This window comes from Vicugna pacos, chromosome 5, assembly GCF_048564905.1.
Source record: "Vicugna pacos chromosome 5, VicPac4, whole genome shotgun sequence".
In the NCBI taxonomy this organism is placed as follows: domain Eukaryota; kingdom Metazoa; phylum Chordata; class Mammalia; order Artiodactyla; family Camelidae; genus Vicugna; species Vicugna pacos.
The window spans coordinates 36,520,929-36,581,876 of NC_132991.1; the positions used below are offsets into that span (position 1 = coordinate 36,520,929).

Consider the following 60,948-nt stretch of genomic DNA (forward strand, 5'->3'; position numbering starts at 1 on the left):
GTTTCTTTCCTCTATCTTTTCCATTCTGCTGTTGAACCCATCCACGGAGCTTTTCTTTCTTTTTTTTTCAAATATTGTATTTTTTCAGTTCTAAAATTTCCATTTGTTTCTTCTTTATATCTTCTCTTTCTTTGCTGAAGGTTTCTATTTTTTCATTTGTTTCAAGTGTGTTTGTAATTGCTCATTAAAATGTTTTATAATGGCTGCTTCAAAATATTTGTTAGATAATTCTAGTACCCCTGACATTTCTTGTCATTTATTGATTTTTTTTTTCATTCAGTTCGAGACCTTCCTGTTTTTCAGTGTGGTGCATGATTTTTGATTGAAACCTGGACATTTTCATATTATATTAGGAGGCTTTGAATTTTATTTAAGCCTTACCTTTTGGGTCATTTTCTCTGACACCACAGTGGAAGGAGATGGGGAGGTCCAACCTTGTTAATATCAGGGGGTACTAGATGTTGACACTCGAGTGAGAGTGGCTCCTCATCACTGTTGGGGGAGGGTGGTGATTCTGGTTCCCTACATGGTCTCCACTGACACTGTGGTAGAGGTAGCCTAATTACGAATGGGTGATGGTGAAAGTCTTGTTTTGCACTAGAACTCCTCTGACACTCCTTTAATGGGGTGGGTAGGGGGTACTCATTATTGCTGCGTTGGGGAGGAAGTTCCCTGTCTCCTCATGTGGTCTCCAGATGCTGTGGGGAGGGGGAGATTATGTTACTGGTCAACAGGCATGAAAGTCCCAGCTTCTGACTTGGCCTTCTTTGACAGCACTCTGGTGAAGGTGTTAGAGCATCTCATTATTGTCTTGTGAAGTTGGAAGTCTAGGCTCCTCACTTGGCCTTTGCTAGTATGGATGAGAGTGAATCCACAGTTTTTATTGTGGTACTTGGCTGGACTAGGGAAGTTATTGTTTCACTAGTCTGACCTTTTCTTCATCCTTTGGTTAGAGAGATCTGTTTTTGTTGGGCCTGTTTTGTCTGTGCCTTCTGATGTTTCCAGGTTCTTGGCTTCTTCAGCTGCAAGGCTGAGATGTATGAGGCAGAAAGAAAACCTGAGAAACTGACCACCATGTTGTTCTTTGGCTTTTCATGTTCTTAGCCAGTTTGCCTTCTTCTGTCCACCTTTCAGAATCTTCTTATGTTCATTTTATACACATGCAGGATTTTTATTTGTATCTAGTGGTAGGAATATGGAAAAGTACCTCTACTCTATCTTCCTGGAATAATGTGTCTTTTAATGTCTCAAAAAAGCGATCTTTTACTTACTGCTGAGATTAGGAGATGTTGTGAACAAAAAATGGAATAATTGTGGGGAAAGGAAGAGAATTCCATTTTGGTTTATTTATAGTGTTTTTGAGTGTTTGAGGAGAGTAAAGGGAAACAGATTCTGACATTCCTAAAAAAATGTATGAGTACCAATTGAATATTGATTCATTCATTCACCATTCAACAAACATTTAAAAATCAATGTTGTATGCCTGACAGTGTGATTGGTGCTAAGAATACAAAGATAAGTAAGATTATTTTTGCCTATTAGGAGCTCAAAGTCTAGTCTATTAGAGATTGACACCCAAATAAGTAAATAGTAATGACATCTTATGGTAAGTGAACTGAGTTTTGAAGGATGAATAGTTTAGGTGAACTGGAAGAAGATGATTTAGGCAAAGGAAATGACTTATTTCAAAGCACAAAAATATAAAATTTTGTGGGTTTGGGAGAATGGCAAGAATCAATGTGAAAAGAATAAGGGGGTCATATAAGTGAATGGTGGGATTTTAGGCTAAAACTACAAGTTGGGTCAGATTGTAAAAGGCTTTCATATGTTAGGTCATGCTAAGGGACTTTTACACTGTCTGCAGGCAATGGAGAGTAATCTTTAAGCTACCTGAATGAGCATTTAAAAATAATGATTTTTGTTATGTTTATATCTATATCCATATGTATCCTTTAATATGCTTTAACATGTGTAGATGTGAGACTTGCCATTCTGCCTTCATCTCTCTTTTTCCTCCATCTTTTCCATGTACAATCATCTGTGGCTAGAAATGGGGGAGAGAAATGTTCACTTAAACATCTAGAGTTACTAGATGGAATTGTGTAAATGTAACAGATGTACAAGTGCAGCTCAGGACGAAGCTATTGTTTCAAATCTGTTCTCACAGACAGTTCATTCACTTGTTGTGAGTGTGAGTTATGTGTTTCAATACAGTAGCACTCAGTATTACTACTAATAGTCACTTTACAATCCCCTCACTCCCTGACAGACATTTCAGCCTGCTTATCAACAATGGTTTTTCACAGAATCTAGTAGAACTGTATACTGATGGAGGTATATTAATTTTAGGAAATGAAAGTCCATATTTTCTCCAAGAAATGGGATTGTATGATTTAGCTCATTATGTTAAAATAGGTAAAATATTCTTTAACATGCAGAGTGTTACATTTATTTTTCATTGTTTTCTTCTTAATCATTTACATTTGTGGTTACTATCTCTCCTTGTTTTCAAGTATATTCTATTAGCATCTACAAATGTTTCCTCTCTTCTGTAATAGCATGTATTCAAACCTTATGGTATCCCTAATGTATTGGTATATTTAAAAAAAATCCCGTATACAATAACACTTTATTTTTATGCTGTCTAAATCTTTTATTTAAAGACATCTGGTATGCTTGGCTCAGCGGACAAAATATGACAGTGCTGAAAAGTAGTATTAGCAATTCTTATGACTTCTTACATATTTTAAGATGTTTATGGCAGAAATTACATACTGTAGTGGATAGAGTAGCAGACTAAGAAAAATTTATCACTGATATGCAATTGCTTACTTGTTTGTGACCTTTGTAAAATCAGTTCCCTTTTCTATAATTCTGATTTTTAACCACCATTTATAGTTATAAATGGGGCAAAATTGCCCAAGATATCTGCATTATCAAAATACTGAGATTTTAAACATAGTTCTTTTTTTGTTTTAACTATAGCATAATATATTGCTACTGTTAATGTTCTTGAAGTGGCTCACTTGAATTTAGTTTCTTGTAATGATTGAAAACATATCCTTTATATGGCCAGTGGAAACCTTTTGGCTTGAACTTCTAGATGAATTATAAAAGAAAATATAATATTCATCTGTACTTTCATTTGTTATAGAAATTTTTTAGATAGTAAAATATTTTAGATAGTAAAACTGAATTAATATTAAATTTGAAACATTGTTATAGAATTTTAATTTTGTTTTGCTGCTTACAGTTTTAATTCAGAGATATTAATCAACTAAACACTATCTGTAATGAGACCATGACAAATAATGCTATTGTATTAGACACGTATAAAACCCAGTTCATAGTTTGGTATTTCAGCTTGTGTGTACTGTCCTCTGCTGGATGGAAAATGTTATCCTAGTTCAAATGAGGAGCACCTTGCTGCCTTACTAATGATTTATTTTCTTTAAACTTTGAAAGTCTTTACACATTTGCTAAGGATATGGTGAAGAAAGTTTCACTCACAAGCCAGATTCCCTCACATATGAGTTATTCTGAGAAGTTCTTTAATATGTGGAATAATTAATTTCACCATAAAAATTTTACAGTCATTTGGGAAATTGGTTACAAAGAGGAACTTACTGTACTATGGCATGTCTGTATTTACGTATACTTATGTACCCTTTATTGAAGTGGAAGCCCAAGATCCAGCCACACCAGAGAAGCTGGCAGGTCATGATCATTGGCAGTTTTTTGTATGTAGACTGACATTGTGATTTTTGTATATTTCAGTTTCAGACTGAAGTTATTTAAAAAGTGTGCGTGTTTGGTAGAGGTGCATGAGAAGAATGCTGGATTTTGAACTGACTCACAATACACATACCAGATATATTTTGCTTTCCTGAAAAAGTTGTACTATCTTTACTCCTTCTCTAAATCTGTTGCCTTTCTAAGCATGATACCAAAGGCAAATATCCTGAGGATAAGAGTGATAGATTTTACTACAAAAATTTAAAGCTTCTGTCTGCCAAAACCCACTGTAAAGAAGATTTAAGAGCAATCAACAATTGAGAACAATGGGTGAAAATTCCCTCTTACAGAGAGCTCTTAAAATATAAAAGAGCATGTAGTACATGCCAAGCCATCATTTCATCTGGGGAGCTAGATACTGTTATTATCTTTATTTTATAGATAGTAAGGCTTGTAGGGGTCTTACCGTTAGTGATGGATTAAAGCTTCAAAACCCAGGTGGTCAAACCCAGAGTCTATGCCATTAACCACTGTACAGTACGCCCTCCATTTCTATAGATATCCAGAGACAGGAACAGGCAGTTCACAAAGAAAGACATCCAATAGCCAGTAAACATATATAACTTATTTACTTTTTCAAGAAATCAAATAAATATAAATGAAAATAAGGAGAAGACATTTTTGTATATCAAACTGACAGATTAAAAAATGGTTGAATTCATTATTGACAAGACATAGAAAAACCAAGCAAAACTCATAAATCCTTTTCATTGGGAAAATTACCTTAAAAATCCCTTAAAATTTTATCTGGTTTTAACATTGCAATTCAATTTTTAGTTCTTTGAGAAAATAATTATGTATATATGAGGTTTAGTTCAAGGATGTAAACTCATTATTTGTTTATAATGCCTACAAACTGGAGTCAGCCAAAATATGCTGACAATAGAGGATTGGTTAAAAAATTAATATGCACCTGTAAAATAGAATACCAGTTGTTTAAAATGATATTTAAAAGGACTGTTTAATGATATACATATACACAAGCTGCATATTAAGAGGATAAATCAGGTTGTTAAATCATTACGATTCCATTTAGAAAAAATAAATTTTTGCATTGCTGAAAGCCTGGAAAAGTTTAGACCAAAATATTAGCAGTGATTATCTCCAATTAGTGGGAGTGTAAATTGGTATTTTCGAATTTCTAAGTTTTCTATAATTGTAATTCTAATTTTTTTAAGAAGAAAAGAGTTACTATGAAATTTTCTTTAAATTATCTCTTTTTTTTCATGTAAGATTTTTAAAAGCATAGTCACAGATAGGAAAAATGGAAATTTTGATCTCTGTGTTGTTTTTTAATTTTTAATGAGTAGTGTATGTGGACCATTATTATGGTCTTAAAATGGATAATTATCAGTAATGTTATTCCTGGGTACACTTGAATGTTGTTATTTTATTCATAATTTCCATGTGAATTTTTGTTTATCTCATTTGCTGGCCAAATTTTTATCTTTTTTTCTTTTCTTTAATCTCTTCATGTTCATGTTTGCTTTTCTATTCTCTGTTTTTTCCAGTGTATTTTCTACTATAAAAAAACATTTCTCTTGTTTTTATATTTATTCTTTTGTAACGTAGTGTTTATTCTTCATATCTTTCTTTTTACCACATAGTGAACATTTTGCAAAATTGGAGTGGAAATTGTTGTGATATATAGAAGATGCCTACTTGCTTATTTTATCTTATATTAGTAATGGAATAAAGTTACATAACCTAGTTTTAATAATTGGTAGCTTAATTTCAGCATTTGTTTATAAACTTCCATCAGTGTTTTTATTTTCTGTTAATGTGGGACTTATTTGTTAGGTCTTGTTCCTAAATGGCTGGATTTTTTTCCCCCCTGAGCAAATGACCTCCCTCCCCTCTGCTTCCAGTAAGTCAGTTAATAGTTGGATTCATGCCACAGTACTAGATGATTCAGAGAAAGGGAAAAAAAAAAAAAGGTTTCAGGCACTTCATTCTCCATTTTCACCTGATCAAAGTCCAAAAGGTAACTAGTATATGCTGTTTTATATTTTGCTCATCTGTGTCAGGCAGAGTAAAGCAGGCAGGATTAGAGACCTTAATATGATGTCTTTAAATCCGGAGAAAGTATTTCGAGGCTGCTGTGACAGATTTGGTGGTTTGATTTGTTGCAATTCTGTAATTTGAACACTGAGTGGCACTAAAGACTAGGTCACAGATAAAATATTGATCTGAATTCTAAGATTCAGGGGTCTGTTGATGGGTATGGCTTTGGGAAAGTGCAAAAAGGATCAGTGAAAGGTATTTTGAGCTAAAAGAAAAAGAGACAAAAAGTCAGTTTGATAATCAGTTAGTTTTGGGAACTAGAAGTTTAACCAAACTCTTTTACTGTTATTTGCAAATTATTTGAAAACAAGAAGTAAACTTCTGTTAAGATGACCAAGGATGATTAACCTCGCTGTAACCTATTCTTGAATATTTTTCCTCTTTCTTTACAGAGGAGGGCGAATCTATACTTAGAAGAAGGTTTGTAGACAGAGTGCTCCCATATGTATGTTGTTAAGCTCCTGTGCACCCATAGGTGGCAATACCTATAGTAAACACTACTTCGAAACTCAAGCATCTTTAAAGATCATTCAGTTATACCAATAAGTATGTGTTTAAACATTTGACTCAATTTGGGAAGTCTTAGTGTCATTCCAGTTTGAAAAAAAATAAAATTTCGTTATTTTGGAGGAGGAAGAAAGATATCCTTATGTTTTGTTGCTTCTCTAAACATTAAATTCTTCACTTTTTTTTGCTAATATTCCGTTGGTATTCAATACTTTTCCCAGAGAAAAGACATATTTTTATCTCTTGACTTTTTCTAGCATATACCTATTTTTAGTGATACCTCTTTTCTTATTTAAAAATTATTTTTCTCTTGTTTTCTCTAGAACTGCAAAACATATTTTATAGTCTATTTAGAGTTAATATTTTACTACTTTACCTAAGATATAAGAATTTTGCATAATGATCCATTTACCTGCTTCTCACCATTATTGCTGCAATTGTCATTTACCTTTTACAGAAATTAAGAGAAAAAAGTAATCCTTATATTTAGTCATATATTTACTATTTCTAACATTCTTAATTCTTTTCAAATATCTAGTTTTCTCTCTGGCATCCTTTCCCTTCAGCTGGAAGATCTTCTTTTATAGTTTTTTACAGTTAGGCATTTTGACAACAGACTTACCTATTTTTCTTAGATCTGAAAATGTCTATATTTGCCTTTATTTTTGAAGAATATTTTCACTGGGTATACAATTTTGGTTTGACATTTTTTCCTTTTAGAACTTTCCTGTGTTGTTCTACTGTCTTCTGATCACCATAATTTCTGATGAGAAGGCAGTGTCCATGTGAGTCCTTGTTCCTCTGTAAGTACTTTGTCATTTTTATCTAATTGCTTTTAAGACTTCTCTTTATATTTGGTTTTCAGAATTTTGACCAGGATGTGCTTAGACTTATGTTGCTTGGAGTTCACTGAATTAGTGAAACTATACATTTATATTTCACCATGTATGAGATACCCGGTGAAAATATTCTTCAAAAATAAAGGCAAAATGAAGACATTTTCAGATGAAAGAAAAATAGGAAAGTCTGTTGTCAAAATGCCTGACTTCAAAAAATTATAAAGAAAGGTCTTCAGGCTGAAGGGAAAGGATGCGAGAGAGAAAATCAGATATTTGAAAAAGAATTAAGAATATTAAAAATAGTAAATATATGACTAAATGTAAGGATCATTCTTTTCTCTTAATTTCTGTAAAAGATAAATGACAATTGCAGCAATAATGGTGAGAGGCAGGTAAACGGATCATTATGCAAAATTCTTATATCTTAGGTAAATAGTAACATATTAACTCTAAATAGATTATAAAGTATGTTTTGCAATTCTAGAGAAAACTAATTTTTAAATAATGAAAAGAGGGGCCGAGTTCTCACTCCGTATATAATACTCTGTGTTGCGCTGTTACTGGGAGGCAGGAACAGCTAGGAGAACAGCAGAGCAGTCAGTGCTTTTGAGGTACATCAAAGGGATGCTGATCCTACTTTGTCAGACTCCATCAGGAAGCCTGCCCATGAGCCACTGGGGACTCCCTGCTTGTGTATCCCCCCAACTGGCCTGTGGGCACACCCAGCATTCTATATACCTCACCCACACACACCCTCCTCACCCATGGCTGGCTCTATGTGTGCAACTCCTGATGGTGGTGAGAGTGAGCCTTTGCAGATAACTAGTGAGTATGAGCAGAAAGCCAGACTGACTGTAGGATTGGGAAAAGTCACACAAACTTGAGCATTCAGCACTGCCCTAGGGAAAGCAAAAGAGAAGCTGTCAACACTTGGCCTGGCTTTACAGGATTTTCCCCACAAGAGGGAATAAGAAGTGTGGAGCAGGTGTATCCATAGGAAAAGTTTGAGAAAGCCTCAGAATCCCTAACAGAGTTGATGGAAGGTATCCTGAAGCCAGTCAGTAAAGATTGAAGGAGCTGACTGCTTCTTCAAGTATGGAGATAGCAATGAAGTTCTTCAAGGAACATCAAAAATCAAGGAAGCATGACACCACTAAAGAAACACAATACTTTTCCAATAACTGACCCCAAAGAAATGGAGATCTATGATTTTCCTAATAAAGAATTTAAAAGAATTTAAAATAGTTATTTTAAGGATGCTCAGTAACAAGATAACACAGAAAGATAATTTAATAAAATCAGGAAAATAATACATAACAACATGAGAAGTTTAACAGAGAAGTAGAAATCATAAAAAAGAATTGAACAGAAATTCTGAAGCTGAAGAATACAATGAGTGAAATGAAAAAATACAAGAGAGAGCAACAACAGGCTGGATCAAGCAGAAGAAACAATGTAAAATAGAAGACAGGTCATTTGAGATCATCCAGTCAGAGGAGAACATAGAAAAAAGAATGAAAAAGAGTAAAGGAAACCTACATGAACTATGGGATTCTATTAAGAGAAACAGGCTATGCATTATTAGGGTCACAGAAAAAGAGAGAGAAAGGGTTACAAAGCTTGTTTAAAGGAAAAATGGTTTGGAACTTCAAAACTCTGGGAAGAGATTTGGACATCCAAATTCATGAAGCTCATAGGTTCTGCCAAAATTTTGACCCAAGACATTCTTCTCCAAGACACATTATAATAAAATTGTCTAAAAATCAAAGACAGAGAATTTTAAAAGCATCGAGAGAAAGAATATTCTTCACATACAAAGGTACTCCTATAAGATTAGCAGTGATTTCTCAGCAGAAACTGTGCAGGCCAGAAGAGAGTGTAACTATATATTCAAAGTGCTGAAACAAATAAAACCTGCCACCCAAGAATACTCTACTTGGCAAAGTTGTCCTTCAAAAATGAAGGAGACAGAAAGACTTTACTGAACAAACAAAAGCTGAAGGAATTCATCATCACTAAACCTGCCTTACAAGAAATGCTGAAAGGAGTCCTCAAGCTGAAATGAAGGACACTAATTAGTAACATGAAAACATATTAAAGTATAAAACACACAGGTAAAGAAAGGTAAGTATATAACGAAATTCAGAATATTCTAATACTACAGCATGGTCAGGTGTTAATCACTTAACTCTAGTATAAAGGTTAAAGGATAAAAGAATTACAAATAACTACAGTTATAAAAATTTGTTAATGAATAGACAACATAAAATGGGAAATTGTGACAAAAAAACAAAATGTGGAGAGGGTGGACAAAAGAGCATAGAGTTTTTGTATGCAGCTGAAATTGTTATCAGGGTAAAACAGACTAGAATATATCATTATGGAAAATCATCAATTCACAGAGAAAGAAAACAGAAGAGAGAGGAAGAAAACAACAGCAAAACACACATGAAACTATTAACAAAATGTCAGGTAAGTTAATGACTCAAAATCAGAAATGAAAGAGGAGAAATTACAACTGTACCACAGAAATACAAAGGATCAGAAAAGACTACTATGAACAATTTTAAACCAACAAATTGGATAACCTAGAAGAAATGGGTACATTCCTAGAAATACGCAGTCAACAAAGACTGAATCATGAAGAAATATAAAATCTGAACAGACCAGTAATAAGTAAGGAGATGAGTCTGTAATCAAAACCTCCAACAAACAGAAGTCCAGAACCAAATGGCTTTACTGGTGAAGTCTACCAAACATTTAGAGAAGAATTAACAACAATTCTCAAATTCTTCCTAAAATTTGAGGAAGAGGGAACACTCTCAAACAAGTTTTCAAGACGGCATTACCCTGATACCAATGTGAGACAAAACAATTACAAAGTGGCTGCTGGCCAGTGTAGGTTAAAAAAATAGCTTTTCAAAATTGGTCATGTATATTTGGCAGTGCTAAATATTAAAATGTTAGCAATGGCTATTGCAAAACATTTATAAAGTCAGGAAGACAAACTTAATACATAGTATGATGGGTTTTTTTTGTGTCCATGATAGTTAATGACATGTTATGTGAAGAAGGCAAATTATGTATTATACACCCAGGAAAAAAAGACTGGAAGGAAACATTTTCAAATATGGACAATGGATATCTTTGGCTGGAAAATTGCAGGTTATTTTTATTTCTACATCATACTTTCATTTCTCATGTTTTCAAAAATGAACATTTAATTCTTTTTACTCTCATATACAACCCACTGACAAACACTACCCAGTTGGGCAGGATATGACTTAATTCCTGGAACTACTTAGGGAAAAAATGTCTGTTTAAAATTCGTACTTATCATAACACCATCCTTTTAAACATGTGTGAATATAAAAGTAAAAGACTGAAAAAATATGCAACTAATGTTACCATTTCTAAGAAGTGGAATAGAGGTACTTTTTTGTTTTTTCCAAAGTTGCTATAATGAATATGTATTATTTTTTAATTGTAGAAGTTTTCTAAATGCACTTCTATATACCATTATAAGAGGGAGTTCACAGGTGAGTCTAAAGGAGTCTGTAAACAATGAAACAGTGCGTAAAATTGTATGTGTATGCAAATATGCTTTTACAACAAATTAAATTATATATTTTAAACATTATTTACAATTTGTCATTTTGTATGCAACATTTACCTTACCACAAATGAGGAGGTAGATTTAGTAACAATCTCACTACTGATCCAAAACTTTAGAGGATAAGAAATTTCAAATCATTTTTATGAGTTCTCCCCTATGGTTCTCACACTGTACTTCAAATTACTGGTCTATCTTGAAAAGTAAATTCAAGATCCTAGAATAAGATGGCTAACCGAAGACATGTATTTTTCTTCTTCCTCCAAAAAAATTCTGTTGAAATGAGAGAAAGTACATAAGAAAAAGAATGAAACCAATAATTCTGCTAGAAAATAGGAAAGGAGCCATAACTGGGTGAGAAAATTTGAGCATTTTCTGGAAGTTAAAGAGCTTATGGGATCAAGAAAAGGGAGAAATCAGAGCAGAGCGACCACAGCCGAAGCAGGTGCAGTTTAGGGATACTAATGAGGTAGCACCCTTAAAGAACTCTGCCCTCTGGGTCAACAATAGGTGCAAGCGCTGACTGTGGACAAGCCACTGTTTCTTTTTATTGTATACATATTTTTATTGGAATATAGTTCAGTGTTGTGTCAATTTCTGGTATATAGATAGCGTAATGCTTCAGTCATATATGAACATACATATATTTGTTTTCATATTCTTTTTCACCATAAGTTACTACAAGATATTGAATATAGTTCCCTGTGCTACACAGTATGAACTTGTTGTTTATCTATTTTATGTATATTAATATCTGCAAATCTTGAACTCAATTTATCCCTTCTCCCCTTTCCCCCTCCCCCTGGGTAACCATGTTTGTTTTCTATGTTTGTGAGTCTGTCTCTGTTTTGTAAATAAGTTTGTTTGTCTTTTTTTTTTAAATTGCACATATAAGTGATATCATATGATATACTCAAGGATCTTGAGTCTTATCCCATAATTTACATTTTAAGAATTTGCTTTTCTAATAAGCACCCACGTGATAACAATGTGATGGTCCATGCGTGACACTTTGAGTTTCAAGGACTAATCTATTACACATTAAAACAACCTAGGGAACTTCTTAAACTCCCAACGTACAGGTCACAGCCTTACCATTTAAATCTGAATGTAGAGGAGTGAGAACCAGGCATAAATATTTTTTAAGTACCTCAGGTGATTCCAGAGTACATCAAAGTTTGGGAGTTGCTTGAAGTATGCTAAAATGTGCTCTCTCCACCGCCTTCTTGTGAATACAAGGCAGCTGTTTAGACCATTTTCATTGTGATACAAAGTGGAGATCCATCTGATTGGTGGGGGAAGAGGAAAGGAGACACACACACACACACACACACACACACACACACACACACACCCCCGACATATATGAGGGCTGGAAAGGGAACCAAAGTAGAAACTGAGGAACATGACTGTAAATTACCACCAGGGTTTTGTGAGGCACTTGACCCAGAATAGAGAAAAAAACTTCCTTTACTTGCTTACTCTCTATTCACATATATAGTCTCAATTAAACCTGATGAAAATATTTGCAACACATTACTGTCCAAAAAAAAAAAGTATCCAAAAGATATAAAAGGTGAAAAACCCAATTTTTTAAAAAATGGGCAAAAGACATAAACAGAAATTTCTCCAAAGATGAGACACAAATGGCCTGTAAATATAGAAAGGCTGCTTAACCTTGTTGGTAATCAAGTAAGTGCAAGTAAAAACTGCAAGATACGATTTCACATCCACAAGATGTGACAAGAAAAAATTTAATGAGAATTATCAAGTGTTGACAAGAATATGGAACAACAGAAATTTCATCCTTTATTGTTGGCCCTGGAAAGTGGTATGATCACTTTGGAAAACAATTTAGCTTTACATACTAACTTCTTACTACTTTACAATTCCACATTCTATTGTAAGAATATGCTTTAGAAAGGCTTTTGCACAACTGTACCAGAAAAAAGTGTATAAAAATTTTTATGGCAGCAAGTTCATAATGGCAAAAACTGGGTATAACTTTTATTGACAGAAGAATACACAAATAAATCATCATCATAATAAATAGCTTTATACGATAAGGGCTTTATACATATTATCAAATTTAATTCTCAGTAGTTAAATGGGGTAAGTACAATTATTATCCTCATTTTAAAATGAGGAAACAAGTTCAGAGATAATTACAGATTTGCCTAAAGCAGTAACTGGTTAAGTCAGTATTTAAGTCCAAGATTTAGCTCTTAATCACTATGCTGTGGAATTGAGATATAGCAGCTTGTTCTCAAAGTGTGATCTTTGGACCAGCATCATTAGAATTACCTGTCTATGTGTTAGAATGGGTGTGGCCCAACACTTAACATCTTAATAAGCACACAATGTTCTGATGCACACAGAAGTTTGAGGACCACTGGACATATAAGAATTTACTAAATGAAAAAGAGGTGGTCATTTCAAATGGGAGAGGGGGGTAGTCGCTGTCGCTAAATGATAACGAGTCAACTGGCACATTTTCTTTTTTGAAACTTTTTTTAACTTTTAAAGTTTTTCCAACTTTATTAAGATATAACATTGTGTAACTTTTAGGTGTATAATATGATGATTTGATACACATATATATTCCAAAGTGATTACCACAGTAAGGTAGCACCTCACATATTTGTCTTCATAGTAAAAACATTTAAGATTTACTATCTTAGCAACTTTGAAGTATTGTTAACTACAGTCACCATGCTGTGCATTAGTTCCTCAAAACTTACTAATATTATAACTAGAAATTTATACACTTTGACCTAGTATCTCCCCATTTTCCCACCACCATCTCCTGGCAATCACTACCCTGTGTTTCCATGAATTAGGGTCTTTTCGATTCCAGATAAAGAGAGTGTCTGCCTTAGTCTGATTTATTACACTAAGCATGATGCCCTGAAGGTCCACCCACGTTGTCACAAATGGCAGCAGTTCCTTCTTTTTATGGCTGAATAATATTTCATCGCATATATATATATATCTTACATGTTCCTTATTCAGTCATTCATCAATAGATAGTTAGGTCATTTTCATGTCTAGGCTATTGTGAAGAAGGCTACAATGAACATTGGGGTGCAGATTTTAAGAAAGTGATTTCATTTCCTTCAGATGTACACCCAGACACGTGGATCTGCTGGATCACGTGGTAATTCTACTTCTAATTACTGAGTAACCTCCATAGAGAGTTTTTTTTCCCATAATGGCAGCAAAGTGTTCCCTTCTGTTCCCTGAATGAGTTTATGATGTAATCATATTAACTCTTTTTAAAATGTTTGCTAGAATCGCAGTGATTCTGGGTCTGGACTTTTCTTTGTGGGAAGATTTTAAATTATTAATTTAGTATGTTTTACTTGTTACAGATCTAATTAGATTTTCTATTTCTTCTTGTTTTAATTTTAGTACTTTGTGTCTCTTTTGAAATGTGTCCATTTAATATATTATCTAATATGTTGGCATAGTATTCCAACATAGTATTTGTAATATTCCCTTATAATTCTTTAGATTTCTGTAAGGACAGTAGTGAGGTCCATGTCTCTAACTAAAATGATAACTTATTCCTAAACCTTCTTGAAGTATGGTGTATAATTATAAAAATTGTTTTGTCTTTGTCTACTAATTCAGTTTATCTGTTTCATTTCTGGGTCCATTTTTCTTGACTGATCTTTAAGTCCTCATTAGTGGTTGTATTTTCCTGCTGTTTTGCTTGCCTTATAATTTTTTATTAGTTGTTAAACATTGTGAATTTTACCTTATTGGGTACTGGATTTTGTTTTTCAGTCCTGTAAATATTTTTGAGCTTTTTTTTTCAGGACACAGTTAAGTTACTTGGAAACAGTTTGATCCTTCCAAATCTTGCTTTTAAGGAACAAAGCAGCCTTTAAACAAGAGCTGAGGCAATACATTTCTGAGTACTTTATCCAATGCCCTGTGAATTATGAGGCTTTCCAGTCAACCTGATGGGAAAAATGTAGTATTCCTGGATCTGTCTGACTCCTCAGGATTATTCCTCTACTTCTTTCAGGTATCCACTCCTCACCCCCAGGCTTCAGGTAGTTTCTTTACACACCTTATTTTTTTTTTTTTTACACACTTAATCATTATCTAGCTAAAGACTAGCGGGGTCCCTCTACATAGCTCCTTCTCTGTGCATCTCTTTCCTTTGGCTTGCATGGACAACTCTAGCTGCATTGACCTCCCAGCTTCATCTATTCAACTTAAGGAGGCCATCAAACTCTTCTGGATTCCCTCTTCCTGTGTTGCAGCCACTCTCTAAACAGTAAGCTGGGCATTCAGAGAGCCTGCTTTATTTTCTTCTCGGAGGGATCTCTGTCCTGAGTTGCCTGATGTCAGATGTCTGAAAACTGTGGTTTCACATATTTTGTTCAGGTTTTATACAGTTTTATGTAGGAGAGTAAATCTGATCACTGTTTTCATAATGACTAGAAGTGGAGCTTATATTTTAGTAGGGAAAACATATAATTAATAAATTAACAAGAAGATGATTACCATAAATTAAGATTTGAGTTCTTTAGAAAGATTGTTCCCGGAAAACCTGAGGATGGACTTTTAGCTTGAAAGCTGAAAGATGAGAAGGAGGACGCCATTCAAAGATCTGGAGAAGAGAATTCTGGCATAGGCTAAAAATCTGACTAGTGCAAAGTGTCCTGAACCTAGAACAAATGATTTAAATTAACCTCATCATTTGCAGTTGCCCTATTATGACCTTATTATTCAGTCTGTCTGAGCACTTTTCAATCCCTAAAACTGCTGCTTTTCTTTCTCCACTCATTCTATCCCTCAACTTAAAATGCCTTCTTCTAGTTCTACCTCTGGAAATCTTACTCCCTTGCTAACTGAGACCAGTTGCCATCTCCTTGATAACCTGAGTCAGAAATGATATTGTTTCCCTCTGAATTCCTATAGCGCATATTTTTTGTACCCAAGGTTCTAAACCCTAGAGGTACCAATTTTGGTACTTATTTTAGTCCGATTTTTTTTTGTATTTTGTTTTCTCCTTCATCTTCAGTGCCTCAAACATCTCTGAAATGGGACATTTTGATATAGCCATCTTGATGTTTGTAAATTGCAAAAATACTTTTTAGAATTTATGTAATGTGTACAACAAGAATGACTTTTATCCAGGCATGAACCTTACCCTGTGGCTTGCTTCCATCTAATTCCTGACCCCTAACCAACCCTTTACCTGTTTACTGAACACTACTTAAAAATAAGTTTTTCTATGCTCAGGGTAGTGGTAAAAATGTCTGTTTTACATATTCTTTGGTTGTTACAAAATTTTATTTACATAAGGGTCATTTAATAATTTTGTATTTCATTCTTCTTTAAAGGTCTCAAGGATGTTAATGTGCTTTATTTTATTTCCCAGAGTGTATAGCACTTTGCTACTCAAAAATGGGATTTGCATACCAGCAGCATTGGCATCACCTGGGAGCTTGTGGGAAGTGCAGAATCTTGGGCCCCACTTCAGACCTTCTGAGCTAGAACGTGCATTTTAACAAGATTCCTAGGTGATTCATATGCACAGAGCTCTGGTAGAGTGGTTTTATTTTACACGATTGTCACACTAAATATTTGTTGAGTGAATAAAAAGCTTCCAGATCAGGTGTGAGGTGTACCACAAGTCCTTTATTAACAAATTATGTTAAATAGAAAATCTGTAAGTTAGGTAAGATTAACCCATTTGCTAGGTAAATTATTTCTACAAGCTCCTAACCTATCCATTGTCAAGTATTTTGAGTATATTTTATAAATATTCCAGTAAATGTCAAGATTCCCATACATAGTAGTTTAAGCATAGAGTAGTGGCTAGTGAAGGGGCACTGGTTTTAGAATTGTAATAGACATTTTAAGCTAGCTGTGGATTAAAAGATTATTGGCTTTGGTAATCAAACCACAGGAAGTGCTGGACTGTACCTAGATCTGAGAGATAATTTTTTTTAACATTTTTAATTGATTTATAATCATTTTACAATGTTGTATCAAATTCCAGTGTAGAGCACAATTTTTCAGTCATACGTGAACATATATATATTCATTGTCACGTTTTTTTCTCTGTGGACTACCATAAGATCTTGTATATATTTCCCTGTGCTATACAGTATAATCTTGTTTATCTATTCTATAATTTTGAAATCTCAGTCTATCCCTTCCCACCCTCTGCCCCCTTGGCAACCACAAGTTTGTATTCTATGTCTATGAGTCTATTTCTGTTTTGTATTTATGCTTTGTTTGTGTTTTTTTTTTTCCAGATTCCACATATGAGCGATCTCGTATGGTATTTTTCTTTCTCTTTCTGGCTTACTTCACTTAGAATGACATTCTCCAGGAGCATCCGTGTTGCTGCAAATGGCATTGTTGTTGGTTTTTATGGCTGAGTAGTATTCCATTGTATAAATATACCACATCTTCTTTATCCAGTCATCCGTTGATGGACATTTAGGCTGTCTCCATGTCTTGGCTATTGTAAATAATGCTGCTATGAACATGGGGGTGCAGGTGTCATCCTGAAGTAGGGTTCCTTCTGGATATATGCCCAGGAGCGGGATTCCTGGGTCATACGTTAAGTCTATTCCTGGTCTTTTGAGAAGTCTCCATACTGTTTTCCACAGTGGCTGCACCAAACTGCATTCCCACCAGCAGTGTAGGAGGGTTCCCCTTTCTCCACAGCCTCTCCAGCATTTGTCATTTGTGGATTTTTGAATGATGGCCATTCTGACTGGCATGAGGTGATACCTCATTGTAGTTTTGATTTGCATTTCTCTGATAATTAGTGATATAGAGCATTTTTTCATGTGCCTATTGATCATTTGTATGTCTTCCTTGGAGAATTGCTTGTTTAGGTCTTTTGCCCATTTTTGGATTGGGTTGTTTGGTTGTTTCTTATTAAGTCATATGAGCTGCTTATACATTCTGGAGATCAAGTCTTTGATGGTTTCATTTGCAAAAATTTTCTCCCATTCTGTAAGTTGTCATTTTGTTTTATTTATGGTTTCCTTTGCTGTGCAGAAGCTTGTAAGTTTCATTAGGTCCCATTTGTTTCTTCTTGCTTTTATTTCTATTGCTTGATTAGACTGTTCTAGGAGAACATTTTTGAGATGTATGTCAGATAATGTTCTGCCTATATTTTCTTCTAGGAGGTTTATTGTATCTTGTCTTATGTTTAAGTCTTTGATCCATTTTGAGTTTATTTTTGTGTATAGTGTAAGGGAGTGTTCTAGCTTCATTGCTTTACATGCTGCTGTCCAGTTTTCCCAACACCATTTGCTGAAGAGACTGTCTTTATTCCACTGTATATTCTTGCCTCCTTTGTCGAAGATGAGTTGACCAAAAGTTTGTGGGTTCATTTCTGGGCTCTCTATTCTGTTCCATTGGTCTATATGTCTGTTTTTGTACCAATACCATGCTGTCTTGATGACTGTAGCTCTATAGTATTGTCTGAAGTCTGGGAGAGTTATTCCTCCAGCCTCTTTTTTTCTCTTCAGTAATGCTTTGGCAATCCTAGGTCTTTGATGGTTCCATATAAATTTTATGATGATTTGTTCTAGTTCTGTGAAATATGTCCTGGGTAATTGGATAGGGATTGCATTAAATCTGTAGATTGCCTTGGGCAGTGTGACCATTTTAACAATATTGATTATTCCAATCCAAGAGCATGGAATACCTTTCCATTTTTTAAAGTCTTCTTTAATTTCCTTCATCAATGGTTTATAGTTTCTGTATATAATCTTTTCACCTCCTTGGTTAGATTTATTCCCAAATATTTTATTACTTTGGGTGCTATTTTAAAGGGGATTGTTTCTTTACTTTCTTTTTCTGTTGATTCATTGTTAGTGTAAAGAAATGTAACTGATTTTTGAACGTTAATCTTGTAACCTGGTACCTTGCTGAATTCTTCGATCAGCTCTAGTAGTTTTTGTGTGGACCTTTTAGGGTTTTCTATATATAGTAACATGTTGTCGGTGTATAGTGACACTTTTACCTCTTCTTTTCCAGTTTGGATCCCTTTTATTTCTCTCTCTTGCCTGATTGCTGTGGCTAGGACTTCCAAGACTATGTTGAATAGGAATGGTGATAGTAGGCATCCTTGTCTTGTCCCAGATTTTGGTGGGAAGCTTTTGAGTTTTTCACCGTTGAGTACTATGCTGGCTGTAGTTTTGTCATATATAGCTTTTATGATGTTGAGATATGTTCTGAGGGATAATTCTGATTTGTCTCTCATTACATCTCTCATTTGTTACTTTGTGTAATTTTGATTTCATTCTCCAGCAGGTATCTTTCTTACGGTGGGAGGCATGGTCTCCATCAGCTCTAGAGCCTCAGATTTCCTGCACTGGAGAGGCATGGACACTAGATGTGTCTCATGCCAAGTTTAAGAATCCAGGGGAAGGATACCGATGCTGATTGGCTCATATTGAATCAGATGCTCATCCCTGGACCAGTAAACACTAGGCAAAAGGTTTAATAGGACATTTTTCAGAAGATGGGCAAAATAATAAGTTCCCAATGTAATACCCAAAACATGACTATAAACTTCCATTCCACAGATAGGGTGGTTAATTTTTTTTCTTCTAGTTTCCTTTACTCAATTAATTTGTGGGACTACCAAAGGAATTTTTATGTTTTGCTATTATGTCTTGGTGGTTGTTTCTGCCCTCTACCAGTTGTTTGCATTCTGAGCAATTGATACTCTAGAGACGTAGTGATGAGTAAAGACAGTCTTGTAGTTCTCCAAGCTGTTTTTCCCCTCATCAGTTTGTTCCCATGTGGCATCGTGTGGCAGGGCAAGCTCAATCCCCACCATAGAGAAATCTGTAGGAATCCCGGATTTCAGAGAAGCACCTTTTCATGCCCAGTCTAAGGCCTGCCCCTGAATGACTGACGGGAAGAACCACCGGTTTCTTTTAGGGGAATGCTCACCCCTACCCACAGGTGTGGTCTAGTCTTCATTACCCAGACAAAAAATAAAAACATTGAACAGTATATTTCTAAAAGTCTGTGTTCTTTAGTAATAAATGGTATCAAGTGGAGACATTAATACATATTTAGGAAATTTCTCTTGTTCTAGAAGGGCACAGTCAGGCTAAAGATTAATCCAGTTTATATCGTTTAAATAGCATACCTCTGAGTCTTCAGCACCACCATTCATATTTATAATTACTTCACGTATTTCTTCGTGATTATTTTCTCGAAATAAAAGTAGTCTTGCTTTTAAGACTGGTAATTTTTGGAAGCCCCTTGTGCTTCTAAAACAAAGCCAAATTAATGTTTTTCTTTACCAGTGAAGTTAGTAATAATATCTGGTTTGGATAGTTAATATAAATAATGTATGTGTAGTCTTTAAAGTGTTCTATATATGTGGTACAATGGTAGTTTTTTTGTTGTAGAAGTGTTTTATTAGTTGAGACTCTTCCTGTGACTTACTGTCTAATATAGTTTCAGAGTGTTAAAGTACTCTTCATTCATTTGCCCAATTAACTAATTATTGCATGCTTTCATTCATTCACGTATTCACTAAAAATATTTGTTGAATTCCTATTAGGCATTCAGCACAGTGATAGACCCTGGGAAAACAACAGTGAACAAGACAGGTTTATTCCATACTGTCATGGAACAGATTTCTAGTGGAATCTTTTGAATGAAGCCCCAAATCAATATCACTTTTCACTCTTGGTGGAAAAAACCAAAAAACTTCCATGCCCTTATGAAAAGAGCCGCATTGTTATCCCAGATGTCCTGACCTGACTCTGAAATTATATTTAGTTTACCTTAATGATTCATTCATTCACTCAGCTGAATGGTATTCTTTGCTTCCTGTCTCCAGCGGATCTATGTCTACCAAACCACAGGAATTAAAATTTCATGGTGAGAGAACTGATACCATGATACAGTTTAAAAATATTTGTGTACTTATGTAATTAGAGATTTTAATAAAAGAAATGACTCTTATTTATTGCTGTTCAAACTACTAAGCTCTTTTCTCAGCGAATGGTCCACCTCCCTTTCCGATAAAAAAGATTTGTTGCTTATTTTATACATGTTCTTGCAGTTAATTTGTTTTAGGCATTATTGTTACACTGTTATAGTTTGACTTGAATGAGTCCAATTACTTTGATATTTTACTAATTTGCTGCTCACAGGGAAGGAGGCAAAAACAACAACAAACCTCACAAACAGGATATGGTGAAATAATTTGAAAAGTCAAGATTAGATATTTATTTTCACTTTACTAGTATAGTTTGCAAGGTAAACAATAACTGATTTCTTTTTTTGAGCCCACTGCCCCCTCCAGTTTCTGCCTCAATTCCTTGCTCCTCTTTTCCAATCTCTTGGAGTATAACTGTCTATACTTCAGTTTCTCTCCTACCATTTCTTAACTTGCCTCCTGCCACTCTATGAACTGCTCTTGTGAGCATCTCTAGTTACTTCCTTCTGGCTAAATATGAGTGAAATTCTCAGTCTTCATCTGTCTTGAGTAATGGAAATGCTGTCCTTCCCTTTGTTCAGGCCCAAAACCTCGGCGTCATCCTCAACTGCTCTTTTCCCTTATATCCCACATTCATCCTTCAGTAAATACTATTGACTCTACATTTGGAAACACATCCGGAATCCCACCATTTCTCATCTGGTTCAAGCCATTACCATCTCTTGCTTGGCTATTGCAACAGCTTCTTATTTGGTCTCTCTACTTCGTCCCTTGCTCACTTGTCTGTTCTTTGCACTTGTTCTCTTTGGAGAACTGATTCACCCAAATAACTTAACGATCTGCTACCTCACTTCCTTCAGGTCTTTATTCAAATGTCACCTTCTTAGTGAGGTCTTCTCTGGCTACATAATTAACATCGGAAATCCAGACATGCCTTATTCTCCTTCCCTGCTTTCTGTTTCTTCATTGCGCTTGTCATCTCACGTACTGTGTGTTTTACTCACATATCTATTTATTCTTCGGCGTCCTCAGTCCCCTTACACCAATCAGTATTTTTGATTTTTCAAATTTGCCTGCTATATCATCAGTTCCTAGGACAGTGAGTATTCAGTATCTGGCACAGAAATAATTATATGTTAAAAAAGATAAATTTTGTTGTAACTAGGTTAATTTTCCATTGGGTCAGAGATAGTCTGATACATTTGTTTTCTATAAGTCATAGTTTGTACTGAGAGGGAATATTAATGTTTTATATGCAACTGTAGTTATAAAACAAAAACTAGACATTAAAACAAAGTGTTAATCTCACAGGTCCTCTTTCTTGCTTTGTGTGATTTTAATTTACTTGGATTGGAATAACACAGCCTCCATTTTTGGATCTTCTCATTAACGTAAGGACAGTTTTGGAATGGCACAATACAGATCAAACTCCTCATCTTACAAATGTTTCAGCAGGCATCAAAGGAGAGTTAGTTAGAGTAGTGACATCTTAGAGATATGAAACTACTCACTAGTTAACCCAGCCGCTCCTCAGTCTTTCCTCATTATTTTCATTGTCTCATTTGTGGAATATTGTGCAATCATTATTCTTTTTTTGAGGGCAAGCATCCCTGTCTTTATGATTACACTTGTGCCAAGCCTGAAAAGCATCACTGTGTTTCCTGAGGAAGCTCTTGTATCCTCTTATTTTCTGTAAAGTGGAAAGGAAACATTAATAAAAGAAGCACTTTTTGACAATTTAAATAAATGAGAAGCTGAAAGCTAAGCAGTAGACTATTAGATTAGCACTTAGGAAGACTCTGACTGAGATTGTGGCAAGCAGTGCCACCAGACAGATGCCAAAGGACATGGGTCTTTTCAAAACCCATTTTTGGTCAGTTTTCCCCAGGACTAACACTGCTATGGGTCTTGCTAGCTCTTCAGCAGGAGTCAAGATTGTACTTGAATGTAGAAATCATCAATAACTTTTCCATTACATGTGATTGATATTTATATGTCAGTGAAGACATATTTTAGTTTATATGTAGTTATATGTAGGGTCTTGGAGAGTAGTACAGTTTTCTAGGGGGACTGAAATAGACAAATAGAACAACAACACAGATTTATATAAATAAAAACAATTTCAAGGATAGGTCGAAAATAAGGATACTTCTGAAGGGTTCAGAAATGGTTTGATTTATTGGAAAATGTTTCTAGAGTTATAAACTGGGATTCAGCAATAGTTTAAATAAGGATTTAGGATGCTAAATGGATCAGTAAGAAGTCTGGAAGACTTTGAAATACTGATATTTCCTCAGAGATCTATTCATTGAGTTCTAACTCTACATATCCTTTTAAAGAAACAAAGTCCATACTCAGATTTTCTCCTGGTCCCAAGCCCGTATTTGCAACTCTTTTCTGACTTATCTGCCTTCAGACATCCTTCCATCACCTCAAATTCAGTGGAATGATGATAATAGCCACTATTTGTAGAGGAATTACCATTTACTTGCTACTATTCTAAGTGCTTCCTTCATGTGTGTTAGCTGATTTAATTCTCACAAGAATTCTGAGTTGGTTCTTTTATTACTTTAGTTTTATAGATGAGGAAACTGAGACTTCAGGAAGTTTAAGAAACTTGCCCAAGGTCACACAGATATTAAATGACACTCTGAGTACAAAACCCATGTTCTTAGCCACTGTTTACTTCCAAAATAAAATTCTTTAAGTGTTCTCTCAAATTGCTTCTTTTACTGTTTTCCATATATTGTTGAATGTTACCACTACCCATCAAGCTAGAATCCTAGACAGGTTTGTCTTCTTCATTGTCTGTATCAGAAAAATCAGCAGGACAATTATTTTTTCTCGTATATCTCTTGGAACTGTTTCCTTTATCCATCATTACTACAGCTATCATAATTCAGACTCTTATCTCTTATCAGCTTACTAACTAGTCTGTCTGCTACCAGTCTTGCCCCAACATCTTCCATGTTACAGATTTTTTTAAACTGCATGTATTGTCATATCACTTTTCCACTTAAGATCCTTAAAGAGCTTCTTATCATCTATAGGATAAAGTCCAATCTTTTGAGTGTGGCAAACAAAGTCTTTTATAATCTGGTCCTTGTCTTCACTTCCTTCCTTTTTCTGTGCCACTTCCTTTTATGTATTCCATATTTCAGCCATATAGAACTTCTTTGAGTTCTGGAATACGTGCTATTCCTCTTGTCTGGAATGCCTTTACTCTGTTCTCCCCTAGAACCCATTCCATAATTTATTATACAAGTTGTCATATGGATCAAATGAAATATTAAGTGAATGCCTTTCCCACTTGTAAGTACACTTTAACTCTCTGAGGGTTTGTCTTATTTATATTCATATTCTTTATATCTTTATATAATTGTATTCAGCATATAATGCAATTTATATTTTATTATAGCACATATTGTACCTACTGATAAGCCATGTAGCAATGAATAAATGGATGGGTGGATAAGAAAATAAACACCGCATCAGTAGGCTTATATTTGGTTTTGTCAGTGAGGGAACATCCTTCAAAGACAGAACAGTTGAGGAAAGTAGGAGAGACAGCTGTCTGATGGGACTGGTTAACACACAGGAATGGAGTTGGAAGAGTTTCTTTTTTGATGTTGTCTAGAGATTTATGAGTATATGGCATATTTAGAAACTCGGAAATTTTTAGTGATAACATACAGAATGGTTTGGATACTGAAGCTTAGAGTGTTGACTGACTTGCTTAAGCTTTTTCAGTCAGTTGTTGTTGTTGGGCTTGAATTTGAGTCAGGAGTCCCCAGTTTTACCTGTTTAGTACTCTGCTGGTTCATAATACACCACATCTAGTCCAACCTCATATTTAACTAATAAAGAATACAGGAGTGGGTAGTCTCTCCATGGTTCCTGAACTACTTAAGGACAGAGATTTCCACTTCCATACCTTGCCCATTATAAGAAGCAGTATAGTGTAGTGGTAAAGAAGCACAGTGAAGCCAGCCTGCCTGGACTTAGATTTCAGCCCTGCCATTTACTTGCTCTGAGATTTGGGAAAATCCATTATTCTTCTCTGTAAAATGGGGCAAAGTATCCACATTATAGGGCTAATGTGAAGGTTAAATACGTTAATACAGTGAAGTCCTCAGAAAGTAGCCATGACATAGCAACACTTATGAAGATATTGCCCATCATTTTTTGATTAAAAAGGGCAATAATAATGTTTTCTCCTCCACTGTGTTCTCACTGAGTCTACATTATAGGATCTGTCTGTATTGCAAGTATTCTCATGTCTGTACTTCCTCTAGACTGTGGGCTTTTTAGGGATAGAGATCTTGCTATAGTCAAGGACCTACCATAGTGTCTGGCACACAGGCATTTGATACATATATTTTTAAAAAAACAAATGACATTTTTATCCCTAGAAAATGACAATTGGATAAATATTTCACTGTCTTTAACACTTAAACAGAATTTGTTGGAAATTTGTGAATTATCAAGTCTATAGAGGAGACAGAAGAGCATGGAGAAGGCATGCTATGTGTTACTTGGCCAAAGGAAGAATTAAACACCTGGCTCAGGGCATCAGCGCTGCAGAATTTCTCACCCTGACACACTAGTTATCACCCCAACTATTTTCTGTCAAGACATAGGATCACATGTTTCCTACGCAGTCTTTTCTGAATGAACTTTAAGAAGCCTAACTGTGAAGCAGAATCTGTATGCATCATTGGTGACACAAATGCTTCATTTTTGGCTTGATGAAGTTCACTCGTTTAAAATTTTCTGTCAGTAGTACCAACTTTGAGTTTGGATCTGGTGCTCTTATTCTTTCTCGTGCTGATTAGAATTGGGGCAAACATTTCATCTGGCAACCTGGGCAAATTAGAGATAAGTTATTACATGACGTAAAAAGAAAATGCTTTGGAGGCAGATAGCTTGGGTTGGAATTCTGACTCTGCTTCTTAGTAACTGAATTTCAGCAAATTATTTAACTTCACTCAACTTCAGCATTCTCACATGTAAACAGAGGTTAAATGCACATATCTCAGAGCTGATATGAAAAGTAAATTAAATAATTATATAAAATACTTGGCACAGCACCTTACATGTAGTAAACAATAAATAAATGGTAGGTATTGTTTTTAAACAGTGGATGTCATGTTAGTTCACTTAGGATCTTTCCTAATATAGTGCTGTGTACTGTCTGTTAAATAACTATAACTATTTAAACCATTAAATATATTAAATGTCAACAATATTAAAATATTAAGATGTTTTTCTTTTAAGAAAAATAAGGGCTATAGTTAGAGTAACACAAGTATGGGGATCAGTTTTGAAATAAGTGATGCACAGACTACTGTAACAGAATCTCTTGTTAAAAATACAGGTTCCTTGTCCTCAACCCAACTTACTGGACCAGAAACTTTGGATATGGGGCCTAGGAATCAAATATTTTCAGAAGCACCCAAAGTTATTCTGATGTAAATTACCCATGGATAAACTTTAAGAAATACTTATCTATAAGGTATGTGCTTTCTTGAGAATTGTTAAAATATTTCATTTTTGTGTTAAGTTATTTCTACTGCATTTATTTAACATCTAACACTGATGATGTAATAAACAGAAAATTTCTTAAAAAAATTTTTTTTAATTGAAGTACAGTCAGTTATAGTGTGTCAATTTCTAGTGTACAGCACAATGTCCCAGTCATGCATATACATACATATATTCATTTTCAAATTCTTTTCCATTACAGGTTATTATAAGATATTGAATATAGTTCTCAGTGCTATACAGAAGAAACTTAAAACTTGTTAATCTAAAGTTATTGCATCTGTATTTCCTGGGTGGGATTTCAAGGTTATATGAATTGCATTAATTCTTCTATTAACTCCATTATCAATTTTATTTGAGAAAAACATGCTTCTGATTATAGTTTAATGTCCAGTTTAAAATGACATTTGTAGCAGATCGAGTATTTGGTTTCTTTGCCTGTGTTGTGTTAATTAATCTTGGTTTAGAGATTAACTTTAAACACCAAAACAAAAAACAAAACAAAACAAAACAGAAAACCAAACCAAAACCTAAACCAAAACCTAGAAACGTATTCTACCCCAACCTTGCTCCTGAATCCTGCATTGACCAACAGTTGCTATTTACACATTTATTTAATGTGCACATAGTAATGCTTCCTATGTTTTTGTGTATGCTGCTCTATCTACTAATAACGTTCTCCTAACTTATTTTTTAAATGTGATAAACCTTTCATAGGCCTCACTTATCTTTAGCTCAGATATCATCTCCTTTAGGAAGTCTTCCCTAATTTCCCCTGCCTCTGCCAGTCTGGATTAGGTGCCCTTTCTATTTCTTTCCTATATCTGTCACACTGTCCTTGGAAATGTCTGATTGTTAGTCTCCCTTCCAGACTGTGAGCTCCTGGGGGCAGGAACTTTAGATTTCCAGTTCTGAGCACAGTATTGGGCCCATAGGAGATATTTAATCAATGTCTACTAAATGAATAAATCAATTTTTAATGTTTTTCTTTTGATTTGTAAGATGATTGTGTTCCTGAGAAGTCGCACTGAATTCAAACACTTAAATCAAAATTAATTTTCTTACCAGAAATAAAAGAACAATTTTTAGTCTTTCAGGTTTTCCCAATTAATAATGAAGTAAGATATTCTTTTTTATCTTATCAAAATTTTCCCCTTACATTTACTTAACTGCATAATATTTCTCCATTCAGTTTTTGGCATTTAATGTCTCGGGAATGGATGCTACAGTAGAAAAGTCAATTTTAAGTTTCAGAAGTCTAGACCCAGGTGAACACAGTTTCCAAATAGCAGCATTGTAAGAAAAGATGAAGAGCTTGGCTGTCCATAGCAAAAGATTCTCTGGAGTGGAAGAGGGGAAGAACTGGAAAGGAGCAAGAGCTTTAGTCGTCAGTAAGGACCCTTGAGACAGGGCCATGTATTCTTTCTCCATTAGTTAAGCCTTTGTTTGAGGTTGGAGGAGAGAGAGAAAATGACAGGTAATTTGGATAGGTTTGTAGCATTTGAAAGTAGAGAGAACTGTGCCCCATTCTCAAGTAGAAGCTCTGAGAATTTCCCTCATTTCCTGATGGAGTAGGAGAAGCAGGGTAGATATATTTTTATAGTAACAAAGGATCAAATTTAAAGTAACAAATTTAAAGGCTATTTGGATACTATATTTTTCCTAATCAGGACTTCTGTTTCATATTTATAATAGATAATTCCATTGCTTTAAATGTAATGGAAATAAAAAATTAAAAAAAATGTCATCCTACTCCCTAATTTTTAAAAGTCTATAAATAAAACATACTGAAATGTTAACAGTGATTATCTTTGAGTGGTGGGATTATGAATGTCTATCATTTTTATCTTCATACTGCTCTGAATTTTGAAAAGCTTCCAGAATGGAATGGCTTGTGATTTCACCTTGATTTGCCTGGCCAAACATTAATCATCCTTCAGTTCAGGTCTTATTTTCCCCCCTAATCCTTGGTTGGGCAGCGTATCCCTACTTGATACTCCTTTAATATTCTGGACATCTCATTTTCTTATCACCGTATCTTATTTTCTTGTCACCATTATACATTGAAATAATCATCTGTTTCCATTTCTAGACAGGCAGGGATCATATTTTTTTTTAATCTTTGTACCAATGTATAGAACAAAATAGATGTTTAATTAAATCTTTTGGTTGAATTAAATAATAAAAATTCAGTTTAACAAAAAATATTTTATAGTTTGCCCAAATTATAGTTTCAGATAAGAGTTTCTCTCCATTAGGAAAAACTATTTGTAAGTAAGTAATAAGGAAAGACATATGAATTGTGGAACTCTGAAAATTACAAGTTCAGGTTCATATGTAATGTAAGACCATGTATAAATGTATCTGAACATCATGTATAAAATATATCTGAAGTCTCTCTTCATTAATAGTTTGGTTGATTGTGATGAAGCTGAGAAATTGCTGTAAGAAAGAAGTTTGGATACTTTTTCTTCCTTTTTTCCTATATGGCATTTGTCATCCTTTTTTTGACAGTGTAAATTTAATAGTGAACACTGATATATTTTCTTGTTTGTCATCATTTGAGAATATATAGTAAAATTCACACATGAGACACTGTGTATAATGATTACTTTGGTGTAATTCTTCATAACTTGGTATAGAAAAAGAACAAGTTAAGGATTACTTAGCTACAAGATTAACTCTGTAATAAGTGTGATAGTGATTATTTTCAAGTTAGGAATAGAAATGATACATTCAGGACCATTTAACAAAGACAGTGATAATTAGGCTTAAAGGCTGATAATTGGAGAGGTAATAAGTTGAGGCATTCATATACTTCTTGTTTACATAACAAGTAAAGGAAAATTAGATTTCTTCCACAAAAGAAATACTCCAAGGATTTTAAATCTCTATAGTAAGGGTGAGAAAAATGCTATTAAAAGTTAATCATTTTGTTGTCTGGTCTACCTCTGTTTTTTGCACATTTTTTTACTTAAGCACTTGTCAAATGATATTTTACTTCTTCTTTTCTAAACTGTGACCTCTTTGAGTGCAGGTTCTGTATAGTTGCTAGCACATAATAGGTACTCAGATATTTACTGAATTGAGTTAAATTGGGTTAAGATGCTGCCCTCTAGTACTCAGTCTAGAGAGCAGGCCTTGCATGAGTTTCCCTGTGGGGGTATATTGGAGCAAAGAGTGAAAATCAAGTCCTTGTCTCAATCTTTAGGACTGGAAAAGCCAGTCATGTAAGAAGAGAAGTGGGGCTTGGAGGGTCTCAAATCTGGACATTTGCCCAACATTGGAATGAGCTTCCTGCTTACTTACTTCATATATTTCTTTTCTAATATTTGATGGCTAGAATCATGCCTATGAGGTTGAGGGCCAAGAACATCTATAAAAAGGAGTAATACTAATTAATACTTGCCATTTTAAACTCTGATATTGTACAGCGAGTTTCCTTATTGTGTGCCAGATTTGGGAGGGGGGTTATTACCCTTTTCCTCAGTGATAAAATGTCATCATTTTTAAAGATGTCAAAAAAGAGAATTTTTGGTATTTCTTGAGTTTTTTAAATTCAACTAAACACTTTCGGATTGATAAATCTGCCAAATCTACATAATAGCTTTAAGTCGTTGAGAACAGTTGTATACGTCCCAAAGGATAGAAGAACAAAGGTGATAACACATAGATAAATGTTATAAACAGTGTTATGATACTTTTACATATATGCAAATAGTCAATTTTTGAAATATTAACCCTGAGCTAGTGATATTATCACCAAGGTAGTATTAATGTTTAGACTATATTTCTGATCTTGTTGCCTACCTAAAGTTCAGCTATTTTATACTATAAAGGGTCAAAGCAAAGGACTTTGAGATCTAAGCCAGAAACCCAATACTATCAGAACTGAAAAGTGTTTTCTTGAAATACTAGTGTTAGCAATAAACCTTTAGAATCCAGTGGCTTCTTCAGATACAATTACTGTTAGGTGGCAACTCCTCTAAGATAAACATTGCATTAATGTGCATATCTTAACCCCCAGGGTTTAAAGTAACAAAAGGAAGTAGGAATGGAAAGGACATTGGATGCATGCTGACTTGCATGTTTGGGGGATTAATAAAAATTGAGGTCAGCAGGAGTCCCAGGATGCAGGACAGATCAAGGAAGGAAGCACACCATGGAGGTTGTGTTCCTTTCCTACTGACAACAAGATGAGCAGCTGGAGAGGAAGGTGGCTCTTCTGTTTAGTGCTTTCTGTAGTTCCTCTCTGTCTGAATGGTTGGCTTGTGGCTGATCACTACTTTTATTTCATTCATCAGAGAGGAAAACTCCACTTTAATGTTGCTCAATATGATAAAAAGTAGCATCTGTAGCACCATGCCTCGTACATAGTAGGACTGACTGACTGAAAATCAGACTAGTGTCTCATGTCAGTAGAGTGTCTGGAACATTCAGTTCCTTGGACAAATTTAGGCTTGCAGCACTTAATCTGTTGTTTGAAATTGTGTCTGTCAAATTGTATTGATGAAATCTCATTGTATTTCTAAATAAGAACAGGCTAAATAGGAATGCATTTTTTTTACATTTTTTATTGATTCATAATCATTTTACAGTGTTGTGTCAAATTCCAGTGTTCAGCACAATTTTTCAGTCATTCATGGACATATACACACTCATTGTCACATTTTTTTCTCTGTGATTTATCATAACATTTTGTGTATATTAGGAATGCATTTTTAATTACCTAGGGTTCAGGAAACTTGACTATAGTGGAAAGAGCTCTGGACTTGGAGAAATATGAAAGTTACCTGGGAGTATTTTTCAAGAAACAGATTTACAGATACAGAAAACAAATTTATGGTTACCAAAGGGGAAATGAGGGGGAAGGATAAATTAGGAGTTTGGGATTAACAGATATACATATAAAAACAGAAAATAACCTGTAATGGAAAAAAATCGGAAAAAGAATATATATATGTATAACTGAATCACTTGGCTGTACACCAGAAACTAACACAACACTGTAAATTAACTATACTTCAAAAAAAATTATATTCCCAGGTACTTCCTCTTCTAGTTGTCAACAAGGACATATCAGAATCTCCAAGGCAGACAATATGTAGTTGAAAAAAAGCTGCTATTGCAATTGGGATTTTCTGTTCCCTGCTTTCTGTTCTTTTTACCTCCTGAGTTTGAAAAATTAGCAGAGATGTTGATCTTCAAAGGCCTGTTAAATTCTATGGTTTTGCTAGTAAAAATTCTACTACCTAGTGATGATTTGCTTCCCAGAATTTATCAATACTTATCTCCTTCCCTGAGGCTTGTTTAGTATGTGGATATATTCCCTCAGGTTATGGGCCTTATTAATTTTAAACTCTGGAATTGTAAGATAGAGGTAGTGGATTAAATGAAGATTACTTTCTTTTTCTCTGCTTTGTTATTGCTGGGCTAGCATTCAACATCTTGGATCAGAGACCTTTAGAGATAGGGGCTTTCTTGATCTTTAGAAGTAGAACATCTGCTGTTGAAACTCTGGATAAGTCTTATTGTACTGGTAGAAACAGTCACTCTGGCATATAGTAAGCACTCAAGAAGTGGTTGTTCCAACAAAGTACCTGTATGGCTTTAATAAAAAACATTGTAAGAAAATATTGACTAAAAGTAACTTTAAATACTATCTGATTTGTATTTTGACTCTTGGAATAAAGAATCAGACTTTTTCCTAGTTATATTTTAATTCTTTTTGAACAAATATAAACTGGGTGACTTAGGGTCTCCTAATGAGGTAGAAACAATCCTTCTAAAGTGAAGTTATGTTTATTCTAATCAATTGTTTGTGATTATCTATTATGGTCATTTGAGTGACAAGGGAGCTTTTATTCATCAGTCCATGGTAGAAAGTCAAGTTCAATCCCAAATTTGTAAATTCCTAGTCAGGTATCGTATTATTTAAAGCCCTTGGAAACATCTCAATGTGCTGTGCAGAAAGTTGCCACTCAGATATATTAATCATTATGGCTTAAAAAGTAAAATACGTTCTTATCATAAGAATAATAGAAGTTTATATTATAAGGAATTATATTGAGAAGGAAAACATAAAAGTTATCTATAATTCCATCTGTGATGAGCATTGTGGAAAATTTGTGTGTGTTGCTGAAAACAATTTAATATTCACTTCTGCTGATGAAGGGTTTTTAAAATCTGGTGAAACTGTTCTTATTTAAAATAAACTATCTGAATAATTTTCAGTCATCCTCTTTAACCCCTCTTCATTTGTAACCTCCATACTCCTAGTCTGGGGCGGTGATACATGGCTTCATTACTTTAGGAAATATGTGTAGTCACTCAACAACCATCATCAACTGTTTCCTACAAAAGATCTTCTCAAATTGACTCCTCTTCTTCCATGGATTAGACAGAGAATCCCCTACCTCTCTTTTGCTAAGATTTGTAAAACAAAAGGGTATGTCCTTGGGCAACTCTTGTCAGATATATTCTTTTCAAAGTTCTTTAATATTTTGATCATTGCTACTATCAAAATACTTTTTTTCCCTTGTTATTTTTGTTTGGAAAAATGTATTTTATTTGTAAAAGTGTGTTATTTATCTGTTTGTCACAATTAAAATATTGAAATTACTTGCCTACCCAACTCTTATTAAGTCAACAATGACTTAAATGCTGATTTTTCTGTTAGTGCATGTAGTTCAATATCATTAAGACATAATTTTGATGCTGTATCATGTTTTTAGAGATCCTGGGTTCTCAGAACAGGATACCTAGTAAACCTTATTAACGTCATCTTGTTTGAATTTTTTCTCCTTTGGGGTTCTGGGGATGAAATGAATTGCCTCAGAGTGTCAAAATCTGGCTGAGCTGGTTGGAGTCCACTTTGGACTAATCTCTTATAAGAAGTTAGCATCTTAGGTGTGATTCTTAATGTCCATTAAACTTGCAGCATTGCAGGCTGTACTTTATACCAGTAGCCAGGTGTGGGCAGTGATACAGGGCTTGGGAGATCTCTCTTACCGGCCCAGGGATCCAAGGCATTCAGTGCAAAACCTGGCCAGCAGCCCGAGTGAGTAGGAGCCATGTGACTCTGGTGAGTTGGAGTGTGCAATTGCCTCCTGCTTCAGAGCTACCTGATCCGAATACTAAGCAGAGCGAGTGCCGGGCTGAGTGTAAGACACTGAAGACACTGCAGAGAAGGGTGCTTATTCCAGAGGCATTACAAAACATGGAGATTAAAGACCAGGGAGCCCAAATGGAGCCGCTGCTGCCTACGGTAAGAGACAACCTGCTGTCACGTAGATTAACAGCGTTTGCAGCAAAACCTGTCAGGCAAGCGATCTGCTTAGCTAGGTTCAGCGAGTGTACTTTTGGGGTGGTGGATAGCTCCCACGACATATGGACAGGGGTCTCCTCCCATCTCGGGTGACTAAAATGCATAAGGCAAAGCACATGATTTTTTTTCCTCCTCAATATGGATGCACTACGGTGATGAAATGTCTCATGCTTGCTGCTGTTTGAAGAGATGGCTAGGTTTAGCAGCAGGGGCAGCTGTGTGTCTCTTTCCCTGTCTGTTACTGCCTGTCTCTCTGTTAGGCTATGCAGTCAAGCCCCTGCAAAGCAGCCCCCTTTTTATCATGTTCCTTCTGTGATAAATTTCCTCCCCATGCCTAATCCCCCTTACAGTGAGGTAAGGGAATCTGCTGCTGTTGTAGCTCTAGAGATTTAGTCTGCAGAAACGAGGGGAAAGGAGAACAGAAGGATCCTGTGTGTGTGTGAGAGTGTGTGTGTGTGTGTGTGTGTGTGTGTGTGTGCTGTCAGTCTCAAAGGAAAATGTGTCATGGTTCACATATAAAGAAGGTATGCATTTTGGAGGAGAGGGGTTCAGGCATACGATTCAGATTTGAATAGCTGAAATGTTCCTGAATTGTTATTTGGAAATAGCCTGTTTATCTTTGGGTAAGCTGCCCCCCTAGCTGATTCTTGGGTGAGTAATTGATTTGCCTCTCCTCTCCACGATCTCTGGCTGGCTCACAGACTTTGTAGATCTTCAGGAAACATCTTTCTCAGCCTAGAGCAGCTAATGTTGCTGTGTTCAGAGGAAAAAAGAAAACAACAACCACAGTGTTTTCTTGACGCAACAGAGATGCCAAATGTTAGCTTCCAGCCATCTATCAGGGTTATCAGCTCAGGACAACAGAAATCTCTCTGCACCAAACCAGGCCAAGGGGCTGTTCTCAGCTTTCTGTTACTCAGGTTGGTGACCCACCTTGCAAGCTAAGGACTGGCAGCAAGCTAGCTGTCCATTTCCAAGTTCATTCCTAGGCTTTGAAAACATCTTTCAATCAAATGATTCCCGGGGTGGGGGTGAGCAAATTCTGGGCCACTGTATTTTTAGGGCCTTACCTCTCCTGCCGGGCTCAAAATCTGCAAAAGATTCCAGTTTGCATCCCAGAATTGGCTGTGGCTACTGAGCATGCCCAGTTCTCCTCAGGATGCCAGACTTGGGCAGGGAGGGAGCAGGGAGATGAGAATAATGCAGGAGTCACCACCAAGAATGGAGCCTAATAAAAGGCAGGGGCACCGTCAGAGAGGGGGGGAAAAAGGAAAGCATGCCAATTAGCATGCCTGCTTAAAAACAGAGAGATTTCTTTACAGATCAAGGTAGAGTTATTTTACAAAAACGAGAGTAAAACATTTGTCTCTGGTCCTAAACTTGAATAGATAGATAGATAAAGCAGGATTCTGTAGGTACTCAGAATAAAGGATATCAAGACTACCAGAAAGTATTGTTCTTTAAATGAGAGAGATGATTATACACAAGAATTGGGGAATGGAGATTTGGGGAAGATTAAGATACAGGGGAAAAATCCCTTTTTTTAAATGGGGAAGGCGTTTGGAAGTTGGAAAAGTAAGGTGAAGTCAGTTTGATATAGTGTATGAATTGTCACTTGTGGGGAATAGTTAAAGGGGTTAGGACCAAATGAGGATTAACTGGAGAACTTTAGAAAAGGGTGACATTACTAGGGTGGGTGGGCAATCAGTTCGTGGCTTAAAAGAGCAGAGAAAATAAAAGTTCGGCTAGGAAAGATGGTCTACAGTAAGTTGAATGGACATTTCTGAAGAGTTGAAAGTTTGCATTTCCTGTGGATAATGGCCAGTACAAAACAGTTACATAATTTAATGGCAAGAGAGTATCATGTTAGCAGTTCATTATAAGAAAAATAAGCCTGAGAGGCTAGAAAGGATGTTGAATTATTGGCCTACTTTTATACTTGTAATAGTATTTTCAACTTTCCCTAATTGCTTTTATGGCCTTTTTTTCTTCTCAAAAAATCATGTTGAGTAAAGCAGATTTTATTATTTTAGTTTTAAAAATGAAGAATTGAGGCACGGGGAGTTTGCATAACACGTCAAGGGTCACACCGTGATGAAGCCAGAACTAGAATATAGGTCTTCTGAAACTAGTTCACAAAAAAAAAAGCAGTATTTTTTTTATATTACATTATTAACCAGGCTTATCATAATCAGATCCTGGACTGGAATTTTTATGCTTGGAAGAGAAAGGAAGAAATAGTTTGGGGCTCTGTTTCAGAAAATTAATCAGATGGCTGCAAATAATTATGTGAGAGGCAATATGACATAGTATTTTAAAACATAGTCCAGTAGGTCCCAGCCCTGCTATTTACATGCTGTATGATCTTGGGAAAATGATAAGCCTTAGTTTCTTCAACTGAAAAATGGGAAGGGAAATAGTACTTATCTCCTGTGTTTTGTGGTGGGTAATGAAATGACCTGTGCTACCTGATATTTAGTAAGAGCTCTATAAAAAGTAGCTGCTGTTATCATTGTTGATGGACATTAAGATGAATTCTAGGTCTCAGGCTTCTGTGAAAGATGGCTTGCCAGTACTATCTGCTAAGAAGGAAAAGCGGGGAAATGGGACACTGGAAATCACTGTACAGTGGATGTGGAAGGGGAGATGTTTAGTTATAGCTATGGAAACTCTGCAGTATGGTTGGAAAGTCATTTAGAAAGGTATTAAAAGCCAAGAATGGATATGGGACAGAAGTGGTCAGAGGTAGGTAGATAGAGAAGTAAGACAGAAAGAGAAATCATGAGAATGGACAAGTAAGCCAAATGAGTGAATGTATTAATTCTGATTCAAGTGAAAGGGTGAAATAGAATCTTTTTAAGCCTCTAGGGTTTACCTTAATTTAGTGTATATATAAGAAATATATTCAGAGTTTGTGTGGAGGAGGCTCTGACATGGTCCCTTTTCCTCTCAGTCCTTTTTAGGGAGCCTCAGAGGTAAATTCCTTTTGCTGGACAAGGCGTCATTGCATTTGTAGGCCGTAGTCGCTCTAAGGTTTAGGACATTCAGCTCTTCTAGGACAAAATTATAGTCTGGTTTTGATAGCACCTGATCGTTATGTCTGAAGCAATACAACAAGCGGTTCATATGATTCATTCATTTATTAAATGCCTACTGTTGGCCAAACATGTTCTTGGTGAGGGAGAACAGCAATGAACAAGACAGACAAAAGCTCTGTCTATGTGGACCTCACAATCTAGCTAATCTAGGGATAGAGCTCCATTTAACTTATCGAGAGGCTGCTGTTTTCTCTTCAAATACTTAATCATTATTATAAACTTTTTGAGATGGGTATATATGGAGACTATATGTAATAGTAATGATGGTGTTATTACTTCAGTAAGGATGGAATTAATCTTACAAGTATGAAGCCAGGAATTTAGAATATTGCATATGACTTCAAATTTTCTGTTGACATTTAGTGTTGAATTTGTTTCTAGGAGTAAGTAATCTGACAATTTTTAAATTACCCTATCATGAAAGAGGCGTCTAGAAGAATATTTTTATAACAAATATTTCTATCTCATACTATTTAATCTTGGGTGATATCTACTGGTCCATGTTGGATTCCTTCTAAAATTCAGAGGAACTTATTTTAAGTTGAACTTACTTTAAAACTGCCTTGGAACTAGAGTAAAGATCACTTTTGAAAGATAACATAGTATAGGGTAGATAGTAGAATTTAGTACCTTTTAAAATGCTAATTCCAGATTTCTGAATGGCCCGGTTTATTGTTTTATTTGTGAAAAAAGAGGTATGGAAAATTTTCAGTATTATTAAGTTAAAGAAAATGGAACTCAAAGTACCAAAAGAGCACATATTGTTGACTAAGCACATGTTGACTAATCATATCGATTATTTCTATTTTATTGTAATTTAGATTATAAAATGAATTTAAAGAAAACATACTCATTACACATGGTGATACATAGGCAGCAAAATGCAGTATAAAAAATCAATTCTCATATCTACTTTCATGACTTGAAGTGTTATTCCATAATGGTGAGTGAATATAGAAACAAAAGACATGTATTGGATGCTAAGACTGGTAAATGAGTGGTAGAATCTAAAAGCCTTTAAGTATTAATTTTATGATGAAAATATTGGGGTCATGTAAGGAAGTGGGATAGTTTATGATGGAGAGTTAGAAGATATCTGGACTAAGAACTCATGTAATCAGGGAACATGTAAGAACTCATGTAATCAGGGAACATGGCCAGAAAAATAATCACACTTCCAAATGTATCATTTCTTTCTAACCTTGGAATGGTAGTTGTTTCAGAAGTTTAAACTGGGTACTAATAGATTACAGTGCATTGCAAGATGCTTCAAGTGAATGGAGAAATGTAGGTGCCACTCTCAACCCATTTCTCTGTGTAGAGAAACTGCCACACTTCCCTTCTCATACCTCATAGAACACATGACACTGGATCATTTGCTTTTCTGTGAAGATACTACTTTCAATCTATATAGTAAATATTAGTCAACTTTTATTTATCTTAGATAAAAGTAAATTAAAGTGCTAATATTTTCTCCCACTTTAAGGGGTTGTTTCAGATCCTCCTTGGGGTGTGTTGCTTTTCTTTAGAAAAAGGGAGTAACTAGTATATACAGCATCTATTTTGTGCAATCGTATATGTTTGGTCAGAGAAGGACTGTAGTGATCAATTGGAAACTAGATTTTAGACAAATTCAATTTATAGATGATGAAACTGAAATCAGAGATAAAGGCATGTATTTGAGGGCATGCATCTATACTAGATAATGGCAGAGCTTGGTCTAGAGTCCTCATTTCTTCATTCCTAGTTCTTCATTCTTTCCACTATTGTAAAGTTCTATTCTAGCATTAACAACTGAGTGCTAAATTAAAATGACAATGGTAATTAGACAGTCTTTGTGAAGCAATAATAGGTGTTGTCTCAGGTTTGTTCTAAGCACAACATCTCTAGTCTTTATGATAATCCTGAAAGGATGCTAAACTTTACAGATAGGAAACTGATGCTTATAGGGTTGAATAAGTTATGCAGGTTCACGTAAGTAATAAGTACTGAGCCAGGATTTTAAACTATTGCATCTAACTAAAAAGTGACTCAATTTTTTTAAATTAAAACCGATGAAAAAATAAAAAGGAATTCCATTATAAATGGGCTTTCACATCTACCTTTTCAAAAATGAAAGTACTATTAAACAAGGTGCTATAAAATGTAAGGCATTGTCAGCCACATATTGCATGATTCTATTTATCGAAGTGTCCGGAGTAGGCGAATTCTTAGAGACTAAAGTAGATTAATGGTTGCCAGGGCTTGGGGTATAGGGGAGAATTGAGAGTGACTGCTAACAGCTATGGGGTTTCTTTTTGGAGTGATGGAAATGTTTTGGAATTAGATAATGGTAATGGTTGCACAACATTGTGAAAGTACTAAACACCATAAATTATACACTGCAAAATGGTCAATTTTATGTAAAAAATGCAAAAAAGTAAGTTACTGTTTGACCATTATCACTAACAAAGAGAAAGTTGAAGATCTAAACAATGCTTGTATCATTCATATTTATATAAATCAAGAAGAGGGCAAGTAAAATATTCATAAAAATTAAAAATAAACACACACACACACGCACACGCACACGCACCACGGATAGTCTCTACCACAAAATTTATTCTCTTTCTGTTGATAATGTTGAGATTGGACAGGGTTTCAGAAAACTATTTGTTGACCTAGGTCTTTTGAAATACATCTTCAAAGCTGAGTTAAAAGAGTATATGGCATGTGCTATGTATAAGAGAGGAAGAGAACTATTTAACTTGGGTCAAATTGTTATTTCTTCCCGAAGTCACCTTCTTAAATTTCTTGTGTTATACTTTAAACTTTAACGTAAGGAAAATCAAATCAACTAAACTTCTAAGAAACTATTCTTTTTCCCATTAAAGCTCCCTTTGTGTTACTAACATTTTTTTAAGGTCACTGTTGGTTTAGTGTTAGAAAGTATTATGTTACTTATGGTATAGTATGTCAAACTACAAAGAAAACATCAATTATTAACCATTTATATTGATTTTTATAGTATGTTTCTTCCAAGATCTTATGATGCTTAAGCAGGTTTTTTTACATGTCATAAAATATACATATATAATGTATAAACATATATAATTTACATATCATAAAATTCTCCCATAGTAAGTGTACAGTGACTTTCAGTAAATTTACAGAGCTGTGCAACCATGCTACGATCTATTTTAGAGCATTTCATTGCCCCTTAAAGTTTCCTGCAGTCAGTTTGTTAGCACCACTTTCAGCTGTAGCAATGATTGACCTACTTTCTGCTAATTTGCTTTTTGTCTCTTATAAATTTGCCTTTTCTGGACATTTCATTGAAATGGAATAATACAATAGACAGACTTTTGCACCTTGGTTCCTTTCCCTCAAATGTATTTGAGGTCTATCCATTGTTGTAATGTGTATCAGAAGTCTGTTCTTTCTATTACTAGAAAGTAGTGCATTGTATTACTGATATTTTGTTTATTGATAGTTTATGGTCATTTATATAGTTTCTGACTTTTAGCTGTTATAAATAATGCTGCTAGAAATTTTCATGTATATGTCCCCAAGTGGATATATATTTACATTTCTCTTGGGTCGAGTCCTATGAGTGGAACTATTGGATCATATAGTAGACTTATATTTAATGTTTAAAGAAATTGCCGGACTTTTTTCAATGAGATTGTGCCATTTTACAATTAATTGTACAGTAACATAAGGGTTTGGTTTCTCCACATTTTTGCCATATTTGATATTGTCTTTTTATTTTTGAATGTCTATTCTAATAAGTGTCAAGTAGTATGCTGTTGTGATTTTGATTTGCACTTTCATAATGACAAATTATCTTAACCCTTTGCGGTTGCTATAACAAAATATCATAGACTGGGTGGTTTATTAACAACAGAAATTTATTTGGCTTAGTTCTGGAGGCTGGGAAGTCCGAGATCAAGAATTAGCGAATTGGTATTTGGTGAGAGCCCTTTTCTGGTTCATAGATGATGGTCTTGTGGCTATGTTCTCACATGTGGAGGGGGATGGGACTTCTCTGGGCCTCTTTTTATAGGGGATTAGTACTCTTGTAAAAGACCTAATCACCTCCCAAAGGCCCCACCTTCTAATATCATCACATCAGAGATTAGGTTTCAACATACAAATTTTGGGAGAACACAGTCTATAGCACTATAGCACTAACTTTTCATGTACTTATTAGCCATTTGTATATTTTCTTTGATGAAATGTCTATTACAATCTTTGCCCATTTTTCAGATTGGTTATTTATCATCTCATTGACATATAAGAGTTTTAAAAAAATTCAATTTGGATACAAGTTCCTTGTCAGAAATATGATTTGCAATGTTTTCTTACTGTATGGCCTTGTCTTTTAACCTTTTTAATGGTGATTTTTATTTTTTAAATGGAAGCACTGGGAATTGAACCCAGGACCTCATGCATACTAAACATGTACTCTACCACTGAGTTATACCCACCATTACCCCTATTAATGATTTTTGAAACACAAAGGTTTTTAATTTTGATGTGAAATTTATCAATTTTTTCTTTTATTAATTGTGCTTTTGATGTTGAAGTTAAGCACTCTGCCTAGACCAAAGTCACAAAGACTTTTTCCTGCATTTTTTTCTGGAAGTTTTATATTTTCAGCTTTTATACATAGATCAATGATCAATTCTGAGTTAATTTTGTGTATGGTGTGAGGTAGGATTCTAAATTATTTTTTGTTTTTGTTTTGTTTGTTTTTTAAAATATAGATATCCAGTTGCCCCATCACCATTTGTTGAAAAGATCACCTTTCTCCATTGAATTTTCTTGGCAGCTTTGTTGAAACTAAATCAGCTATAAATATAAGGTTCTTTTTTTGGATGCTGAATTCTGTTCTGTTGATTTCTATACATATCCTTAGCCTAATACCACACTGTCTGATTATTGAGACTTTATAGTAAAATTTGAAATCAAGTAGTGTAAATCCTTCAACTTTGTTCTTCTCTTTCAAGTTATTTTGGCTATTCTAGGTCCTTTACATTTCCATAAAAATTTTAGGAGCTGCTTATTGATTGCTATGAAAATCGTGAAAGGGTCTTAATAAGAATGGCTTAGAATTTATAGATCAGTTGGTGAGGGGGGGATAGCCATCTTAACAATACTGAGTCTTTGAAACATGTATGTGAGCTGTCTCTCCATGTATTTAGATCTTTAGTCTCTTGTGGCAGTGTTTTCTAGTTTTGTTTGTTTTAGTGAGGACTTCTACGCATTATATCAAGAATGACCTGCAAATTCCTGAAGTGCCATTTGTATAGAAGTTTCTATATTAAGCTTAGGCCCAATTCCAAATAGTTCAGAACTCCAGAGGTTTTCTCAGAGGGTGACAGTGGAGTTTAATCTACAAACTGAGTGGGATGGAATGAGGTAATATTATAGCCAAGGACTGTGTATAGTTTTGATTTAGAGATAAAGTCCTTATATCAGTATTATCAAAACTTCCTTATTCATGATGACAATTATGCCCTAAGGATCTAATAAACAAGTTTTTTTAAGAAAAATTTCCCCATTTCATGTTGCAAGTGTTAGGTTGCTGGAGTGTCTACAACATTTATTTGTACTTCTGCTTCTTCTTGCTTATCCTGATAAATCAAAAAATTATTTAGAGAGGCTATTGCTTCCTAATGACAGTTTTTTTCTTTTTGACTAATGAGGGTTTGAAATAAAAGATGATGACCTAGTCAAATTCCAGAAAGCAAGTGCCATAAAAAGTAGTTAGGTATATTACAACTAGTGTAAGACATAGCTTTGCTTATGAAGCACATATAATTACTGTTAGATTCATACTACTTTCATAAATACAGTGGTGATTTTCTGTTGCTATTTAAACTGCTCTGGTAATAAGACTATTCAAACTCTTTCTGATATGCTCAGAAACAGAATATGGTTAAAAAATGGAAAAATATGTAAATAGTGAGACATAGACTGAATATATCATGTGATTGTTATTTGAGTGCATGCTATGCACTTTGTGTTTTATTAACAATTAACTTCATAGTATAAATACCTATCAAAATTGATATATAATTTTGCAAAGCACTTCTACTAGATACAAAATTTTACTATTTTTTCCTAAACAAAGAGGTTATTGAAAACATTAAACTGAATAACTTCTTGCATCAGAATCATTAGGAGGTCTCATTAAAAAAAAATGCAAGGTGAAATTGACATAACATTGTAAACCAACTGTATTTCAATAAAGAAATACATATATACACAAAAAAATCCAAGTTCTGGACCTTACTCAAGTTTCTAGGCTTAGAATATCAAGGAAGTGCTGTGAATAACAAGCAATTTAAAGAACTCTCTAGATGATTCTTATATATATTGAAGTTTGAGAATTTTTACCTTAAAAATTAACAAAGTAAGAAAACTATAGTATGTCTTTAAATTCTTTTTGCTGTCAAAATGCTAGGAGACCAATTTAGCAATAAAATAAAGAGAACTATATTTTATAAATCATAATGGGTTAGAAAATTCAGTGCTTACTGCTCATTTTACTCTTTAACATTTACTACATATTACATATCACTTTGCAATTTATGTATGTATATAAAACTACTTTTACTTGTATATAAATACACAACATGTAACTGATTTCCTCTATTAGAGTGCTAGATTCTTAAAAGTAGAGTCTATTTCAGATAGTTTTGTGCTGCTCTCACACAGCCAAGTGCATGAGAGTCCTTAAATGTATCATGGGTGATAAATTAGGCAGAAACACTGGTAGACATCAACTGTGAGCTTGAACTTATCAAGTCAGACAGTTCTAACAGTTCCAATAGTAGGTATGCCAGCTTTGGCAAGTTACCTAGTGGTTCAAAGCCTCACTTTTCTTATCTATAAAATAGGAATGATAATAATAATAGTATCTACCTCACAAGTTTGTGAGAATCAATGAATTATGTACATATTATGTACACATGCATTTATATATATGTTATACCTTTTGGAATAATCACGAAATTAATAGTTATCATTGTGTTTTTATGGGCTTAATATTTTCCCTTCTGATTGAAAATAATTCCATCAGATATTTAAAAAAACCCAATATGCGTAATTCAGTCATTGATTCAATAATGCTTATTCAATAATTTGATTTATACATTTGGCAGTAATAAGATATATGCCAATAATATAATCTGGTAGGTATAGTAAAATATATTTTTCCTAATTATAAAATTAATACTTCAAATTTTTTAAGGTAGCTTAGAAAGCATCAAATAATAAATATAAAAGAAAACATTCATTTTGCTATTTTTTAGCTGTTCATTTTGAGATAATTTTGCACCTAAAGAATAACTGCAAAAGTACTACAAAGAGTTCCCATGTATACCTTTCATCCACTTTGCCATGTTAACATCTTACATAACTGTAGTTAGTTATCAAATCCAGGATATTAACTTTGGTGCAATTCTATTAATTACACCAAATATTTATTAGGATATCACCAGTTTTTCCACTGGCATTCTTTTTCTGTTCTAGGATTCCATTTTGTGCTTAGATATCATGTCTCTTTAATCATTTCCAATTTATGAGTTACTTGATCTTGACTTATCTTTCATGACTTTGACACTCGAGGTGCACAGATTAGTTTTTTTTTTTTTGGATTATCTCTCAATTTGTGTTTGTCTGAGGTTCTCATAATTAAATTGAGGTTATGCATTTTTTGGTCAAGAATACCACTGAAAATGATGATCCCTTCTCAGTGCATCAAATCAGGGGATAAATGATGTCTTATTTCTGGGGATGCTAATCTTGATTATGGAGGTGTATGTTGGGTTCCCCACAGTAAAGTTGAAAATTTACCCTTTGCAGTAATATCTTAGGGGAGATAATTTGAGAGGGTGCAAGCATCTTGTTTCTTTTCAAACTTTTGCCTACTAATTTTAGCATTTATCAGTGAATATTTCCTGCTTATTACCTATTTATCACTGTGGTATTTGCTTAATGATGACTTGCTATTTCTCTCATTCTCTCTGCATTTAGAAACTAGGTTTTTTTTCTGTAGGGAAGAGTTGTCACTTCCCCATTTATTTATTTATTCAATTTCTTTTTTCAGTATGGACCCAAGGATATTTTATTTTGTAAGCCATACTCCAATACTCTCAGTACTTATTTTGGTGCTCAAATGGTTTAAGCTTTGGACATTTGGAACTCCTTTCAGGTGGCTCTCATTCTTTCAATATGCTCCCATTCTTTTTTGAGCACTTTCTTAGTATCTGGTGCCACAAGATTTTCCAGGATAATCTTGTATTTTCCCTGCCTCAGTTCTGGAATCAATTATTTCTTTTAAGGAGCTACTAGGCTAAGTTTTGAGACTATTTATAAACATTGCCAAAATTTCTTTCAAAAAGATTGTATAACCAGTTTTCACTTTCACATGAAGCTTCATCGGTGTTTTAAAAACTTTGACAATTGGTCTGGTAAACATTTTACTAACACTTACTTTGGTATTCCAACTTTGTTTACCATTAGGTAATGTTTCTCTATGAAGTAGGCTTTTTTTTTTTTAAAATCACACTTCAAAAGAAACGTTGAACTATTTGAAAAATTCCATAGTTTAGTTCACCTTGCTCAAGGCATTGCTGAAATGCTGCATAAGATGGTTACTAACGTCTCTTTTATACGTGGCACCACAGTGAAAGTCTGAACCTCATGCCCCATCATTACAGATCAGAACTAGATGCCATTTTGGCCGTGAAAGTTTTCAGTCCTTGAATGAGTGAGATAGTTTCTCTACTTCCTCGAAAACCACAGACATTATTTAAGAAAAAAAATTTTTTTAAGAATTAAGTTGAGATTAGTCCAGTTAATAAGGTGTTTCAGTGTCTTATCCTTTTCCCCAGCCTTACTGTTTATTAGTCTATGATAGGCTAGATATAGACAATCAGATTTTATTTGCTGTATTAAGATGATTCTTACAAATAGTACTTTCATCTTTATCACTCCTTATTAATCCTTTTTCAGTCCTTCAGACTATCATTCTTATTTGAGCCATCCAGGATGTTTCATGTCACCAAAACCAGGTTGAAGAAGTAGCTGAAGATCCTGGCACATGACACGTTTGACAAGAGTAAAATATCTAGGCCTTCTATACATTGTTACTTAAATAAATCATGATGTTTGGGGCCCTGCTCAAATTCTCTTATATAATAATTCTTTTTTATCTTAATGTGTTTTGAAAAAATAATTTTTAAGATCTGGGATTAGGATTAATCTGTTTTAAATCAAGTAATTTAGTAACAATTATACAACAGTAATTGTTGTACATTTGTCCTGGCGTTGGAAAATACTACTTTCTATTAAGTTTTTTAACATAAACATCTGTTATGAATGGTTATCATAAAAGCTAAACAATAAACAGTGCATGAACATCAGTTTTCCTAGCCTTATATTAGAAGCTGTTTAGATACCAGTACCAGTCTAATAAAAGAAGCTGGAATCTCCACTACAGACCACTTCTGTAATGTAAGGTAATAAAATATTTTTCCAAATCTTTATAAGGACAAAAATGTAGAAATGGTGAACTTAGTATTGACTTTGTTCATTCAAAAATCAATAATGCTTTCTTGTAAATCGGGAAATTCTAACCATAGTATATTCGTTTAAAACATATTAAGTCAGCCTTGAATTTAGCTTTAAAAAATGAAACTTTCACAAGCTTAATTTTAGTAGTTTATAATTTCACCTTTCCTTTATATGATTTAAAAACATTATTTCACTTGCTTTCAACTTACTTTCACATACTTAACCATTACTATCTCTCTTAGCCATATAATTCAGCATTAGTAGTCTTTCTCATCTAAATGGATTTCTCCCATCTTTGGAGATGGTTGCATGTTCTGGCATAGGACAAAAAAGGGCCTATATCTTTGATTTCCTAGAATAGTGATGTATCTTGATGCAAAATATCCAGTTAGCTCATAGCTCTCTTGATTTCAAATAGACCAGGTATTTTAGAATGAATTATACCACCTGACTTTCATGGTTACATTGAAGCTTTTAGAATCAGTTTTTCTTGGAAAAATATACTTTCCTGATATTTTTCTTGGTTCAGAAAATATCTTGAAGAGGGAATGGAAAGCTTTCAAAAGTTTATTGAATATCAAATTGCTCCATAAAACAATGATTTAATGATGATGTTTCAATAATTTGTAAATACATATTTATATTTATCTTAAAAGTACCTGCATTTATAGAAAACAAGAAGCAAGAGTGCTTGACAAAATGAAATTGAACTTTAATACAAGTATTAATATATAAATGGTTCATGTAGTTCAGTGAATCTGAAATTTCAGTTAATTCATTCACATTAATTACCTTTATAGTAGCCTTCCCATTTGGGGAGAAGCGAGGGGGTGAATAAATAGCTTTACTGTCTTTTAAGAAATGCAGCAAGGATTCTACCTACGCAGGGAGGTATAGTAAAATGTTCTGATCATGGGCTTAAGAAACATTTTGCACTGCTTTGATCATGATGTCTTTGTACAGATGATCTATGATAAAGGGGAAATAAGATCAGTACAAATAAATAAGATTCAGAGATAATTCAGATAATCTTTTTAAGTCAATAGTTTCAGTGTTCTGTGTTCCTTTATGAGATGATCAGTCAGGTGCGGCCACAGAAAGAAACACAGGAGAGGCTGAGGAAAATAAAATTTTCCATCCCTATTCACTATTCTCAAAGAAAGACAAACACACAAACTGAAAAGAAGTATTTGTTTAAATATTTTAAGGACTTTTTTGGACTACAATTTGAAATGACAGTAAGGTTCCAGTAAGATAAGTATGGATGAATCTTAATCCATCTAACGCTTCACAGTAAATGATTAAGCATGAGAGAGTTAGAGACCATTTGATTTTCAGAAGTAATAATTTAATAATCAGAAGCAATTGAGGAGGACATTTAGGCTAAGTGAAATAAACCAGACACAGAAAGATACTGCATGATCTCACTTATATGTGGAATCTGAAATTGTCAAACACATAGAAGCAGAGAGGAGGATGGTTACCAGGGGTTGGGGAGAGGGGGAAATGGGGAGGTGTTTTTCAAAGGTACAAAATTTCAGTTATGAAAAATAAATTAGTTCTGGAGATCTAATGTAAAAAAAGTGAACAGAAAATGTACAAAAATAATAAGGTAGGAGCATATTTACACAAAATTTGTCAATATTGAACAAAAGATATGACAATTGAAGTTATTATGTCAGTTGATCAAGTACTGATAAATATATCAAGCCAGATTATGTATGTGTCTGGAATAATATGATTATAAGTGACACTGCAAAATGATAAGATAAGGAATGATTATTAAATGAATGATACTAGGACACTTTGCTATTTTGGAAGTTAAGTTTAGATTCTTACTGTTACCAACTTCTGATGTGATAGAAATAGGTGTGCTGATCTTTGTATCTCTTTGGGCTGTCAAACTGTTTAAACATTAAAGAAAAAGAAGAAATAAACATATCTATATCATGTCTGTCTGTCGAAGCAACTGAAAATTGGGACTATCTTTTATCTCTAAAAGTAGAGATTTTGTTCTGTGATCTTTTGTAAGATGGTCAGTCAGGTGTGGCCACAAGAAGAGACATAGGAGATGCTCAGGGCATGTTAATTAGACTCAGGCCCCCAGGGAGGGAGTTGCTTGTAAGTCATCCAGGGTCAAGGGGAAGCACCAGGTTTAAGTCAGGGGGCAGAAGACAAGAGCAAGGAAAAAGTTGAGCCCAGAGCCTGTATTGGGGTTTCTGCAGGAAAGGCAAGGCAAGGTGGGTTAAACATTTTAGAACAGTCCAGTTTGAATAATTCTGGCAGGCTGTGGCCATAGGGGTGGTCTCTGGTTGCCTGTTTACCTGGCCCTGGGATGATTCAGAGCAGGAGAAATATTGGCTTTGTTGTGCGAGTTAGAGAAGGAGGAAGTTGGGTTATAGACTTGGGATTCGTTGGTTTGCATATAAAAGGCATGTTTGTGGTCAAGTTCTTAATTTTCTTTGGAATTTAGCTAGCCCTGGAAGGAGTGGTCTTTCCCTGGGTCTGTAAGGTTCCACATGGCAGAGCATAAAAAATACAGAGAAAATAAGAAAATATAGTTACCATAACTGGCCCAGTGATGAATAGATGCCACAAAGATAAATACAGAATGTAAGAAAACACAGAACAAATGGATATCCTGTATTAATCTATAAATTCTCTTTAAAAAGAAGTAGATAAAGAGTAACTGTCAGGCCAGGTTTCACCATCCCATTTTATCTACATCCATTTATAGGAAGGATTTTGGGAATTCCTGTTCATTTTTTCTCTCTCAGTGTTAATATGGGCCCATGAAACTATGGACTTTGATGGAAATTTTATTAAAAATTGCAGATATATCAGTAATAATCTTATACTGTGCAGTCTCTTGTGATATTTTCCCATAGCTAATGTATATGTATGCATATTGTATATATATGTATACATACATATAAACTTAATGCATACATATAGGAAAGACAACATAGAATTCTCATTAGCCTCACTGATTTTTCTCCCTAGCCTTTCACACATGGATTAGTGGTTATTTAATATTGGTCTGACTTTCTAATTACATATTCCTTTCTGATAAATCATTACAGCTATTTTATATTATGTGAATAAAGGTACAAGAGTTCACCTTTGATTATTTTGGATAAGGCCTGCACAAGAAAACACACTCTATTGTTTGGATTTTGTTATATTTTCAAGAAGCTAAGATTTTTAAAAAACGTAATATTCCCAAGGAATTCAGTGTTGGCTGAACATTCAAATTGAAAACCAAGTAAAAGAATTTTATATAAATATGAGAAAGCCAGTCAAAATAAAGAGCAATGCACATTTATCAAATGCTGAGAATGTGTTTGGAGACTTCTTAAATCTTGTTCATTTTTGTTCACCTGAATTATATACAAAACTCCCCTTAATATTAGTAAGCATTTGGATATAAATGGGGTTTGAAAGGAAATAGCCTAAGGAAGAGATTCATTGCAGACAACTTCTATACTGCACGTGACTATTCTGTGAATTAAATCAAGCTTTTGAAAAAGTTTGTCAGAAGCTTACATTTCCACTGAATGTAATAGTTAACCACATAATATACAAAATTTAGTGATTGCTCCAAATTCCCTTTGGCAACTTTAGCTTCTAGTGCTAGTGGCTTTTTTTGGGGAAAGTCCATAGAATTCTGTGATCTATTTATAATGCAGCTAAACAAATAAATTGATTAAATTTCCATAAGAGCCAGGTTCTGAATCAGGGTAGCAATGAATAAAAATAAGATACAGTTATGGCTTATAATTAAAATTTAGAATACTCTCTGTTTAGACTCCTTGGTTTAATCCCATTAAAGGCTAATATAGTACATTTCTTTATGATGTTCTTCAATATGAGCAGTTAAAATTTGCTCAAAAAATTTCTTTTAACCAAATTGACTCTTAGGATGCAAAAATTTCTCTTCAACTTGTTTCTGCCAGTTTGAATTTTGTATCAAAAATATAAGGGAAAAATATCTTGATGCTGTAAAGCAGAAAACATCAGGCTAAATGAATAATTTTCACATTTTAATTCCAGATAGTGTGGAAGTCTTTATAGCTACGCATTAGAACTCAAATTCTTCCTTGTACAGACCATTGACTGATTTGAAAGTTCTGTGTGGGAATCAAAAGAGATTTGAGGACATGTTTTCAAATGTAAATATATATTTTATAATCAGCACTGCTGATAATGCTCTGAAATTTTAACCAGCAAATGATTTCTCCCTTGTAAATTGAATTAGTTGCTTCAAAATTAGACATAACCAATGCCGCAGACATTTTTATCCTTGGTATATTGGCAAAAATTTATGGAAAGCTTAGCCATTGTGATACAAAACCATTACAGAAATCCTTCCTTTTGCCTAGTGTTTATAGGGTATTATTTCTGGGATTTTCATTATCTTTGGCAAGCAGAATTTTATGACAGCACAATTTCTACCTTTTTCCTCATTTAGTCATAGTTCTAAAATAGGTACTATTCTTGTAGAGGTTGAAGGTTGCATATCTTTTATGCCCAGAAATTTTTGAAAAAGCCTTAAAAATCATTTTTTTTCTGTAATGATTATCAGGATCTTATTCATTAAAAACTGTTAACATCTATTGTGGTTGTTCTCTCGTTTGGAGGAATCAGATTACCCTGATATAACTGGTTCCTTAAATGTCCTTGTAACTAAGTAGTTAGCAACATTTGTATGCCTATCATGTTGAACAGTGTTGCAATTCTTCAATTAAACTAATTTCAGGTATTTCAGCATCTGTCAGGGTGATTGTCAGGGAACATACTTATTTATCATGTCCAAATTAGAGGTGATTAGACCATGAAGAATTTGAAATAGTCATTGATAATCAAGATGATATGTTCAAATCAACATACAAGTCTAATTTTTTATGTACATGACTATAATAAAAGTAAAATTTTAATGTGTTTGATCAATGTTTTAGAACATTTAATACAAAGTAATTTGTATTTTTCAACTAGTGTAGACATCTGCCAAAATTTGAAATTAACTTCAAAGCCAACTTAGAATAAATGTTTAAACTATTTTGTCTAAGAGAAAAACACTTGGAAAAAGGTGCAAGCACAACATAGCTCTGGGTGTGATTAGTTATCTAATATGTTCCTATTAGAGAAAAAAGAAAACCTGGGTTGACTGAGCTAAGTGAAAGTATTAGCATGTCATTGTTGAAATTTATACTTCTCTTTCAAACTTTTCCTTTCCTAGATTCAATTTTTTTACAAATTGAATATAGATAATTTCTACTTCTGGATTTTATATGTTATAAAACTTCTTTCCATCATCCAGATGTCGTATAGATCAGATAAGTTGGGTTAGAGGAGTGGTCCAGTGTCATGGACCGGTTCTTTCCTAATAGCACTTGGGGCGGAGCAGTGATACCAATCCAAGTAAACAGCATGATGACTGGTTTTTAAAAGTTCTCCAAAAGTTCTTTTACTAGCATCCATGCATTTTTCAGAATATTGTTGCATCTGTGATCTCATTTCTTTCTCAGCCCCCCATATCTCTATGATGTACATAAGGCAGGCAGCATTATTTCCAGAAAATATGATCAACAAGTTAAAGCTCAGTTGGGCATTTGACCATCGTGCAAGAAGTTAGTGGCAAAACCAGGACTAGAACTCAGATGTCTTAAATCTTAAGTTGGTCAACATTTCTCTGCTACTCTGTGAGACGGCAGAGTTCCCTTATAATTTCCTTAGGTGAGGCTGCACCTGTACTTTCCAAAACAGTTTCCTTCTGTAGTCCCTTGTTCACTCACTCACTTATTTATTCATTCAGATATTTATTGAAGACATACGGTATATGCCACTGAGTGCTGAGGAAGTCTTGCCTCAGCTGATTTCAGTTCCCCATTAAGCCTGGTACTTCCTTGATAAGAACTTTGAAGGGATGATTGTTATATTTTTGGAGTATTGTTATTGCTGAGACTCCAAGAATTGATAAGTAGGACTTTAGTTCTTAAAAACAAGAAATTCCTAAAGCTTTGAACAATTTGATGTAATTTTCTTTAAAAAATATAGAGGCTAAGGTTTCAACTGCTCACCATCCTGAGTGAATGGTCCTTTCCATTCTCCACAGAATTAACCTCTGTTTTCAGTTTGGAGAGTATGCTTCCAGATCTGGCATGTATCCATAGATAATACATGACACCGTGTTTCCCAAAATGGCTTCATTCTGTTGCTTTATAAACTGCCTTTAATTTAAGCAGTATGTTTTGGAAATCCATACATGTTGGATGATTGTTCTACTACATTGTTAATCTGTTGGATATTCCATAGTCTATGTCACTATTTCCTATTACGGGCATTTAGATTATCTTCAGTTTTTTTTTTCTCTTTATAAACAATGTTGCAGTAAAATATTTATAATTTACTTTGGAATAGCTATGGAGATACCTAACTGCATTAAAAATTTTAATAGATGCTGAGAACATTAACCTACAAATTGGCTGACCCAATTTTTGTGCACCTTTGAAATTCTTTTAACCCACACCTTCTCCCAAATGTGATATTATATAAAAAGTTGGGTTTTACTAAGCTAATGGATGAAAAACAATTTCTGATATTTAAAAAATTTATATTTCTTTAGAATATTCTTATGCAGCCTACGAGATTTTTTTTGTTAACCCTTGTCTTCTTCCAAACATGGAATTATAAAAAATTTGTCTTGCCAACTTAATGGATAAAAAATGTCATTATTTAAAAAAAAGATTTCCTTAGAATATTTTTTTAAGTTATTGTCCATTTCTTCTTCTGAGTTACATATTCATATTGTTTGTGTACATAAAAAAGAGTATTTTCATTGTAGATTCATACAGAATTTATATAGAGTCTAATTATCTATTAATTACATTATACATTTTATTTTCAAGGTTTTGCCTCTATTTGTGGCATTCTTTCTATGGAAGTGCTTTATTGTGAGGTAGTCAAATTTAATAATCTTTTCATCTGTCAATTTTTGCTTTTTGTGTTTTACTCAAGTTCATAAATATATTTTTCCTACATGTATAGTGATTTAAAATATTTCTTGATTTTTGACTTAAGTAGACATTTTTTGTTAGTGCTTTATTATGTCAAACCTAATGACTTTTTAAAAAACTAGCCATTTTATTTTGGAACAAATTGAGATTGACAGAAGATATAAAGATACAGAGTCCCCATATACTCTTCACCCAGTTTCCTCTAATATTAACATCATAAGTGGTACATTTGTCAAAACTAATAAATTAACATTGGTGTATTCATTTCAACTATATTACAATAAGGTTTCACCAGTTTATCCACTTAGGCTCTTTTTCTGTTCTGGGATCTCATCCAGGATGCCACATTGCATTTAGTATTCATGTCTCCCTAGTCTCTTCTGGTGTGTAATAGTTTTTCTCTTTCCTTGTTTTTCATGACCTTGATAGTTTGAAGAGAATTAGCCAGATATTTTCTAGAATGTCCCTCAATTTAGGTTTTCTGCTATTTTTCTCATAATAGACTGGGGTTGTGTGGTTTGGGGAGATTACCACAGAGGTGAAGTGCTTTCCTCATTATATTATATCAGGCAGTACATGATATCAACATGACTTATCCCTGGTGATGTTAACCTTGATCACTTGATTAAAGTAATGTCTGCCAGGTTTCTCCATTGTAAAGTTACTATTTTATCTCTCCGTACTCTATTCTTTAGAAGCAAGTCATTAAGTCCAGTTCCTACTCAAGGAAAGAAGAAGCTCCAGCTCTTAGGAGGAGGAAAGTGTCTACATACATTTTTTGAAATTCTTCTGTAAGAAAGCTTTATCCCTTCCCTTCCATTTATCTACTTATCCAATCATTTATTTATACCAATATGGACTAATGCATATTTATTTTATTCATTGGGTTATAATCTGATACTGTGTTTATTTATTTTTTTGCTCTAGTTGTTTCAGTTTTGGCATTGGGAACTTTCAGATTGGCTCCTAATAACTATTTTTTATTGTTTCTTTGAAGGATCATTTTGACTTAGAAGGAAAAGATATATATGAAATGGATTTTTAAAAACTCAAAAGTAATAACATATACAAATATATTTATTTTTCCAACATATTGACCTTTTGCTTTTGAAAAACCTAGGACTTAAAGTGATATAGGACATTTCACTTTTCAGGATTCTTTTATATTTTTACAAGTCTCTGTGTAAAGTTGTTTTAACTTGTTTCAACTTATTACTGTCTAATTATATTTTAGTGGCAGAGTGTTAAATAGTGAATGAGTTTTCCACTATAAAGGTTGGTAAATTATTTTTTATTTTTTTAAATTGAAGTACAGTTGATTACGATGTGTCAGTTTCTGATGTACAGCACAATGTCCCAGTCATGCATATACATATATGTATTTGTTTTCATATTTTTAGTAAAGGTTATTGTAAGATATTGAACATAGTTCCCTGTGTTATACAGAAGAAACTTTTTAAAATCTATTTTTTATATATGGTGGCTAACATTTGTAAATCTCAAATATATCTCCCCCTGCCTTCCCTGGTAACCATAAGATTGTTTACTATGTCTGCAAGTCTGTTTCTGTTTTGTAGATGAGTTAATACTGTCCTTTTTTTTTTTTTCAAATTTCACATATAAATGATATCATCTGGTATTTTTCTTTCTGGCTTACTTCACTTAGCATGACCATCTATGGGTCCATCCATGTTGCTGCAAATGGCATTATTTTATTCTTTTTTATGGCTGAGTAGTATTCCATTGTATAAATATACCACAACTTTAAAGGGTGGTAAATTAAATTAAAACTTTTACAAACAGAAAATATAGGAAACACTGTTGCTTATCAATTGCAAAATTTTGTTTTTAAATAAGTGAAAATGTGTAGAATATATTAAAACAAAAGTGACCATTAATCAACAATTATTTTTTAAGAATTTTTGAAAATCTCTCATCTTTGAAACTGCATTATAGTATGTAAAATAGGTGTATAACTCATGTAAAATTGAGTAACATATTTTTGCATAAAATTGATAACTTTGAAATACTGTTTGGTATGTGAGTCACCTGTCATTCAAGAATTCCTAACTTAATGCTAATATTTAAGCCAACAGAACCTAGGCCTCAGAATTAGAACACTCTTTTGTAAGGATTTTTTAAAAAATGTAATTTGCTTTATAAATACATTGCTATATTATGAAATGTATGTGTATTCTGAGTTAATGTGGGTGTCTATTTTATTAATTTCATATGATGAAAGCCAAAACTCACTTAAAATAAAAATCAAGAATGTTTTGGGCTTAAAAATTGGTGTCCCGAACATGAAAAATGTATATTGTATGATCAAATTTACAAAGATTTATAATTTGCCAGATTCTATGAGATAACATTTCAGACAATATTCAAGTATTTGATGACTTCTCTCTCTACTTCAAACAGTAAATATATCACATTAAAATGTTGTCTACTGAGTGTAGCAAGCTATAATAATAAAATCAACAATAAATTTGCAGCATATAGATATAATGATGTTCCCTTCTGAATATTTTTTGTCATTAATAAATCTATATGCTAACCTAATTGAACCTAATTAAATTGAAATAGGAAATTATAATAGAACTGGGACCAAGATTCAATCCTCTGGGCAATGACAGTAAATGACAGAGTATTTCCCTTGTTAATAACATGCCTTTTTTTTCTGTTTACGGTGAGCTCGTGCCATAATTTTTTATATATTTTTTCTTTCCCTGTTTTGAATTAAGCAGGCTGGGAAAACACCCTTTATGCTAACGTCTAGACTAGAACCTGAGGACCAGAGATGGATATGTTTCAAGGATTTCATGAATCACTTGAAATTGGAGGCACAGTGCTTTGCTTTGTGAGGTGCCTTGTATACGTATGTGAGCAGAGAGCTGCCATCAGATTATAAAAAGAGCCCATAAACAAGATTACACTGTATAGCACAGGGAAATATACACAAAATGTTATGATAAATCACAGAGAAAAAAATGTGACAATGAGTGTGTATACGTCCATGAATGACTGAAAAATTGTGCTGAACACTGGAAATTTGACACAACACTGTAAAATGATTATGAATCAATAAAAAATGTAAAAAAAAAAAAGAGCCCATAATCCCCCCAAATTTAAGAATTACTTACTGCTTCAGGTAGATTGGCAAAAAGTTGTTATTTTGAGAGATTCTTGGTAGCATTTATAATATAACCATGGGACCAGGATGGATAAGAATTGTGTGGTTTTTAGATATTAACTGGCTTGTTAATTTAGGAGATAGTCACTCTCCTCAACATATGTTTACATTTCTTCTAGGCTGTTTAATTTGTTAGCATATATTATTTATAGTAATATCTTATGATCCTATGTGTTTCTGTAGTATCAGTTGTAATGTCTCCTCTTTTTTTCCTGATTTTATTTATTTGAGTCTTCTCTCTTTATTTCTTGCTTAGTCTGGCTAAAGTTTTGTCAATTTTATTTATCTTTTCAAATAGACAGCTCTTAGTATTGTTGATCTTTTCTGTTATTTTTTGGTTCTAAACATATGTTTATAGATTCCTTTGCCATCTCTGCAAAGATTTACAGTTCTTAGTTGGTCTTTTGGGGAAATTTTTAGCAGTTATATTTTAGAATATTGCCTCTTCTGTTTTTAATTTCCTATCCTGGAATTTCCTTTCAGTTTAAGTTAGACCATCTCACCATGTCTTTGATATCTCTTATTTTTTCTCTTGTATTTTCTATAGGTTGCCTCTATCCTTTTTTTCTAGATAATTTCTTCCGACCTCTCCCTAATTCATTGAAGTATTAGTTTCACTCATGATAGGTTTTAGTTCTATATTTAATTCTGTCTAGTTGATTCTTTCATAAATATGTAGTGTTCCTTTTTATAGTTTTAGTTCCTTGCTGAAAAATATTAACTTTGACTTTTATTGCTGTAACTATAGTAAGTGCAATTAAAAAAAAAATTCTGTCTCTGATAATTCTTTTCCATGATGGGGAGCTGGTGGGTCTGTCACAAATTATTTATGGTGGTTCTTATTCATGTTATTATAGCTCCTCTCTTGTTTGGTTAGGTTTGCTCACATGTTGAATATTGTGTTTGTAAAATTATTCATAGAAATAATTTAAGGTCTTGGATGATGTTATAAAACAGATTTTTTTTCCTCTACTGCTACTAGGCACCCAGGGAACCAGCAACTCTGGATCATCTTAATCAAGTTTCAGTGTGTGAGATTTTTCTGTGCCATTCAGATAACTTAGTGCTTGACTAAAGTCAATGTAAAGGCTGTTTTACTTCCAGTTTATTTTTACATCTTTGTTACAGCCTTTTGACATCTCAGTCACAACTACAACTCCTCTAGATTTTGCTCCCTAATTCTGAGAAGCTGTCAGAAATACAGTTCAGTCTTTTAACCAGATTGAATCAGCTCAGAGCAGCAAGCAGCCCCTAACCTGTACTCACCTCTTTGGTTTTCAGAAAGCCTACTTTTGCCCAGTAATTCCTTACTGTTTGATTAACTCTTCTGTGCTTTTAGAAAGATTTTAGTTATAGTTCACACAGATTTTTTTTTTAAGTTCATATACTTGATTTTAGAGTTATCTGTGGGAGGGTTGGTCTGAATTACCTAGTCCACTGTTATCAGAAGTTTAAGTCCCTCTATAATGCCTGTTTACATTGAAATTCAAAATATATCTCTAGGTGGTTCTTTGAAGGAAAACATTAACTTATAATTAAATTTTTAGTCTGTATTTAAAATGAAAAAACAAATCTCCATGGCTATTTTTCGCTGCTTGTTTGTTAGTTCAACTTGAGACCTATTCTTACTCAGAATGGCTGAGTTGTTGATGAGTCCTTGTAATTTTAAAGCCTTATAGGAATCTACATTTCTGATAAGTAATTAACTTTTAAGGCAAAACATTAGTGAGTATATGGATGATCATGCTGTTTTGATAGAAATAAAATTTATTCCATGTTTAAATCTTTGAGGTAGATTTGAAATCTCTTTTGCTCTGAAACTTTTGAAAGATGAAATAATGTTATGTCAGAAAATAGCATTACGGTAATTAGATTATGTCTACTAAGTAAATTTAAATGGTTAGTTCTTGTCTAAGGTGTAAAATTTGACTTTACATCTTCATTTGACTGCAATCATCCATGTGCATTGTAACTAAAATGTTAGTCATGGTAAAATACTATAAAAATGTGTTTAATTACGTATTTAAGTTTTTAAATTAAAATTATTATTTACTTTTTAAGTTTTATAAGTATAGGAGCAATAAGTAAGAGTGAAGGAAATATTTCCTTAGTTGATATTTGAGAGAATCCTATTCATTAGTTTTTAGAGGAAGAGTTATCTTTAAATATAACTTCACCATTTATTGCCAAGTATGGTGCTCCTTTGTTCCCTCTCTTGGGTCATGTGATTACTGTATGTTTAGATTTTAATCGGGTCTTAAGTGATCACAACACTAATCTTCATTAGCAGAAGTGATTCTACTCATGATCATATGGGGCAAAAGCAAGCCAGTGGGCAGTATTTTGGGTAGGAAGCGATTTCAGTATTGCTCAAGTTGCTTTGCTCATAGAACTTCCGTACATAATGTACTTACAATGGGGACCAATGAGTAGGGAACCAAGCAGGGCATACAGAGAAAAGTTCAGCAAGGGATCAAGTGATCATAATTTGAAAAATGCCTAGTTGTTAAATTTTTAGGCATCAAGAAAATATTTACCATTTCAAACATTCTAAAACCCAGTTAGCTTTTTAATAATAAAACATTTGCCTTTTTGGTTTTTTTTTCTTTTTTCTGTTTAGAAAAAATATTGAGCAAAAATGTTTCAGTTCAATTTTGCAGATCCTAGAGGTGTGAGGAGGGCTTCTAGAATGAGGTACTATAACAGCAACCTAAATCTTTACAGGGAAAAAGGAGAAGATAATGGTTTAAGAGATTTGAAGGAGGGACTTGAGGGAAATTTGTAGCAAATACGAAGGAGAAATGTTTAAAGACAGCAATCGATAGTGCAATAATTAGAAAAAGCATATGACAGAGCAAGAAGAGTGGAGAAATTAGGGCAGATTTATGTGTCATTTTTGCAGAGGGCTAGAGAAGGATAAAGAATAACAGAGGCAGGGTGGGGGGTGGGAAGAGATAGACTGGGATTTCAAAATTGTAGAATAGATAAACAAGATTATACTGTAAAGCACAGGGAGATATATACAAGATCTCATGGTAACTCAGAGAAAAAAATGTGACAATGAATATATATATGTTCATGTATAACTGAAAAATTGTGCTCTACACTGGAATTTGACACAACATTGTAAAATGATTATAAATCAATAAAAAATGTTAAAAAAAAAGAATAACAGTGGCAAAGGAATATGCCAGGAGGTCCTTCAGGTGACAATGTGTCGACGTGAATCTCCTTTTTCAGGATTACAAGAAAAGAAAGGACAGTGTAGACTGTGAATTGAGTAACTGATGGAAGTAACTAGATGTTTGTAAAAAATAGGGCTTTGTCACTGTTAGAGGACAGCTACAGTCAGAGCTACAGATGATTCCTTTTCTTTTTCTGCCCTTGGCTTCTCTCTGAAGTGCTGTGGAAAAGAATATTGTGGAAAAGGTGGGAGAGGAGGCATCAGAAGGCCAAGATCTAGTCTTCATTCTCTAAATGAGTGACAAGTGAACCTCTGAATGGTAGTTTCCATAGCTATAAAGTGGAAATAATAATAAAACTATCCCACTATCGCATGGGGTGTTTTAGTATAAGGGAGCAGTATGTTAGAGAGTCTCAGAGACCTAAGTGTAAATCCTGGCACTCCCCTCCCCCCTTTTGTCTAGTTACTTAATCTACCTGATTAGAAATATTCTTATTTATACACTGAGATACAATAACTCCACTTTGCAGGATTGTGAGAATTAAACGTGGCACTATTTGTGAAGAATCTAGTGGGATGCCTGGCACACAGTAGGTGATAAAGAGGAGCCCCTTCCTTTACATAGTGGCATTAGAAATCTGCTCCATGGCTGTTGGTCAATTTGTATAGTTTTATTTCTTTACTCATTATACCTATCTCATGTGCATTATGATGTATTTTGGTTTTATGTTCCTTGTAGCTTATATGCCATATACTGTAGTTATCTGTATATTTGTGACTCTGCCAGTAAACGCTAAGCTGCTAAAGGATGGGAACCCATCCTGTTCACTTTATATTCTCCATTGTTCATAAATCATAGGCAGTTGTCAATAAATATTCACTATGTTAGAAGGGTCACTATTAGCTTCTGAATGAAGCTTCTGTACTTGGTATTGACTCTAAAGAATGGTTAACATCTATAATATGTAACAATGGTTATTTAGAAATTCAAGCATTTTATTTATGCATCTACTCTTGGATTTTGTCCTCACACACACGCATGTAAGCAGTTGTCTTCAGTTGACAGTTGAATAGGTGCTGGGACTCTTTTTAATGTTGCTGCTTCAGGTCTCTCATCTCTAGATCCTCTTGTAAAGGGTTCACTTCATTATGTCAGGCTTTCCCAGAAAAATCTGCCTTTTGATTAATTTATTATTAATTAGGGACCTTAATTACATGCACAAAATCCCTTTACATTTGCCACATA

At 34.0% G+C, this 60,948-nt stretch overlaps 1 long non-coding RNA gene across 1 annotated transcript; it reads left to right on the forward strand.

Annotated features, from left to right (window-relative positions):
* Nucleotides 1–23,999: 23,999 nt before the first annotated feature.
* LOC140696378 (uncharacterized) lies at nt 24,000–60,285 on the forward strand. Its single transcript, XR_012072618.1, has 3 exons — nt 24,000–24,085; nt 26,151–26,288; nt 60,233–60,285. It is a non-coding gene; the product is annotated as an uncharacterized lncRNA (long non-coding RNA).
* Nucleotides 60,286–60,948: the final 663 nt, after the last annotated feature.